We start from the raw sequence: 72089 nt of genomic DNA, 5'->3' as shown, positions 1-72089 counted from the left end.
AAACAGTTTTTTGCAAAGTTCCTACCTGTCTACTTTGGCCTCTAGCTCAGCCGGCACCTAGGGAAACCCACCAAACCTGTGCATTTTTGAAAACTAGAGACCTAGGGGAATTCAAGATGGGGTGACTTGTGGGGCTCTGACAAGGTTCTGTTACCCAGAATCCTTTGCAAATCTCAAAATTTGGCCAACAAAACATATTTTCCTCACATTTCGGTGACAGAAAGTTCTGGAATCTGAGAGGAGCCACAAATTTCCTACCACCCAGCGTTCCCCCAAGTCTCCCGATAAAAATTATACCTCACTTGTGTGGGTAGGCCTAGCGCCCGCGACAGGATATGCCCCAAAACACAACGTGGACACATTACAGAAAACAGAGCTGTTTTTTGCAAAGTGCCCACCTGTAGACTTTGGCCTCTAGCTCAGCGGGAACCTAGGGAAACCTACCAAAACTGTGCATTTTCGAAAACTAGAGACCTAGGGGAATCCAAGATGGGGTGACTTGTGGGGCTCTGACCAGGTTCTGTTCCCAGAATCCTTTGCAAACCTCAAAATTTGGCCAACAAAACATATTTTCCACACATTTCGGTGACAGAAAGTTCTGGAATCTGAGAGGAGCCACAAATTTCCTTCCACCCAGCGTTCCCCCAAGTCTCCCGATAAAAATGATACCTTACTTGTGTGGGTAGGCCTAGCGCCCGCGACAGGAAACGCCCCAAAACACAACGTGGACACATCCCATTTTTTGAAAGAAAACAGATCTGTTTTTTGCAAAGTGCCTACCTGTAGTGTTTGGCCTCTAGCTCAGCCGGCACCTAGGGAAACCTACCAAACCTGTGCATTTTTGAAAACTATAGACCTAGGGGAATCCAAGATGTGGTGACTTGTGGGGCTCTGATCAGGTTCTGTTACCCAGAATCCTTTGCAAACCTCAAAATTTGGCTAAAAAAACATATTTTCCTCACATTTCGGTGACAGAAAGTTCTGCAATCTGAGAGGAGCCACAATATTCCTTCTACTCAGCGTTCCCCGAAGTCTCCCGATAAAAATGGTACCTCACTTGTGTGGGTAGTCCTAGCGCCCGCGACAGGAAATGTCCCAAAACACAAAGTGGGCACATCCCATTTTTTGACCAAAAACAGAGCTGTTTTTTGCAAAGTGCCTACCTGTAGATTTTGGCCTCTAGCTCAGCCGGCACCTAGGGAAACCTACCAAACCTGTGCAATTTTGAAAACTAGAGACCTAGGGGAATCCAAGATGGGGTGACTTGTGGGGCTCTGACCAGGTTCTGTTACCCAGAATCCTTTGCATTCCTCAAAATGTGGCTAAAAAAACACATTTTCCTCACATTTCGGTGACAGAAAGTTCTGGAATATGAAAGGAGCCACAAATTTCCTTCTACTCAGCGTTCCCCCCAAGTCTCCCGATAAAAATGGTACCTCACTTGTGTGGGTAGTCCTAGCGCCTGCGACAGGAAATGTCCCAAAACACAAAGTGGGCACATCCCATTTTTTGACCAAAAACAGAGCTGTTTTTTGCAAAGTGCCTACCTGTAGATTTTGGCCTCTAGCTCAGCCGGCACCTAGGGAAACCTACCAAACCTGTGCATTTTTGAAAACTAGAGACCTAGGGGAATCCAAGATGTTGTGACTTGTGGGGCTCTGACCAGGTTCTGTTACCCAGAATCCTTTGCATTCCTCAAAATTTGGCTAAAAAAACATATTTTCCTCACATTTCGGTGACAGAAAGTTCTGGAATATGAAAGGAGCCACAAATTTCCTTTCACCCAGAGTTCCCCCCAAGTCTCCCGATAAAAATGATACCTCACTTGTGTGGGTAGGCCTAGCGACCGCCACAGGAAACGCCCCAAAACACAACGTGGACACATCCCACGTTTTGAAAGAAAACAGAGCTGTTTTTTGCAAAGTGCCTTCCTGTAGATTTTGGCCTCTAGCTCAGCCGACACATAGGGAAACCTACCAAACCTGTGCATTTTTTAAAACTAGAGACCTAGGGGAATCCAAGATGGGGTGACTTGTGGGGCTCTGACCAGGTTCTGTTTCCCAGAATCCTTTGCAAACCTCAAAATTTGGCTAAAAAAACATATTTTCCTCACATTTCGGTGACAGAAAGTTCTGGAATCTGAGAGGAGCCACAAATTTCCTTCCACCCAGCGTTCCCCGAAGTCTCCTGATAAAAATGGTACCTCACTTGTGTGGGTAGGCCTAGCGCCCGCGACAGGAAACGCCCCAAAACACAACGTGGACACATCCCATTTTCTTAAAGAAAACAGAGCTGTTATTTGCAAAGTGCCTACCTGTAGATTTTGGCCTCTAGCTCAGCTGGCACCTAGGGAAACCTACCAAACCTGTGCATTTCTGAAAACTAGAGACCTAGGGGAATCCAAGATGGGGTGACTTGTGGGGCTCTGACCAGGTTCTGTTACCCAGAATCCTTTGCAAACCTCAAAATTTGGCTAAAAAAACATATTTTCCTCACATTTCGGTGACAGAAAGTTCTGGAATCTGAGAGTTGCCACAAATTTCCTTCCACCCAGCGTTCCCCCAAGTCTCCCGATAAAAATGGTACCTCACTTGTGTGGGTAGGCCTAGCGCCCGCGACAGGATATGCCCCAAAACACAACGTGGACACATCACAGAAAACAGAACAGTTTTTTGCAAAGTTCCTATCTGTCTACTTTGGCCTCTAGCTCAGCCGGCACCTAGGGAAACCCACCAAACCTGTGCATTTTTGAAAACTAGAGACGTAGGGGAATTCAAGATGGGGTGACTTGTGGGGCTCTGACCAGGTTCTGTTACCCAGAATCCTTTGCAAATCTCAAAATTTGGCCAACAAAACATATTTTCCTCACATTTCGGTGACAGAAAGTTCTGGAATCTGAGAGGAGCCACAAATTTCCTTCCACCCAGCGTTCCCCCAAGTCTCCCGATAAAAATGATACCTCACTTGTGTGGGTAGGCCTAGCGCCCGCGACAGGATATGCCCCAAAACACAACGTGGACACATCACAGAAAACAGAGCTGTTTTTTGCAAAGTGCCCACCTGTAGACTTTGGCCTCTAGCTCAGCGGGCACCTAGGGAAACCTACCAAAACTGTGCATTTTTTTAAACTATAGACCTAGGGGAATCCAAGATGTGGTGACTTGTGGGGCTCTGATCAGGTTCTGTTACCCAGAATCCTTTGCAAACCTCAAAATTTGGCTAAAAAAACATATTCTCCTCACATTTCGGTGACAGAAAGTTCTGGAATCTGAGAGGAGCCACAAATTTCCTTCTACTCAGCGTTCCCCGAAGTCTCCCGATAAAAATGGTACCTCACTTGTGTGGGTAGTCCTAGCGCCCGCGACAGGAAATGTCCCAAAACACAAAGTGGGCTCATCCCATTTTTTGACCAAAAACAGAGCTGTTTTTTGCAAAGTGCCTACCTGTAGATTTTGGCCTCTAGCTCAGCCGGCACCTAGGGAAACCTACCAAACCTGTGCATTTCTGAAAACTAGAGACCTAGGGGAATCCAAGATGGGGTGACTTGTGGGGCTCTGACCAGGTTCTGTTACCCAGAATCCTTTGCAAACCTCATAATTTGGCTAAAAAAACATATTTTCCTCACATTTCGGTGACAGAAAGTTCTGGAATCTGAGAGTTGCCACACATTTCCTTCCACCGAGCGTTCCCCCAAGTCTCCCGATAAAAATGGTACCTCACTTGTGTGGGTAGGCCTAGCGCCCGCGACAGGATATGCCCCAAAACACAACGTGGACACATCACAGAAAACAGAACTGTTTTTTGCAAAGTTCCTACCTGTCTACTTTGGCCTCTAGCTCAGCCGGCACCTAGGGAAACCCACCAAACCTGTGCATTTTTTAAAACTAGAGACCTAGGGGAATTTAAGATGGGGTGACTTGTGGGGCTCTGACCAGGTTCTGTTACCCAGAATCCTTTGCAAATCTCAAAATTTGGCCAACAAAACATATTTTCCTCACATTTCGGTGACAGAAAGTTCTGGAATCTGAGAGGAGCCACAAATTTCCTTCCACCCAGCGTTCCCCCAAGTCTCCCGATAAAAATGATACCTCACTTGTGTGGGTAGGCCTAGCGCCCGCGACAGGATATGCCCCAAAACACAACGTGGACACATCACAGAAAACAGAGCTGTTTTTTGCAAAGTGCCCACCTGTAGACTTTGGCCTCTAGCTCAGCGGGCACCTAGGAAAACCTACCAAAACTGTGCCTTTTTGAAAACTAGAGACCTAGGGGAATCCAAGATGGGGTGACTTGTGGGGCTCTGACCAGGTTCTGTTACCCAGAATCCTTTGCAAACCTCAAAATTTGGCTAAATAAACATATTTTCCTCACATTTCGGTTACAGAAAGCTCTGGAATCTGAGAGGAGCCACAAATTTCCTTCCACCCAGCGTTCACCGAAGTCTCCCGATAAAAATGGTACCTCACTTGTGTGGGTAGGCCTAGCGCCCGCGACAGGAAACGCCCCAAAACACAACGTGGACACATCCCATTTTTTGAAAGAAAACAGAGCTGTTTTTTGCAAAGTGCCTACCTGTAGTGTTTGGCCTCTAGCTCAGCCGGCACCTAGGGAAACCTACCAAACCTGTGCATTTCTGAAAACTATAGACCTAGGGGAATCCAAGATGTGGTGACTTGTGGGGCTCTGATCAGGTTCTGTTACCCAGAATCCTTTGCAAACCTCAAAATTTGGCTAAAAAAACATATTTTCCTCACATTTCGGTGACAGAAAGTTCTGGAATCTGAGAGGAGCCAAAAAATTCCTTCTAGTCAGCGTTCCCCGAAGTCTCCCGATAAAAATGGTACCTCACTTGTGTGGGTAGTCTTAGCGCCCGCGACAGGAAATGTCCCAAAACACAAAGTGGGCACATCCCATTTTTTGACCAAAAACAGAGCTGTTTTTTGCAAAGTGCCTACCTGTAGATTTTGGCCTCTAGCTCAGCCGGCACCTAGGGAAACCTACCAAACCTGTGCATTTTTGAAAACTAGAGACCTAGGGGAATCCAAGATGGGGTGACTTGTGGGGCTCTGACCAGGTTCTGTTACCCAGAATCCTTTGCATTCCTAAAAATTTGGCTAAAAAAACACATTTTCCTCACATTTCGGTGACAGAAAGTTCTGGAATATGAAAGGAGCCACAAATTTCCTTCCACCCAGCGTTCCCCCCAAGTCTCCCGATAAAAATGATACCTCACTTGTGTGGGTAGGCCTAGCTCCCGCCACAGGAAACGCCCCAAAACACAACGTGGACACATCCCATGTTTTGAAAGAAAACAGAGCTGTTTTTTGCAAAGTTCCTACCTGTAGATTTTGGCCTCTAGCTCAGCCGACACCAAGGGAAACCTACCAAACCTGTGCATTTTTGAAAACTAGAGACCTAGGGGAATCCAAGATGGGGTGACTTGTGGGGCTCTGACCAGGTTCTGTTACCCAGAATCCTTTGCAATCCTCAAAATTTGGCTAAAAAAACATATTTTCCTCACATTTCGGTGACAGAAAGTTCTGGAATCTGAGAGGAGCCACAAATTTCCTTCCACCCAGTGTTCCCCGAAGTCTCCCGATAAAAATGGTACCTCACTTGTGTGGGTAGGCCTAGCGCCCGTGACAGGAAACGCCCCAAAACACAAAGTAGACACATCCCATTTTTTTTAAAGAAAACAGAGCTGTTTTTTGCAAAGTGCCTACCTGTAGATTTTGGCCTCTAGCTCAGCTGGCACCTAGGGAAACCTACCAAACCTGTGCATTTCTGAAAACTAGAGACCTAGGGGAATCCAAGATGGGGTGACTTGTGGGGCTCTGACCAGGTTCTGTTACCCAGAATCCTTTGCAAACCTCAAAATTTGGCTAAAAATACATATTTTCCTCACATTTCGGTGACAGAAAGTTCTGGAATCTGAGAGTTGCCACAAATTTCCTCCCACCCAGCGTTCCCCCAAGTCTCCCGATAAAAATGGTACCTCACTTGTGTGGGTAGGCCTAGCGCCCGCGACAGGATATGCCCCAAAACACAACGTGGACACATCACAGAAAACAGAACTGTTTTTTGCAAAGTTCCTACCTGTCTACTTTGGCCTCTAGCTCAGCCGGCACCTAGGGAAACCCACCAAACCTGTTCATTTTTTAAAACTAGAGACCGAGGGGAATTCAAGATGGGGTGACTTGTCTGGCTCTGACCAGGTTCTGTTACCCAGAATCCTTTGCAAATCTCAAAATTTTGCCAACAAAACATATTTTCCTCACATTTCGGTGACAGAAAGTTCTGGAATCTGAGAGGAGCCACAAATTTCCTTCCACCCAGCGTTCCCCCAAGTCTCCCGATAAAAATGATACCTCACTTGTGTGGGTAGGCCTAGCGCCCGCGACAGGATATGCCCCAAAACACAACGTGGACACATCACAGAAAACAGAGCTGTTTTTTGCAAAGTGCCCACCTGTAGACTTTGGCCTCTAGCTCAGCGGGCACCTAGGGAAACCTACCAAAACTGTGCATTTTTGAAAACTAGAGACCTAGGGGAATCCAAGATGGGGTGACTTGTGGGGCTCTGACCAGGTTCTGTTACCCAGAATCCTTTGCAAACCTCAAAATTTGGCCAACAAAACATATTTTCCACACATTTCGGTGACAGAAAGTTCTGGAATCTGAGAGGAGCCACAAATTTCCTTCTACTCAGCGTTCCCCGAAGTTTCCCGATAAAAATGGTACCTCACTTGTGTGGGTAGTCCTAGCGCCCGCGACAGGAAATGTCCCAAAACACAAAGTGGGCACATCCCATTTTTTGACCAAAAACAGAGCTGTTTTTTGCAAAGTGCCTACCTGTAGATTTTGGCCTCTAGCTCAGCCGGCACCTAGGGAAACCTACCAAATCTGTGCATTTCTGAAAACTAGAGACCTAGGGGAATCCAAGATGGGGTGACTTGTGGGGCTCTGACCAGGTTCTGTTACCCAGAATCCTTTGCAAACCTCAAAATTTGGCTAAAAAAACATATTTTCCTCACATTTCGGTGACAGAAAGTTCTGGAATCTGAGAGTTGCAACAAATTTCCTTCCACCCAGCGTTCCCCCAAGTCTCCCGATAAAAATGGTACCTCACTTGTATGGGTAGGCCTAGCGCCCGCGACAGGATATGCCCCAAAACACAACGTGGACACATCACAGAAAACAGAACAGTTTTTTGCAAAGTTCCTACCTGTCTACTTTGGCCTCTAGCTCAGCCGGCACCTAGGGAAACCCACCAAACCTGTGCATTTTTGAAAACTAGAGACCTAGGGGAATTCAAGATGGGGTGACTTGTGGGGCTCTGACCAGGTTCTGTTACCCAGAATCCTTTGCAATCCTCAAAATTTGGCTAAAAAAACATATTTTCCTCACATTTCGGTGACAGAAAGTTCTGGAATCTGAGAGGAGCCACAAATTTCCTTCCACCCAGCGTTCCCCCAAGTCTCCCGATAAAAATGATACCTTACTTGTGTGGGTAGGCCTAGCGCCCGCGACAGGAAACGCCCCAAAACACAACGTGGACACATCCCATTTTTTGAAAGAAAACAGAGCTGTTTTTTGCAAAGTGCCTACCTGTAGTGTTTGGCCTCTAGCTCAGCCGGCACCTAGGGAAACCTACCAAACCTGTGCATTTTTGAAAACTATAGACCTAGGGGAATCCAAGATGTGGTGACTTGTGGGGCTCTGATCAGGTTCTGTTACCCAGAATCCTTTGCAAACCTCAAAATTTGGCTAAAAAAACATATTTTCCTCACATTTCGGTGACAGAAAGTTCTGCAATCTGAGAGGAGCCACAATATTCCTTCTACTCAGCGTTCCCCGAAGTCTCCCGATAAAAATGGTACCTCACTTGTGTGGGTAGTCCTAGCGCCCGCGACAGGAAATGTCCCAAAACACAAAGTGGGCACATCCCATTTTTTGACCAAAAACAGAGCTGTTTTTTGCAAAGTGCCTACCTGTAGATTTTGGCCTCTAGCTCAGCCGGCACCTAGGGAAACCTACCAAACCTGTGCAATTTTGAAAACTAGAGACCTAGGGGAATCCAAGATGGGGTGACTTGTGGGGCTCTGACCAGGTTCTGTTACCCAGAATCCTTTGCAAACCTCAAAATTTGGCTAAAAAAACATATTTTCCTCACATTTCGGTGACAGAAAGTTCTGGAATCTGAGAGTTGCAACAAATTTCCTTCCACCCAGCGTTCCCCCAAGTCTCCCGATAAAAATGGTACCTCACTTGTGTGGGTAGGCCTAGCGCCCGCGACAGGATATGCCCCAAAACACAACGTGGACACATCACAGAAAACAGAACAGTTTTTTGCAAAGTTCCTACCTGTCTACTTTGGCCTCTAGCTCAGCCGGCACCTAGGGAAACCCACCAAACCTGTGCATTTTTGAAAACTAGAGACCTAGGGGAATTCAAGATGGGGTGACTTGTGGGGCTCTGACAAGGTTCTGTTACCCAGAATCCTTTGCAAATCTCAAAATTTGGCCAACAAAACATATTTTCCTCACATTTCGGTGACAGAAAGTTCTGGAATCTGAGAGGAGCCACAAATTTCCTTCCACCCAGCGTTCCCCCAAGTCTCCCGATAAAAATTATACCTCACTTGTGTGGGTAGGCCTAGCGCCCGCGACAGGATATGCCCCAAAACACAACGTGGACACATTACAGAAAACAGAGCTGTTTTTTGCAAAGTGCCCACCTGTAGACTTTGGCCTCTAGCTCAGCGGGAACCTAGGGAAACCTACCAAACCTGTGCAATTTTGAAAACTAGAGACCTAGGGGAATCCAAGATGGGGTGACTTGTGGGGCTCTGACCAGGTTCTGTTACCCAGAATCCTTTGCAAACCTCAAAATTTGGCTAAAAAAACATATTTTCCTCACATTTCGGTGACAGAAAGTTCTGGAATCTGAGAGGAGCCACAAATTTCCTTCCACCCAGCGTTCCCCGAAGTCTCCTGATAAAAATGGTACCTCACTTGTGTGGGTAGGCCTAGCGCCCGTGACAGGAAACGCCCCAAAACACAACGTGGACACATCCCATTTTTTTAAAGAAAACAGAGCTGTTATTTGCAAAGTGCCTACCTGTAGATTTTGGCCTCTAGCTCAGCTGGCACCTAGGGAAACCTACCAAACCTGTGCATTTCTGAAAACTAGAGACCTAGGGGAATCCAAGATGGGGTGACTTGTGGGGCTCTGACCAGGTTCTGTTACCCAGAATCCTTTGCAAACCTCAAAATTTGGCTAAAAAAACATATTTTCCTCACATTTCGGTGACAGAAAGTTCTGGAATCTGAGAGTTGCCACAAATTTCCTCCCACCCAGCGTTCCCCCAAGTCTCCCGATAAAAATGGTACCTCACTTGTGTGGGTAGGCCTAGCGCCCGCGACAGGATATGCCCCAAAACACAACGTGGACACATCACAGAAAACAGAACTGTTTTTTGCAAAGTTCCTACCTGTCTACTTTGGCCTCTAGCTCAGCCGGCACCTAGGGAAACCCACCAAACCTGTTCATTTTTTAAAACTAGAGACCGAGGGGAATTCAAGATGGGGTGACTTGTCTGGCTCTGACCAGGTTCTGTTACCCAGAATCCTTTGCAAATCTCAAAATTTTGCCAACAAAACATATTTTCCTCACATTTCGGTGACAGAAAGTTCTGGAATCTGAGAGGAGCCACAAATTTCCTTCCACCCAGCGTTCCCCCAAGTCTCCCGATAAAAATGATACCTCACTTGTGTGGGTAGGCCTAGCGCCCGCGACAGGATATGCCCCAAAACACAACGTGGACACATCACAGAAAACAGAGCTGTTTTTTGCAAAGTGCCCACCTGTAGACTTTGGCCTCTAGCTCAGCGGGCACCTAGGGAAACCTACCAAAACTGTGCATTTTTGAAAACTAGAGACCTAGGGGAATCCAAGATGGGGTGACTTGTGGGGCTCTGACCAGGTTCTGTTACCCAGAATCCTTTGCAAACCTCAAAATTTGGCCAACAAAACATATTTTCCACACATTTCGGTGACAGAAAGTTCTGGAATCTGAGAGGAGCCACAAATTTCCTTCTACTCAGCGTTCCCCGAAGTTTCCCGATAAAAATGGTACCTCACTTGTGTGGGTAGTCCTAGCGCCCGCGACAGGAAATGTCCCAAAACACAAAGTGGGCACATCCCATTTTTTGACCAAAAACAGAGCTGTTTTTTGCAAAGTGCCTACCTGTAGATTTTGGCCTCTAGCTCAGCCGGCACCTAGGGAAACCTACCAAATCTGTGCATTTCTGAAAACTAGAGACCTAGGGGAATCCAAGATGGGGTGACTTGTGGGGCTCTGACCAGGTTCTGTTACCCAGAATCCTTTGCAAACCTCAAAATTTGGCTAAAAAAACATATTTTCCTCACATTTCGGTGACAGAAAGTTCTGGAATCTGAGAGTTGCAACAAATTTCCTTCCACCCAGCGTTCCCCCAAGTCTCCCGATAAAAATGGTACCTCACTTGTATGGGTAGGCCTAGCGCCCGCGACAGGATATGCCCCAAAACACAACGTGGACACATCACAGAAAACAGAACAGTTTTTTGCAAAGTTCCTACCTGTCTACTTTGGCCTCTAGCTCAGCCGGCACCTAGGGAAACCCACCAAACCTGTGCATTTTTTAAAACTAGAGACCTAGGGGAATTCAAGATGGGGTGACTTGTGGGGCTCTGACCAGGTTCTGTTACCCAGAATCCTTTGCAATCCTCAAAATTTGGCTAAAAAAACATATTTTCCTCACATTTCGGTGACAGAAAGTTCTGGAATCTGAGAGGAGCCACAAATTTCCTTCCACCCAGCGTTCCCCCAAGTCTCCCGATAAAAATGATACCTTACTTGTGTGGGTAGGCCTAGCGCCCGCGACAGGAAACGCCCCAAAACACAACGTGGACACATCCCATTTTTTGAAAGAAAACAGAGCTGTTTTTTGCAAAGTGCCTACCTGTAGTGTTTGGCCTCTAGCTCAGCCGGCACCTAGGGAAACCTACCAAACCTGTGCATTTTTGAAAAGTATAGACCTAGGGGAATCCAAGATGTGGTGACTTGTGGGGCTCTGATCAGGTTCTGTTACCCAGAATCCTTTGCAAACCTCAAAATTTGGCTAAAAAAACATATTTTCCTCACATTTCGGTGACAGAAAGTTCTGCAATCTGAGAGGAGCCACAATATTCCTTCTACTCAGCGTTCCCCGAAGTCTCCCGATAAAAATGGTACCTCACTTGTGTGGGTAGTCCTAGCGCCCGCGACAGGAAATGTCCCAAAACACAAAGTGGGCACATCCCATTTTTTGACCAAAAACAGAGCTGTTTTTTGCAAAGTGCCTACCTGTAGATTTTGGCCTCTAGCTCAGCCGGCACCTAGGGAAACCTACCAAACCTGTGCAATTTTGAAAACTAGAGACCTAGGGGAATCCAAGATGGGGTGACTTGTGGGGCTCTGACCAGGTTCTGTTACCCAGAATCCTTTGCAAACCTCAAAATTTGGCTAAAAAAACATATTTTCCTCACATTTCGGTGACAGAAAGTTCTGGAATCTGAGAGTTGCAACAAATTTCCTTCCACCCAGCGTTCCCCCAAGTCTCCCGATAAAAATGGTACCTCACTTGTGTGGGTAGGCCTAGCGCCCGCGACAGGATATGCCCCAAAACACAACGTGGACACATCACAGAAAACAGAACAGTTTTTTGCAAAGTTCCTACCTGTCTACTTTGGCCTCTAGCTCAGCCGGCACCTAGGGAAACCCACCAAACCTGTGCATTTTTGAAAACTAGAGACCTAGGGGAATTCAAGATGGGGTGACTTGTGGGGCTCTGACAAGGTTCTGTTACCCAGAATCCTTTGCAAATCTCAAAATTTGGCCAACAAAACATATTTTCCTCACATTTCGGTGACAGAAAGTTCTGGAATCTGAGAGGAGCCACAAATTTCCTTCCACCCAGCGTTCCCCCAAGTCTCCCGATAAAAATTATACCTCACTTGTGTGGGTAGGCCTAGCGCCCGCGACAGGATATGCCCCAAAACACAACGTGGACACATTACAGAAAACAGAGCTGTTTTTTGCAAAGTGCCCACCTGTAGACTTTGGCCTCTAGCTCAGCGGGAACCTAGGGAAACCTACCAAAACTGTGCATTTTTGAAAACTAGAGACCTAGGGGAATCCAAGATGGGGTGACTTGTGGGGCTCTGACCAGGTTCTGTTCCCAGAATCCTTTGCAAACCTCAAAATTTGGCCAACAAAACATATTTTCCACACATTTCGGTGACAGAAAGTTCTGGAATCTGAGAGGAGCCACAAATTTCCTTCCACCCAGCGTTCCCCCAAGTCTCCCGATAAAAATGATACCTTACTTGTGTGGGTAGGCCTAGCGCCCGCGACAGGAAACGCCCCAAAACACAACGTGGACACATCCCATTTTTTGAAAGAAAACAGAGCTGTTTTTTGCAAAGTGCCTACCTGTAGTGTTTGGCCTCTAGCTCAGCCGGCACCTAGGGAAACCTACCAAACCTGTGCATTTTTGAAAACTATAGACCTAGGGGAATCCAAGATGTGGTGACTTGTGGGGCTCTGATCAGGTTCTGTTACCCAGAATCCTTTGCAAACCTCAAAATTTGGCTAAAAAAACATATTTTCCTCACATTTCGGTGACAGAAAGTTCTGCAATCTGAGAGGAGCCACAATATTCCTTCTACTCAGCGTTCCCCGAAGTCTCCCGATAAAAATGGTACCTCACTTGTGTGGGTAGTCCTAGCGCCCGCGACAGGAAATGTCCCAAAACACAAAGTGGGCACATCCCATTTTTTGACCAAAAACAGAGCTGTTTTTTGCAAAGTGCCTACCTGTAGATTTTGGCCTCTAGCTCAGCCGGCACCTAGGGAAACCTACCAAACCTGTGCAATTTTGAAAACTAGAGACCTAGGGGAATCCAAGATGGGGTGACTTGTGGGGCTCTGACCAGGTTCTGTTACCCAGAATCCTTTGCATTCCTCAAAATGTGGCTAAAAAAACACATTTTCCTCACATTTCGGTGACAGAAAGTTCTGGAATATGAAAGGAGCCACAAATTTCCTTCTACTCAGCGTTCCCCCCAAGTCTCCCGATAAAAATGGTACCTCACTTGTGTGGGTAGTCCTAGCGCCTGCGACAGGAAATGTCCCAAAACACAAAGTGGGCACATCCCATTTTTTGACCAAAAACAGAGCTGTTTTTTGCAAAGTGCCTACCTGTAGATTTTGGCCTCTAGCTCAGCCGGCACCTAGGGAAACCTACCAAACCTGTGCATTTTTGAAAACTAGAGACCTAGGGGAATCCAAGATGTTGTGACTTGTGGGGCTCTGACCAGGTTCTGTTACCCAGAATCCTTTGCATTCCTCAAAATTTGGCTAAAAAAACATATTTTCCTCACATTTCGGTGACAGAAAGTTCTGGAATATGAAAGGAGCCACAAATTTCCTTTCACCCAGAGTTCCCCCCAAGTCTCCCGATAAAAATGATACCTCACTTGTGTGGGTAGGCCTAGCGCCCGCCACAGGAAATGCCCCAAAACACAACGTGGACACATCCCACGTTTTGAAAGAAAACAGAGCTGTTTTTTGCAAAGTGCCTTCCTGTAGATTTTGGCCTCTAGCTCAGCCGACACATAGGGAAACCTACCAAACCTGTGCATTTTTTAAAACTAGAGACCTAGGGGAATCCAAGATGGGGTGACTTGTGGGGCTCTGACCAGGTTCTGTTACCCAGAATCCTTTGCAAACCTCAAAATTTGGCTAAAAAAACATATTTTCCTCACATTTCGGTGACAGAAAGTTCTGGAATCTGAGAGGAGCCACAAATTTCCTTCCACCCAGCGTTCCCCGAAGTCTCCTGATAAAAATGGTACCTCACTTGTGTGGGTAGGCCTAGCGCCCGCGACAGGAAACGCCCCAAAACACAACGTGGACACATCCCATTTTCTTAAAGAAAACAGAGCTGTTATTTGCAAAGTGCCTACCTGTAGATTTTGGCCTCTAGCTCAGCTGGCACCTAGGGAAACCTACCAAACCTGTGCATTTCTGAAAACTAGAGACCTAGGGGAATCCAAGATGGGGTGACTTGTGGGGCTCTGACCAGGTTCTGTTACCCAGAATCCTTTGCAAACCTCAAAATTTGGCTAAAAAAACATATTTTCCTCACATTTCGGTGACAGAAAGTTCTGGAATCTGAGAGTTGCCACAAATTTCCTTCCACCCAGCGTTCCCCCAAGTCTCCCGATAAAAATGGTACCTCACTTGTGTGGGTAGGCCTAGCGCCCGCGACAGGATATGCCCCAAAACACAACGTGGACACATCACAGAAAACAGAACAGTTTTTTGCAAAGTTCCTATCTGTCTACTTTGGCCTCTAGCTCAGCCGGCACCTAGGGAAACCCACCAAACCTGTGCATTTTTTAAAACTAGAGACGTAGGGGAATTCAAGATGGGGTGACTTGTGGGGCTCTGACCAGGTTCTGTTACCCAGAATCCTTTGCAAATCTCAAAATTTGGCCAACAAAACATATTTTCCTCACATTACGGTGACAGAAAGTTCTGGAATCTGAGAGGAGCCACAAATTTCCTTCCACCCAGCGTTCCCCCAAGTCTCCCGATAAAAATGATACCTCACTTGTGTGGGTAGGCCTAGCGCCCGCGACAGGATATGCCCCAAAACACAACGTGGACACATCACAGAAAACAGAGCTGTTTTTTGCAAAGTGCCCACCTGTAGACTTTGGCCTCTAGCTCAGCGGGCACCTAGGGAAACCTACCAAAACTGTGCATTTTTTTAAACTATAGACCTAGGGGAATCCAAGATGTGGTGACTTGTGGGGCTCTGATCAGGTTCTGTTACCCAGAATCCTTTGCAAACCTCAAAATTTGGCTAAAAAAACATATTCTCCTCACATTTCGGTGACAGAAAGTTCTGGAATCTGAGAGGAGCCACAAATTTCCTTCTACTCAGCGTTCCCCGAAGTCTCCCGATAAAAATGGTACCTCACTTGTGTGGGTAGTCCTAGCGCCCGCGACAGGAAATGTCCCAAAACACAAAGTGGGCTCATCCCATTTTTTGACCAAAAACAGAGCTGTTTTTTGCAAAGTGCCTACCTGTAGATTTTGGCCTCTAGCTCAGCCGGCACCTAGGGAAACCTACCAAACCTGTGCATTTCTGAAAACTAGAGACCTAGGGGAATCCAAGATGGGGTGACTTGTGGGGCTCTGACCAGGTTCTGTTACCCAGAATCCTTTGCAAACCTCATAATTTGGCTAAAAAAACATATTTTCCTCACATTTCGGTGACAGAAAGTTCTGGAATCTGAGAGTTGCCACACATTTCCTTCCACCCAGCGTTCCCCCAAGTCTCCCGATAAAAATGGTACCTCACTTGTGTGGGTAGGCCTAGCGCCCGCGACAGGATATGCCCCAAAACACAACGTGGACACATCACAGAAAACAGAACTGTTTTTTGCAAAGTTCCTACCTGTCTACTTTGGCCTCTAGCTCAGCCGGCACCTAGGGAAACCCACCAAACCTGTGCATTTTTTAAAACTAGAGACCTAGGGGAATTTAAGATGGGGTGACTTGTGGGGCTCTGACCAGGTTCTGTTACCCAGAATCCTTTGCAAATCTCAAAATTTGGCCAACAAAACATATTTTCCTCACATTTCGGTGACAGAAAGTTCTGGAATCTGAGAGGAGCCACAAATTTCCTTCCACCCAGCGTTCCCCCAAGTCTCCCGATAAAAATGATACCTCACTTGTGTGGGTAGGCCTAGCGCCCGCGACAGGATATGCCCCAAAACACAACGTGGACACATCACAGAAAACAGAGCTGTTTTTTGCAAAGTGCCCACCTGTAGACTTTGGCCTCTAGCTCAGCGGGCACCTAGGAAAACCTACCAAAACTGTGCCTTTTTGAAAACTAGAGACCTAGGGGAATCCAAGATGGGGTGACTTGTGGGGCTCTGACCAGGTTCTGTTACCCAGAATCCTTTGCAAACCTCAAAATTTGGCTAAATAAACATATTTTCCTCACATTTCGGTTACAGAAAGCTCTGGAATCTGAGAGGAGCCACAAATTTCCTTCCACCCAGCGTTCACCGAAGTCTCCCGATAAAAATGGTACCTCACTTGTGTGGGTAGGCCTAGCGCCCGCGACAGGAAACGCCCCAAAACACAACGTGGACACATCCCATTTTTTGAAAGAAAACAGAGCTGTTTTTTGCAAAGTGCCTACCTGTAGTGTTTGGCCTCTAGCTCAGCCGGCACCTAGGGAAACCTACCAAACCTGTGCATTTCTGAAAACTATAGACCTAGGGGAATCCAAGATGTGGTGACTTGTGGGGCTCTGATCAGGTTCTGTTACCCAGAATCCTTTGCAAACCTCAAAATTTGGCTAAAAAAACATATTTTCCTCACATTTCGGTGACAGAAAGTTCTGGAATCTGAGAGGAGCCAAAAATTTCCTTCTAGTCAGCGTTCCCCGAAGTCTCCCGATAAAAATGGTACCTCACTTGTGTGGGTAGTCTTAGCGCCCGCGACAGGAAATGTCCCAAAACACAAAGTGGGCACATCCCATTTTTTGACCAAAAACAGAGCTGTTTTTTGCAAAGTGCCTACCTGTAGATTTTGGCCTCTAGCTCAGCCGGCACCTAGGGAAACCTACCAAACCTGTGCATTTTTGAAAACTAGAGACCTAGGGGAATCCAAGATGTTGTGACTTGTGGGGCTCTGACCAGGTTCTGTTACCCAGAATCCTTTGCATTCCTCAAAATTTGGCTAAAAAAACATATTTTCCTCACATTTCGGTGACAGAAAGTTCTGGAATATGAAAGGAGCCACAAATTTCCTTTCACCCAGAGTTCCCCCCAAGTCTCCCGATAAAAATGATACCTCACTTGTGTGGGTAGGCCTAGCGCCCGCCACAGGAAATGCCCCAAAACACAACGTGGACACATCCCACGTTTTGAAAGAAAACAGAGCTGTTTTTTGCAAAGTGCCTTCCTGTAGATTTTGGCCTCTAGCTCAGCCGACACATAGGGAAACCTACCAAACCTGTGCATTTTTTAAAACTAGAGACCTAGGGGAATCCAAGATGGGGTGACTTGTGGGGCTCTGACCAGGTTCTGTTACCCAGAATCCTTTGCAAACCTCAAAATTTGGCTAAAAAAACATATTTTCCTCACATTTCGGTGACAGAAAGTTCTGGAATCTGAGAGGAGCCACAAATTTCCTTCCACCCAGCGTTCCCCGAAGTCTCCTGATAAAAATGGTACCTCACTTGTGTGGGTAGGCCTAGCGCCCGCGACAGGAAACGCCCCAAAACACAACGTGGACACATCCCATTTTCTTAAAGAAAACAGAGCTGTTATTTGCAAAGTGCCTACCTGTAGATTTTGGCCTCTAGCTCAGCTGGCACCTAGGGAAACCTACCAAACCTGTGCATTTCTGAAAACTAGAGACCTAGGGGAATCCAAGATGGGGTGACTTGTGGGGCTCTGACCAGGTTCTGTTACCCAGAATCCTTTGCAAACCTCAAAATTTGGCTAAAAAAACATATTTTCCTCACATTTCGGTGACAGAAAGTTCTGGAATCTGAGAGTTGCCACAAATTTCCTTCCACCCAGCGTTCCCCCAAGTCTCCCGATAAAAATGGTACCTCACTTGTGTGGGTAGGCCTAGCGCCCGCGACAGGATATGCCCCAAAACACAACGTGGACACATCACAGAAAACAGAACAGTTTTTTGCAAAGTTCCTATCTGTCTACTTTGGCCTCTAGCTCAGCCGGCACCTAGGGAAACCCACCAAACCTGTGCATTTTTTAAAACTAGAGACGTAGGGGAATTCAAGATGGGGTGACTTGTGGGGCTCTGACCAGGTTCTGTTACCCAGAATCCTTTGCAAATCTCAAAATTTGGCCAACAAAACATATTTTCCTCACATTACGGTGACAGAAAGTTCTGGAATCTGAGAGGAGCCACAAATTTCCTTCCACCCAGCGTTCCCCCAAGTCTCCCGATAAAAATGATACCTCACTTGTGTGGGTAGGCCTAGCGCCCGCGACAGGATATGCCCCAAAACACAACGTGGACACATCACAGAAAACAGAGCTGTTTTTTGCAAAGTGCCCACCTGTAGACTTTGGCCTCTAGCTCAGCGGGCACCTAGGGAAACCTACCAAAACTGTGCATTTTTTTAAACTATAGACCTAGGGGAATCCAAGATGTGGTGACTTGTGGGGCTCTGATCAGGTTCTGTTACCCAGAATCCTTTGCAAACCTCAAAATTTGGCTAAAAAAACATATTCTCCTCACATTTCGGTGACAGAAAGTTCTGGAATCTGAGAGGAGCCACAAATTTCCTTCTACTCAGCGTTCCCCGAAGTCTCCCGATAAAAATGGTACCTCACTTGTGTGGGTAGTCCTAGCGCCCGCGACAGGAAATGTCCCAAAACACAAAGTGGGCTCATCCCATTTTTTGACCAAAAACAGAGCTGTTTTTTGCAAAGTGCCTACCTGTAGATTTTGGCCTCTAGCTCAGCCGGCACCTAGGGAAACCTACCAAACCTGTGCATTTCTGAAAACTAGAGACCTAGGGGAATCCAAGATGGGGTGACTTGTGGGGCTCTGACCAGGTTCTGTTACCCAGAATCCTTTGCAAACCTCATAATTTGGCTAAAAAAACATATTTTCCTCACATTTCGGTGACAGAAAGTTCTGGAATCTGAGAGTTGCCACACATTTCCTTCCACCCAGCGTTCCCCCAAGTCTCCCGATAAAAATGGTACCTCACTTGTGTGGGTAGGCCTAGCGCCGGCGACAGGATATGCCCCAAAACACAACGTGGACACATCACAGAAAACAGAACTGTTTTTTGCAAAGTTCCTACCTGTCTACTTTGGCCTCTAGCTCAGCCGGCACCTAGGGAAACCCACCAAACCTGTGCATTTTTTAAAACTAGAGACCTAGGGGAATTTAAGATGGGGTGACTTGTGGGGCTCTGACCAGGTTCTGTTACCCAGAATCCTTTGCAAATCTCAAAATTTGGCCAACAAAACATATTTTCCTCACATTTCGGTGACAGAAAGTTCTGGAATCTGAGAGGAGCCACAAATTTCCTTCCACCCAGCGTTCCCCCAAGTCTCCCGATAAAAATGATACCTCACTTGTGTGGGTAGGCCTAGCGCCCGCGACAGGATATGCCCCAAAACACAACGTGGACACATCACAGAAAACAGAGCTGTTTTTTGCAAAGTGCCCACCTGTAGACTTTGGCCTCTAGCTCAGCGGGCACCTAGGAAAACCTACCAAAACTGTGCCTTTTTGAAAACTAGAGACCTAGGGGAATCCAAGATGGGGTGACTTGTGGGGCTCTGACCAGGTTCTGTTACCCAGAATCCTTTGCAAACCTCAAAATTTGGCTAAATAAACATATTTTCCTCACATTTCGGTTACAGAAAGCTCTGGAATCTGAGAGGAGCCACAAATTTCCTTCCACCCAGCGTTCACCGAAGTCTCCCGATAAAAATGGTACCTCACTTGTGTGGGTAGGCCTAGCGCCCGCGACAGGAAACGCCCCAAAACACAACGTGGACACATCCCATTTTTTGAAAGAAAACAGAGCTGTTTTTTGCAAAGTGCCTACCTGTAGTGTTTGGCCTCTAGCTCAGCCGGCACCTAGGGAAACCTACCAAACCTGTGCATTTCTGAAAACTATAGACCTAGGGGAATCCAAGATGTGGTGACTTGTGGGGCTCTGATCAGGTTCTGTTACCCAGAATCCTTTGCAAACCTCAAAATTTGGCTAAAAAAACATATTTTCCTCACATTTCGGTGACAGAAAGTTCTGGAATCTGAGAGGAGCCAAAAATTTCCTTCTAGTCAGCGTTCCCCGAAGTCTCCCGATAAAAATGGTACCTCACTTGTGTGGGTAGTCTTAGCGCCCGCGACAGGAAATGTCCCAAAACACAAAGTGGGCACATCCCATTTTTTGACCAAAAACAGAGCTGTTTTTTGCAAAGTGCCTACCTGTAGATTTTGGCCTCTAGCTCAGCTGGCACCTAGGGAAACCTACCAAACCTGTGCATTTTTGAAAACTAGAGACCTAGGGGAATCCAAGATGGGGTGACTTGTGGGGCTCTGACCAGGTTCTGTTACCCAGAATCCTTTGCATTCCTAAAAATTTGGCTAAAAAAACACATTTTCCTCACATTTCGGTGACAGAAAGTTCTGGAATATGAAAGGAGCCACAAATTTCCTTCCACCCAGCGTTCCCCCCAAGTCTCCCGATAAAAATGATACCTCACTTGTGTGGGTAGGCCTAGCTCCCGCCACAGGAAACGCCCCAAAACACAACGTGGACACATCCCATGTTTTGAAAGAAAACAGAGCTGTTTTTTGCAAAGTGCCTACCTGTAGATTTTGGCCTCTAGCTCAGCCGACACCAAGGGAAACCTACCAAACCTGTGCATTTTTGAAAACTAGAGACCTAGGGGAATCCAAGATGGGGTGACTTGTGGGGCTCTGACCAGGTTCTGTTACCCAGAATCCTTTGCAATCCTCAAAATTCGGCTAAAAAAACATATTTTCCTCACATTTCGGTGACAGAAAGTTCTGGAATCTGAGAGGAGCCACAAATTTCCTTCCACCCAGCGTTCCCCGAAGTCTCCCGATAAAAATGGTACCTCACTTGTGTGGGTAGGCGTAGCGCCCGTGACAGGAAACGCCCCAAAACACAAAGTAGACACATCCCATTTTTTTTAAAGAAAACAGAGCTGTTTTTTGCAAAGTGCCTACCTGTAGATTTTGGCCTCTAGCTCAGCTGGCACCTAGGGAAACCTACCAAACCTGTGCATTTCTGAAAACTAGAGACCTAGGGGAATCCAAGATGGGGTGACTTGTGGGGCTCTGACCAGGTTCTGTTACCCAGAATCCTTTGCAAACCTCAAAATTTGGCTAAAAAAACATATTTTCCTCACATTTCGGTGACAGAAAGTTCTGGAATCTGAGAGTTGCCACAAATTTCCTCCCACCCAGCGTTCCCCCAAGTCTCCCGATAAAAATGGTACCTCACTTGTGTGGGTAGGCCTAGCGCCCGCGACAGGATATGCCCCAAAACACAACGTGGACACATCACAGAAAACAGAACTGTTTTTTGCAAAGTTCCTACCTGTCTACTTTGGCCTCTAGCTCAGCCGGCACCTAGGGAAACCCACCAAACCTGTTCATTTTTTAAAACTAGGGACCGAGGGGAACTCAAGATGGGGTGACTTGTCTGGCTCTGACCAGGTTCTGTTACCCAGAATCCTTTGCAAATCTCAAAATTTTGCCAACAAAACATATTTTCCTCACATTTCGGTGACAGAAAGTTCTGGAATCTGAGAGGAGCCACAAATTTCCTTCCACCCAGCGTTCCCCCAAGTCTCCCGATAAAAATGATACCTCACTTGTGTGGGTAGGCCTAGCGCCCGCGACAGGATATGCCCCAAAACACAACGTGGACACATCACAGAAAACAGAGCTGTTTTTTGCAAAGTGCCCACCTGTAGACTTTGGCCTCTAGCTCAGCGGGCACCTAGGGAAACCTACCAAAACTGTGCATTTTTGAAAACTAGAGACCTAGGGGAATCCAAGATGGGGTGACTTGTGGGGCTCTGACCAGGTTCTGTTACCCAGAATCCTTTGCAAACCTCAAAATTTGGCCAACAAAACATATTTTCCACACATTTCGGTGACAGAAAGTTCTGGAATCTGAGAGGAGCCACAAATTTCCTTCTACTCAGCGTTCCCCGAAGTTTCCCGATAAAAATGGTACCTCACTTGTGTGGGTAGTCCTAGCGCCCGCGACAGGAAATGTCCCAAAACACAAAGTGGGCACATCCCATTTTTTGACCAAAAACAGAGCTGTTTTTTGCAAAGTGCCTACCTGTAGATTTTGGCTTCTAGCTCAGCCGGCACCTAGGGAAACCTACCAAATCTGTGCATTTCTGAAAACTAGAGACCTAGGGGAATCCAAGATGGGGTGACTTGTGGGGCTCTGACCAGGTTCTGTTACCCAGAATCCTTTGCAAACCTCAAAATTTGGCTAAAAAAACATATTTTCCTCACATTTCGGTGACAGAAAGTTCTGGAATCTGAGAGGAGCCAAAAATTTCCTTCTAGTCAGCGTTCCCCGAAGTCTCCCGATAAAAATGGTACCTCACTTGTGTGGGTAGTCTTAGCGCCCGCGACAGGAAATGTCCCAAAACACAAAGTGGGCACATCCCATTTTTTGACCAAAAACAGAGCTGTTTTTTGCAAAGTGCCTACCTGTAGATTTTGGCCTCTAGCTCAGCCGGCACCTAGGGAAACCTACCAAACCTGTGCATTTTTGAAAACTAGAGACCTAGGGGAATCCAAGATGGGGTGACTTGTGGGGCTCTGACCAGGTTCTGTTACCCAGAATCCTTTGCATTCCTAAAAATTTGGCTAAAAAAACAAATTTTCCTCACATTTCTAGACAGAAAGTTCTGGAATATGAAAGGAGCCACAAATTTCCTTCCACCCAGCGTTCCCCCCAAGTCTCCCGATAAAAATGATACCTCACTTGTGTGGGTAGGCCTAGCTCCCGCCACAGGAAACGCCCCAAAACACAACGTGGACACATCCCATGTTTTGAAAGAAAACAGAGCTGTTTTTTGCAAAGTGCCTACCTGTAGATTTTGGCCTCTAGCTCAGCCGACACCAAGGGAAACCTACCAAACCTGTGCATTTTTGAAAACTAGAGACCTAGGGGAATCCAAGATGGGGTGACTTGTGGGGCTCTGACCAGGTTCTGTTACCCAGAATCCTTTGCAATCCTCAAAATTTGGCTAAAAAAACATATTTTCCTCACATTTCGGTGACAGAAAGTTCTGGAATCTGAGAGGAGCCACAAATTTCCTTCCACCCAGCGTTCCCCGAAGTCTCCCGATAAAAATGGTACCTCACTTGTGTGGGTAGGCGTAGCGCCCGTGACAGGAAACGCCCCAAAACACAAAGTAGACACATCCCATTTTTTTTAAAGAAAACAGAGCTGTTTTTTGCAAAGTGCCTACCTGTAGATTTTGGCCTCTAGCTCAGCTGGCACCTAGGGAAACCTACCAAACCTGTGCATTTCTGAAAACTAGAGACCTAGGGGAATCCAAGATGGGGTGACTTGTGGGGCTCTGACCAGGTTCTGTTACCCAGAATCCTTAGCAAACCTCAAAATTTGGCTAAAAAAACATATTTTCCTCACATTTCGGTGACAGAAAGTTCTGGAATCTGAGAGTTGCCACAAATTTCCTCCCACCCAGCGTTCCCCCAAGTCTCCCGATAAAAATGGTACCTCACTTGTGTGGGTAGGCCTAGCGCCCGCGACAGGATATGCCCCAAAACACAACGTGGACACATCACAGAAAACAGAACTGTTTTTTGCAAAGTTCCTACCTGTCTACTTTGGCCTCTAGCTCAGCCGGCACCTAGGGAAACCCACCAAACCTGTTCATTTTTTAAAACTAGAGACCGAGGGGAATTCAAGATGGGGTGACTTGTCTGGCTCTGACCAGGTTCTGTTACCCAGAATCCTTTGCAAATCTCAAAATTTTGCCAACAAAACATATTTTCCTCACATTTCGGTGACAGAAAGTTCTGGAATCTGAGAGGAGCCACAAATTTCCTTCCACCCAGCGTTCCCCCAAGTCTCCCGATAAAAATGATACCTCACTTGTGTGGGTAGGCCTAGCGCCCGCGACAGGATATGCCCCAAAACACAACGTGGACACATCACAGAAAACAGAGCTGTTTTTTGCAAAGTGCCCACCTGTAGACTTTGGCCTCTAGCTCAGCGGGCACCTAGGGAAACCTACCAAAACTGTGCATTTTTGAAAACTAGAGACCTAGGGGAATCCAAGATGGGGTGACTTGTGGGGCTCTGACCAGGTTCTGTTACCCAGAATCCTTTGCAAACCTCAAAATTTGGCCAACAAAACATATTTTCCACACATTTCGGTGACAGAAAGTTCTGGAATCTGAGAGGAGCCACAAATTTCCTTCTACTCAGCGTTCCCCGAAGTTTCCCGATAAAAATGGTACCTCACTTGTGTGGGTAGTCCTAGCGCCCGCGACAGGAAATGTCCCAAAACACAAAGTGGGCACATCCCATTTTTTGACCAAAAACAGAGCTGTTTTTTGCAAAGTGCCTACCTGTAGATTTTGGCCTCTAGCTCAGCCGGCACCTAGGGAAACCTACCAAATCTGTGCATTTCTGAAAACTAGAGACCTAGGGGAATCCAAGATGGGGTGACTTGTGGGGCTCTGACCAGGTTCTGTTACCCAGAATCCTTTGCAAACTTCAAAATTTGGCTAAAAAAACATATTTTCCTCACATTTCGGTGACAGAAAGTTCTGGAATCTGAGAGTTGCAACAAATTTCCTTCCACCCAGCGTTCCCCCAAGTCTCCCGATAAAAATGGTACCTCACTTGTGTGGGTAGGCCTAGCGCCCGCGACAGGATATGCCCCAAAACACAACGTGGACACATCACAGAAAACAGAACAGTTTTTTGCAAAGTTCCTACATGTCTACTTTGGCCTCTAGCTCAGCCGGCACCTAGGAAAACCCACCAAACCTGTGCATTTTTGAAAACTAGAGACCTAGGGGAATCCAAGATGGGGTGACTTGTGGGGCTCTGACCAGGTTCTGTTACCCAGAATCCTTTGCATTCCTAAAAATTTGGCTAAAAAAACAAATTTTCCTCACATTTCTAGACAGAAAGTTCTGGAATATGAAAGGAGCCACAAATTTCCTTCCACCCAGCGTTCCCCCCAAGTCTCCCGATAAAAATGATACCTCACTTGTGTGGGTAGGCCTAGCTCCCGCCACAGGAAACGCCCCAAAACACAACGTGGACACATCCCATGTTTTGAAAGAAAACAGAGCTGTTTTTTGCAAAGTGCCTACCTGTAGATTTTGGCCTCTAGCTCAGCCGACACCAAGGGAAACCTACCAAACCTGTGCATTTTTGAAAACTAGAGACCTAGGGGAATCCAAGATGGGGTGACTTGTGGGGCTCTGACCAGGTTCTGTTACCCAGAATCCTTTGCAATCCTCAAAATTTGGCTAAAAAAACATATTTTCCTCACATTTCGGTGACAGAAAGTTCTGGAATCTGAGAGGAGCCACAAATTTCCTTCCACCCAGCGTTCCCCGAAGTCTCCCGATAAAAATGGTACCTCACTTGTGTGGGTAGGCGTAGCGCCCGTGACAGGAAACGCCCCAAAACACAAAGTAGACACATCCCATTTTTTTTAAAGAAAACAGAGCTGTTTTTTGCAAAGTGCCTACCTGTAGATTTTGGCCTCTAGCTCAGCTGGCACCTAGGGAAACCTACCAAACCTGTGCATTTCTGAAAACTAGAGACCTAGGGGAATCCAAGATGGGGTGACTTGTGGGGCTCTGACCAGGTTCTGTTACCCAGAATCCTTAGCAAACCTCAAAATTTGGCTAAAAAAACATATTTTCCTCACATTTCGGTGACAGAAAGTTCTGGAATCTGAGAGTTGCCACAAATTTCCTCCCACCCAGCGTTCCCCCAAGTCTCCCGATAAAAATGGTACCTCACTTGTGTGGGTAGGCCTAGCGCCCGCGACAGGATATGCCCCAAAACACAACGTGGACACATCACAGAAAACAGAACTGTTTTTTGCAAAGTTCCTACCTGTCTACTTTGGCCTCTAGCTCAGCCGGCACCTAGGGAAACCCACCAAACCTGTTCATTTTTTAAAACTAGAGACCGAGGGGAATTCAAGATGGGGTGACTTGTCTGGCTCTGACCAGGTTCTGTTACCCAGAATCCTTTGCAAATCTCAAAATTTTGCCAACAAAACATATTTTCCTCACATTTCGGTGACAGAAAGTTCTGGAATCTGAGAGGAGCCACAAATTTCCTTCCACCCAGCGTTCCCCCAAGTCTCCCGATAAAAATGATACCTCACTTGTGTGGGTAGGCCTAGCGCCCGCGACAGGATATGCCCCAAAACACAACGTGGACACATCACAGAAAACAGAGCTGTTTTTTGCAAAGTGCCCACCTGTAGACTTTGGCCTCTAGCTCAGCGGGCACCTAGGGAAACCTACCAAAACTGTGCATTTTTGAAAACTAGAGACCTAGGGGAATCCAAGATGGGGTGACTTGTGGGGCTCTGACCAGGTTCTGTTACCCAGAATCCTTTGCAAACCTCAAAATTTGGCCAACAAAACATATTTTCCACACATTTCGGTGACAGAAAGTTCTGGAATCTGAGAGGAGCCACAAATTTCCTTCTACTCAGCGTTCCCCGAAGTTTCCCGATAAAAATGGTACCTCACTTGTGTGGGTAGTCCTAGCGCCCGCGACAGGAAATGTCCCAAAACACAAAGTGGGCACATCCCATTTTTTGACCAAAAACAGAGCTGTTTTTTGCAAAGTGCCTACCTGTAGATTTTGGCCTCTAGCTCAGCCGGCACCTAGGGAAACCTACCAAATCTGTGCATTTCTGAAAACTAGAGACCTAGGGGAATCCAAGATGGGGTGACTTGTGGGGCTCTGACCAGGTTCTGTTACCCAGAATCCTTTGCAAACTTCAAAATTTGGCTAAAAAAACATATTTTCCTCACATTTCGGTGACAGAAAGTTCTGGAATCTGAGAGTTGCAACAAATTTCCTTCCACCCAGCGTTCCCCCAAGTCTCCCGATAAAAATGGTACCTCACTTGTGTGGGTAGGCCTAGCGCCCGCGACAGGATATGCCCCAAAACACAACGTGGACACATCACAGAAAACAGAACAGTTTTTTGCAAAGTTCCTACATGTCTACTTTGGCCTCTAGCTCAGCCGGCACCTAGGAAAACCCACCAAACCTGTGCATTTTTGAAAACTAGAGACCTAGGGGAATTCAAGATGGGGTGACTTGTGGGGCTCTGACCAGGTTCTGTTACCCAGAATCCTTTGCAATCCTCAAAATTTGGCTAAAAAAACATATTTTCCTCACATTTCGGTGACAGAAAGTTCTGGAATCTGAGAGGAGCCACAAATTTCCTTCCACCCAGCGTTCCCCCAAGTCTCCCGATAAAAATGATACCTTACTTGTGTGGGTAGGCCTAGCGCCCGCGACAGGAAACGCCCCAAAACACAACGTGGACACATCCCATTTTTTGAAAGAAAACAGAGCTGTTTTTTGCAAAGTGCCTACCTGTAGTGTTTGGCCTCTAGCTCAGCCGGCACCTAGGGAAACCTACCAAACCTGTGCATTTTTGAAAACTATAGACCTAGGGGAATCCAAGATGTGGTGACTTGTGGGGCTCTGATCAGGTTCTGTTACCCAGAATCCTTTGCAAACCTCAAAATTTGGCTAAAAAAACATATTTTCCTCACATTTCGGTGACAGAAAGTTCTGCAATCTGAGAGGAGCCACAATATTCCTTCTACTCAGCGTTCCCCGAAGTCTCCCGATAAAAATGGTACCTCACTTGTGTGGGTAGTCCTAGCGCCCGCGACAGGAAATGTCCCAAAACACAAAGTGGGCACATCCCATTTTTTGATCAAAAACAGAGCTGTTTTTTGCAAAGTGCCTACCTGTAGATTTTGGCCTCTAGCTCAGCCGGCACCTAGGGAAACCTACCAAACCTGTGCAATTTTGAAAACTAGAGACCTAGGGGAATCCAAGATGGGGTGACTTGTGGGGCTCTGACCAGGTTCTGTTACCCAGAATCCTTTGCATTCCTCAAAATGTGGCTAAAAAAACACATTTTCCTCACATTTCGGTGACAGAAAGTTCTGGAATATGAAAGGAGCCACAAATTTCCTTCTACTCAGCGTTCCCCCCAAGTCTCCCGATAAAAATGGTACCTCACTTGTGTGGGTAGTCCTAGCGCCTGCGACAGGAAATGTCCCAAAACACAAAGTGGGCACATCCCATTTTTTGACCAAAAACAGAGCTGTTTTTTGCAAAGTGCCTACCTGTAGATTTTGGCCTCTAGCTCAGCCGGCACCTAGGGAAACCTACCAAACCTGTGCATTTTTGAAAACTAGAGACCTAGGGGAATCCAAGATGTTGTGACTTGTGGGGCTCTGACCAGGTTCTGTTACCCAGAATCCTTTGCATTCCTCAAAATTTGGCTAAAAAAAACATATTTTCCTCACATTTCGGTGACAGAAAGTTCTGGAATATGAAAGGAGCCACAAATTTCCTTTCACCCAGCGTTCCCCCCAAGTCTCCCGATAAAAATGATACCTCACTTGTGTGGGTAGGCCTACCGCCCGCCACAGGAAACGCCCCAAAACACAACGTGGACACATCCCATGTTTTGAAAGAAAACAGAGCTGTTTTTTGCAAAGTGCTTTCCTGTAGATTTTGGCCTCTAGCTCAGCCGACACATAGGGAAACCTACCAAACCTGTGCATTTTTGAAAACTAGAGACCTAGGGGAATCCAAGATGGGGTGACTTGTGGGGCTCTGACCAGGTTCTGTTACCCAGAATCCTTTGCAAACCTCAAAATTTGGCTAAAAAAACATATTTTCCTCACATTTCGGTGACAGAAAGTTCTAGAATCTGAGAGGAGCCACAAATTTCCTTCCACCCAGCGTTCCCCCAAGTCTCCCGATAAAAATGATACCTCACTTGTGTGGGTAGGCCTAGCGCCCGCGACAGGATATGCCCCAAAACACAACGTGGACACATCACAGAAAACAGAGCTGTTTTTTGCAAAGTGCCCACCTGTAGACTTTGGCCTCTAGCTCAGCGGGCACCTAGGGAAACCTACCAAAACTGTGCATTTTTGAAAACTAGAGACCTAGGGGAATCCAAGATGGGGTGACTTGTGGGGCTCTGACCAGGTTCTGTTACCCAGAATCCTTTGCAAACCTCAAAATTTGGCCAACAAAACATATTTTCCACACATTTCGGTGACAGAAAGTTCTGGAATCTGAGAGGAGCCACAAATTTCCTTCTACTCAGCGTTCCCCGAAGTTTCCCGATAAAAATGGTACCTCACTTGTGTGGGTAGTCCTAGCGCCCGCGACAGGAAATGTCCCAAAACACAAAGTGGGCACATCCCATTTTTTGACCAAAAACAGAGCTGTTTTTTGCAAAGTGCCTACCTGTAGATTTTGGCCTCTAGCTCAGCCGGCACCTAGGGAAACCTACCAAATCTGTGCATTTCTGAAAACTAGAGACCTAGGGGAATCCAAGATGGGGTGACTTGTGGGGCTCTGACCAGGTTCTGTTACCCAGAATCCTTTGCAAACCTCAAAATTTGGCTAAAAAAACATATTTTCCTCACATTTCGGTGACAGAAAGTTCTGGAATCTGAGAGTTGCAACAAATTTCCTTCCACCCAGCGTTCCCCCAAGTCTCCCGATAAAAATGGTACCTCACTTGTGTGGGTAGGCCTAGCGCCCGCGACAGGATATGCCCCAAAACACAACGTGGACACATCACAGAAAACAGAACAGTTTTTTGCAAAGTTCCTACCTGTCTACTTTGGCCTCTAGCTCAGCCGGCACCTAGGGAAACCCACCAAACCTGTGCATTTTTGAAAACTAGAGACCTAGGGGAATTCAAGATGGGGTGACTTGTGGGGCTCTGACCAGGTTCTGTTACCCAGAATCCTTTGCAATCCTCAAAATTTGGCTAAAAAAACATATTTTCCTCACATTTCGGTGACAGAAAGTTCTGGAATCTGAGAGGAGCCACAAATTTCCTTCCACCCAGCGTTCCCCCAAGTCTCCCGATAAAAATGATACCTTACTTGTGTGGGTAGGCCTAGCGCCCGCGACAGGAAACGCCCCAAAACACAACGTGGACACATCCCATTTTTTGAAAGAAAACAGAGCTGTTTTTTGCAAAGTGCCTACCTGTAGTGTTTGGCCTCTAGCTCAGCCGGCACCTAGGGAAACCTACCAAACCTGTGCATTTTTGAAAACTATAGACCTAGGGGAATCCAAGATGTGGTGACTTGTGGGGCTCTGATCAGGTTCTGTTACCCAGAATCCTTTGCAAACCTCAAAATTTGGCTAAAAAAACATATTTCCCTCACATTTCGGTGACAGAAAGTTCTGCAATCTGAGAGGAGCCACAATATTCCTTCTACTCAGCGTTCCCCGAAGTCTCCCGATAAAAATGGTACCTCACTTGTGTGGGTAGTCCTAGCGCCCGCGACAGCAAATGTCCCAAAACACAAAGTGGGCACATCCCATTTTTTGACCAAAAACAGAGCTGTTTTTTGCAAAGTGCCTACCTGTAGATTTTGGCCTCTAGCTCAGCCGGCACCTAGGGAAACCTACCAAACCTGTGCAATTTTGAAAACTAGAGACCTAGGGGAATCCAAGATGGGGTGACTTGTGGGGCTCTGACCAGGTTCTGTTACCCAGAATCCTTTGCAAACCTCAAAATTTGGCTAAAAAAACATATTTTCCTCACATTTCGGTGACAGAAAGTTCTGGAATCTGAGAGGAGCCACAAATTTCCTTCCACCCAGCGTTCCCCGAAGTCTCCTGATAAAAATGGTACCTCACTTGTGTGGGTAGGCCTAGCGCCCGTGACAGGAAACGCCCCAAAACACAACGTGGACACATCCCATTTTTTTAAAGAAAACAGAGCTGTTATTTGCAAAGTGCCTACCTGTAGATTTTGGCCTCTAGCTCAGCTGGCACCTAGGGAAACCTACCAAACCTGTGCATTTCTGAAAACTAGAGACCTAGGGGAATCCAAGATGGGGTGACTTGTGGGGCTCTGACCAGGTTCTGTTACCCAGAATCCTTTGCAAACCTCAAAATTTGGCTAAAAAAACATATTTTCCTCACATTTCGGTGACAGAAAGTTCTGGAATCTTAGAGTTGCCACAAATTTCCTTCCACCCAGCGTTCCCCCAAGTCTCCCGATAAAAATGGTACCTCACTTGTGTGGGTAGGCCTAGCGCCTGCGACAGGATATGCCCCAAAACACAACGTGGACACATCACAGAAAACAGAACAGTTTTTTGCAAAGTTCCTACCTGTCTACTTTGGCCTCTAGCTCAGCCGGCACCTAGGGAAACCCACCAAACCTGTGCATTTTTGAAAACTAGAGACGTAGGGGAATTCAAGATGGGGTGACTTGTGGGGCTCTGACCAGGTTCTGTTACCCAGAATCCTTTGCAAATCTCAAAATTTGGCCAACAAAACATATTTTCCTCACATTTCGGTGACAGAAAGTTCTGGAATCTGAGAGGAGCCACAAATTTCCTTCCACCCAGCGTTCCCCCAAGTCTCCCGATAAAAATGATACCTCACTTGTGTGGGTAGGCCTAGCGCCCGCGACAGGATATGCCCCAAAACACAACGTGGACACATCACAGAAAACAGAGCTGTTTTTTGCAAAGTGCCCACCTGTAGACTTTGGCCTCTAGCTCAGCGGGCACCTAGGGAAACCTACCAAAACTGTGCATTTTTTTAAACTATAGACCTAGGGGAATCCAAGATGTGGTGACTTGTGGGGCTCTGATCAGGTTCTGTTACCCAGAATCCTTTGCAAACCTCAAAATTTGGCTAAAAAAACATATTCTCCTCACATTTCGGTGACAGAAAGTTCTGGAATCTGAGAGGAGCCACAAATTTCCTTCTCCTCAGCGTTCCCCGAAGTCTCCCGATAAAAATGGTACCTCACTTGTGTGGGTAGTCCTAGCGCCCGCGACAGGAAATGTCCCAAAACACAAAGTGGGCTCATCCCATTTTTTGACCAAAAACAGAGCTGTTTTTTGCAAAGTGCCTACCTGTAGATTTTGGCCTCTAGCTCAGCCGGCACCTAGGGAAACCTACCAAACCTGTGCATTTCTGAAAACTAGAGACCTAGGGGAATCCAAGATGGGGTGACTTGTGGGGCTCTGACCAGGTTCTGTTACCCAGAATCCTTTGCAAACCTCATAATTTGTCTAAAAAAACATATTTTCCTCACATTTCGGTGACAGAAAGTTCTGGAATCTGAGAGTTGCCACACATTTCCTTCCACCCAGCGTTCCCCCAAGTCTCCCGATAAAAATGGTACCTCACTTGTGTGGGTAGGCCTACCGCCCGCGACAGGATATGCCCCAAAACACAACGTGGACACATCACAGAAAACAGAACTGTTTTTTGCAAAGTTCCTACCTGTCTACTTTGGCCTCTAGCTCAGCCGGCACCTAGGGAAACCCACCAAACCTGTGCATTTTTGAAAACTAGAGACCTAGGGGAATTTAAGATGGGGTGACTTGTGGGGCTCTGACCAGGTTCTGTTACCCAGAATCCTTTGCAAACTTCAAAATTTGGCCAACAAAACATATTTTCCACACATTTCGGTGACAGAAAGTTCTGGAATCTGAGAGGAGCCACAAATTTCCTTCCACCCAGCGTTCCCCCAAGTCTCCCGATAAAAATGATACCTTACTTGTGTGGGTAGGCCTAGCGCCCGCGACAGGAGACGCCCCAAAACACAACGTGGACACATCCCATTTTTTGAAAGAAAACAGAGCTGTTTTTTGCAAAGTGCCTACCTGTAGTGTTTGGCCTCTAGCTCAGCCGGCACCTAGGGAAACCTACCAAACCTGTGCATTTCTGAAAACTATAGACCTAGGTGAATCCAAGATGTGGTGACTTGTGGGGCTCTGATCAGGTTCTGTTACACAGAATCCTTTGCAAACCTCAAAATTTGGCTAAAAAAACATATTTTCCTCACATTTCGGTGACAGAAAGTTCTGGAATCTGAGAGGAGCCAAAAATTTCCTTCTAGTCAGCGTTCCCCGAAGTCTCCCGATAAAAATGGTACCTCACTTGTGTGGGTAGTCTTAGCGCCCGCGACAGGAAATGTCCCAAAACACAAAGTGGGCACATCCCATTTTTTGACCAAAAACAGAGCTGTTTTTTGCAAAGTGCCTACCTGTAGATTTTGGCCTCTAGCTCAGCCGGCACCTAGGGAAACCTACCAAACCTGTGCATTTTTGAAAACTAGAGACCTAGGGGAATCCAAGATGGGGTGACTTGTGGGGCTCTGACCAGGTTCTGTTACCCAGAATCCTTTGCATTCCTCAAAATTTGGCTAAAAAAACACATTTTCCTCACATTTCGGTGACAGAAAGTTCTTGAATATGAAAGGAGCCACAAATTTCCTTCCACCCAGCGTTCCCCCCAAGTCTCCCGATAAAAATGATACCTCACTTGTGTGGGTAGGCCTAGCTCCCGCCACAGGAAACACCCCAAAACACAACGTGGACACATCCCATGTTTTGAAAGAAAACAGAGCTGTTTTTTGCAAAGTGCCTACCTGTAGATTTTGGCCTCTAGCTCAGCCGACACCAAAGGAAACCTACCAAACCTGTGCATTTTTGAAAACTAGAGACCTAGGGGAATCCAAGATTGGGTGACTTGTGGGGCTCTGACCAGGTTCTGTTACCCAGAATCCTTTGCAATCCTCAAAATTTAGCTAAAAAAACATATTTTCCTCACATTTCGGTGACAGAAAGTTCTGGAATCTGAGAGGAGCCACAAATTTCCTTCCACCCAGCGTTCCCCGAAGTCTCCCGATAAAAATGGTACCTCACTTGTGTGGGTAGGCCTAGCGCCCGTGACAGGAAACGCCCCAAAACACAACGTAGACACATCCCATTTTTTTTAAAGAAAACAGAGCTGTTTTTTGCAAAGTGCCTACCTGTAGATTTTGGCCTCTAGCTCAGCTGGCACCTAGGGAAACCTACCAAACCTGTGCATTTCTGAAAACTAGAGACCTAGGGGAATCCAAGATGGGGTGACTTGTGGGGCTCTGACCAGGTTCTGTTACCCAGAATCCTTTGCAAACCTCAAAATTTGGCTAAAAAAACATATTTTCCTCACATTTCGGTGACAGAAAGTTCTGGAATCTGAGAGTTGCCACAAATTTCCTTCCACCCAGCGTTCCCCCAAGTCTCCCGATAAAAATGGTACCTCACTTGTGTGGGTAGGCCTAGCGCCCGCGACTGGATATGCCCCAAAACACAACGTGGACACATCACAGAAAACAGAACTGTTTTTTGCAAAGTTCCTACCTGTCTACTTTGGCCTCTAGCTCAGCCGGCACCTAGGGAAACCCACCAAACCTGTTCATTTTTTAAAACTAGAGACCGAGGGGAATTCAAGATGGGGTGACTTGTCTGGCTCTGACCAGGTTCTGTTACCCAGAATCCTTTGCAAATCTCAAAATTTTGCCAACAAAACATATTTTCCTCACATTTCGGTGACAGAAAGTTCTGGAATCTGAGAGGAGCCACAAATTTCCTTCCACCCAGCGTTCCCCCAAGTCTCCCGATAAAAATGATACCTCACTTGTGTGGGTAGGCCTAGCGCCCGCGACAGGAAACGCCCCAAAACACAACGTGGACACATCCCATTTTTTGAAAGAAAACAGAGCTGTTTTTTGCAAAGTGCCTACCTGTAGATTTTGGCCTCTAACTCAGCCGGCACCTAGGGAAACCTACCAAACCTGTGCATTTTTGAAAACTATAGACCTAGGGGAATCCAAGATGTGGTGACTTGTGGGGCTCTGATCAGGTTCTGTTACCCAGAATCCTTTGCAAACCTCAAAATTTGGCTAAAAAATCATATTTTCCTCACATTTCGGTGACAGAAAGTTCTGGAATCTGAGAGGGGGCAAAAATTTCCTTCTACTCAGCGTTCCCCGAAGTCTCCCGATAAAAATGGTACCTCACTTGTGTGGGTAGGCCTAGCGCCCGCGACAGGATATGCCCCAAAACACAACGTGGACACATCACAGAAAACAGAGCTGTTTTTTGCAAAGTGCCCACCTGTAGACTTTGGCCTCTAGCTCAGCGGGCACCTAGGGAAACCTACCAAAACTGTGCATTTTTGAAAACTAGAGACCTAGGGGAATCCAAGATGGGGTGACTTGTGGGGCTCTGACCAGGTTCTGTTACCCAGAATCCTTTGCAAACCTCAATATTTGGCCAACAAAACATATTTTCCACACATTTCGGTGACAGAAAGTTCTGGAATCTGAGAGGAGCCACAAATTTCCTTCCACCCAACGTTCCCCCAAGTCTCCCAATAAAAATGATACCTCACTTGTGTGGGTAGGCCTAGCGCCCGCGACAGGAAACGCCCCAAAGCACAACGTGGACACACAGAGCTGAAAGAAAACAGAGCTGTTTTTTGCAAAGTGCCTACCTGTAGATTATGGACTCTAGCTCAGCCGGCACTTAGGGAAACCTACCAAACCTGTGCATTTTTGAAAACTAGAGACCTAGGGGAATCCAAGATGTGGTGACTTGTGGGGCTCTGACAAGGTTCTGTTACCCAGAATCCTTTGCAAACCTCAAAACTTGGCTAAAATAACATATTTTCCTCAAATTTCGGTGACAGAAAGTTCTGGAATCTGAGAGGAGCCACAAATTTCCTTCCACCCAGCGTTCCCCCAAGTCTCCCGATAAAAATCATACCTCACTTGTGTGGGTAGGCCCCGCGCCCGCGACAGGATATTCCCCAAAACACAACGTGGACACATCACAGAAAACAGAGCTGTTTTTTGCAAAGTGCCTACCTGTAGATTTTGGCTTCTAGCTCAGCGGGCACCTAGAGAAACCTACCAAACCTGTGCATTTTCGAAAACTAGAGACCTAGGGGAATCCAAGATGAGGTGACTTGTGGGGCTCTGACCAGGTTCTGTTACCCAGAATCCTTTGCAAACCTCAAAATTTGGCTAAAAAAACACATTTTCCTCACATTTCAGTGACAGAAAGTTCTGGAATCTGAGAGGAACCACAAATTTCCTTCCACCCGGCATTCCCCCAAGTCTCCCGATAAAAATGATACCTCACTTGTGTGGGTAGGCCTAGCACCCGCGACAGGAAACGCCCCAAAACAAAACGTGGACACATCCCATTTTTTGAAAGAAAACAGAGCTGTTTTTTGCAAAGTGCCTACCTGTAGATTTTGGCCTCTAGCTCAGCCGGCACCTAGGGAAACCTACCAAACCTGTGCATTTTTTTAAACTATAGACCTAGGGGAATCCAAGATGGGGTGACTTGTGGGACTCTGACCAGGTTCTGTTACCGAGAATCCTTTGCAAACCTTAAAATTTGGCTAAAAAAACATATTTTCCTCACATTTCGGTGACAGAAAGTTCTGGAATCTGAGAGGAGCCACAAAATTCCTTCCACCCAGCGTTCCCCCAAGTCTCCCGATAAAAATGGTACCTCACTTGTGTGGGTAGTCCTAGCGCCTGCGACAGGAAATGTCCCAAAACACAAAGTGGGCACATCCCATTTTTTGACCAAAAACAGAGTTGTTTTTTGCAAAGTGCCTACCTGTAGATTTTGGCCTCTAGCTCAGCCGGCACCTAGGGAAACCTACCAAACCTGTGCATTTTTTTAAACTATAGACCTATGGGAATCCAAGATGTGGTGACTTGTGGGGCTCTGATCAGGTTCTGTTACCCAGAATCCTTTGCAAACCTCAAAATTTGGCTACAAAAACATATTTTCCTCACATTTCGGTGACAGAAAGTTCTGGAATCTGAGAGGAGCCACAAATTTCCGTCTACTCAGCGTTCCCCGAAGTCTCCCGATAAAAATGGTACCTCACTTGTGTCGGTAGTCCTAGCGCCCGCGACAGGAAATGTCCCAAAACACAAAGTGGGCTCATCCCATTTTTTGACCAAAAACAAAGCTGTTTTTTGCAAAGTGCCTACCTGTAGATTTTGGCCTCTAGCTCAGCCGGCACCTAGGGAAACCTACCAAACCTGTGCATTTTTGAAAACTAGAGACCTAGGGGAATCCAAGATGGGGTGACTTGTGGGGCTCTGACCAGGTTCTGTTACCCAGAATCCTTTGCATTCCTCAAAATTTGGCTAAAAAAACACATTTTCCTCACATTTCGGTGACAGAAAGTTCTGGAATATGAAAGGAGCCACAAATTTCCTTCCACCCAGCGTTCCCCCCAAGTCTCCCGATAAAAATGATACCTCACTTGTGTGGGTAGGCCTAGCGCCCGCCACAGGAAACGCCCCAAAACACAACGTGGACACATCCCATGTTTTGAAAGAAAACAGAGCTGTTTTTTGCAAAGTGCCTACCTGTAGATTTTGGCCTCTAGCTCAGGGAAACCTACCAAACCTGTGCATTTTTGAAAACTAGAGACCTAGGGGAATCCAAGATGGGGTGACTTGTGGGGCTCTGACCAGGTTCTGTTACCGAGAATCCTTTGCAAACCTCAAAATTTGGCTAAAAAAACATATTTTCCTAAACCACAACGTGGACACATCCCATTTTTTTTAAAGAAAACAGAGCTGTTTTTTGCAAAGTGCCTACCTGTAGATTTTGGCCTCTAGCTCAGCCGGCACCTAGGGAAACCTACCAAACCTGTGCATTTTTTTAAACTATAGACCTAGGGGAATCCAAGATGTGGTGACTTGTGGGGCTCTGATCAGGTTCTGTTACCCAGAATCCTTGGCAAACCTCAAAATTTGGCTAAAAAAACATATTTTCCTCACATTTCGGTGACAGAAAGTTCTGGAATCTGAGAGGAGCCACAAATTTCCTTCTACTCAGCGTTCCCCGAAGTCTCCCGATAAAAATGGTACCTCACTTGTGTGGGTAGTCCTTGCGCCCGCGACAGGAAATGTCCCAAAACACAAACTGGGCTCATCCCATTTTTTGACCAAAAACAGAGCTGTTTTTTGCAAAGTGCCTACCTGTAGATTTTGGCCTCTAGCTCAGCCGGCACCTAGGGAAACCTACCAAACCTGTGCATTTCTGAAAACTAGAGACCTAGGGGAATCCAAGATGGGGTGACTTGTGGGGCTCTGACCAGGTTTTGTTACCCAGAATCCTTTGCAAACCTCAAAATTTGGCTAAAAAATATATTTTCCTCACATTTCGGTGACAGAAAGTTCTGGAATCTGAGAGTTGCCACACATTTCCTTCCACCCAGCGTTCCCCCAAGTCTCCCGATAAAAATGGTACCTCACTTGTGTGGGTAGGCCTAGCGCCCGCGACAGGATATGCCCCAAAACACAACGTGGACACATCACAGAAAACAGAACTGTTTTTTGCAAAGTTCCTACCTGTCTACTTTGGCCTCTAGCTCAGCCGGCAACTAGGGAAACCCACCAAACCTGTGCATTTTTTAAAACTAGAGACCTAGGGGAATTCAAGATGGGGGTGACTTGTTGGGCTCTGACCAGGTTCTGTTACCCAGAATCCTTTGCAAATCTCAAAATTTGGCCAACAAAACATATTTTCCTCACATTTCGGTGACAGAAAGTTCTGGAATCTGAGAGGAGCCACAAATTTCCTTCCACCCAGCGTTCCCCCAAGTCTCCCGATAAAAATGGTACCTCACTTGTGTGGGTAGGCCTAGCGCCCGCGACAGGATATGCCCCAAAACACAACGTGGACACATCACAGAAAACAGAACTGTTTTTTGCAAAGTTCCTACCTGTCTACTTTGGCCTCTAGCTCAGCCGGCACCTAGGGAAACCCACCAAACCTGTGCATTTTTTAAAACTAGAGACCTAGGGGAATTCAAGATGGGGGTGACTTGTTGGGCTCTGACCAGGTAATGTTACCCAGAATCCTTTGCAAATCTCAAAATTTGGCCAACAAAACATATTTTCCTCACATTTCGGTGACAGAAAGTTCTGGAATCTGAGAGGAGCCACAAATTTCCTTCCACCCAGCGTTCCCCGAAGTCTCCTGATAAAAATGGTACCTCACTTGTGTGGGTAGGCCTAGCGCCCGCCACAGGAAACGCCCCAAAACACAACGTGGACACATCCCATGTTTTGAAAGAAAACAGAGCTGTTTTTTGCAAAGTGCCTACCTGTAGATTTTGGCCTCTAGCTCAGGGAAACCTACCAAACCTGTGCATTTTTGAAAACTAGAGACCTAGGGGAATCCAAGATGGGGTGACTTGTGGGGCTCTGACCAGGTTCTGTTACCGAGAATCCTTTGCAAACCTCAAAATTTGGCTAAAAAAACATATTTTCCTAAACCACAACGTGGACACATCCCATTTTTTTAAAGAAAACAGAGCTGTTTTTTGCAAAGTGCCTACCTGTAGATTTTGGCCTCTAGCTCAGCCGGCACCTAGGGAAACCTACCAAACCTGTGCATTTTTTTAAACTATAGACCTAGGGGAATCCAAGATGTGGTGACTTGTGGGGCTCTGATCAGGTTCTGTTACCCAGAATCCTTGGCAAACCTCAAAATTTGGCTAAAAAAACATATTTTCCTCACATTTCGGTGACAGAAAGTTCTGGAATCTGAGAGGAGCCACAAATTTCCTTCTACTCAGCGTTCCCCGAAGTCTCCCGATAAAAATGGTACCTCACTTGTGTGGGTAGTCCTAGCGCCCGCGACAGGAAATGTCCCAAAACACAAACTGGGCTCATCCCATTTTTTGACCAAAAACAGAGCTGTTTTTTGCAAAGTGCCTACCTGTAGATTTTGGCCTCTAGCTCAGCCGGCACCTAGGGAAACCTACCAAACCTGTGCATTTCTGAAAACTAGAGACCTAGGGGAATCCAAGATGGGGTGACTTGTGGGGCTCTGACCAGGTTTTGTTACCCAGAATCCTTTGCAAACCTCAAAATTTGGCTAAAAAATATATTTTCCTCACATTTCGGTGACAGAAAGTTCTGGAATCTGAGAGTTGCCACACATTTCCTTCCACCCAGCGTTCCCCCAAGTCTCCCGATAAAAATGGTACCTCACTTGTGTGGGTAGGCCTAGCGCCCGCGACAGGATATGCCCCAAAACACAACGTGGACACATCACAGAAAACAGAACTGTTTTTTGCAAAGTTCCTACCTGTCTACTTTGGCCTCTAGCTCAGCCGGCACCTAGGGAAACCCACCAAACCTGTGCATTTTTTAAAACTAGAGACCTAGGGGAATTCAAGATGGGGGGTGACTTGTTGGGCTCTGACCAGGTTCTGTTACCCAGAATCCTTTGCAAATCTCAAAATTTGGCCAACAAAACATATTTTCCTCACATTTCGGTGACAGAAAGTTCTGGAATCTGAGAGGAGCCACAAATTTCCTTCCACCCAGCGTTCCCCCAAGTCTCCCGATAAAAATGATACCTCACTTGTGTGGGTAGGCCTAGCGCCCGCGACAGGATATGCCCCAAAACACAACGTGGACACATCACAGAAAACAGAGCTGTTTTTTGCAAAGTGCCCACCTGTAGACTTTGGCCTCTAGCTCAGCGGGCACCTAGGGAAACCTACCAAAACTGTGCATTTTTGAAAACTAGAGACCTAGGGGAATCCAAGATGGGGTGACTTGTGGGGCTCTGACCAGGTTCTGTTACCCAGAATCCTTTGCAAACCTCAAAATTTGGCTAAAAAAACATATTTTCCTCACATTTCGGTGACAGAAAGTTCTGGAATCTGAGAGGAGCCACAAATTTCCTTCTACTCAGCGTTCCCCGAAGTCTCCCGATAAAAATGGTACCTAACTTGTGTGGGTAGTCCTAGCGCCCGCGACAGGCAATGTCCCAAAACACAAAGTGGGCTCATCCCATTTTTTGACCAAAAACAGAGCTGTTTTTTGCAAAGTGCCTACCTGTAGATTTTGGCCTCTAGCTCAGCCGGCACCTAGGGAAACCTACCAAACCTGTGCATTTTTTAAACTATAGACCTAGGGGAATCCAAGATGTGGTGACTTGTGGGGCTCTGATCAGGTTCTGTTACCCAGAATCCTTTGCAAACCTCAAAATTTGGCTACAAAAACATATTTTCCTCACATTTCGGTGACAGAAAGTTCTGGAATCTGAGAGGAGCCACAAATTTCCGTCTACTCAGCGTTCCCCGAAGTCTCCCGAAAAAAATGGTACCTCACTTGTGTGGGTAGTCCTAGCGCCCGCGACAGGAAATGTCCCAAAACACAAAGTGGGCTCATCCCATTTTTTGACCAAAAACAGAGCTGTTTTTTGCAAAGTGCCTACCTGTAGATTTTGGCCTGTAGCTCAGCCGGCACCTAGGGAAACCTACCAAACCTGTGCATTTTTTTAAACTATAGACCTAGGGGAATCCAAGATGTGGTGACTTGTGGGGCTCTGACCAGGTTCTGTTACCCAGAATCCTTTGCAAACCTCAAAATTTGGCTAAAAAAACACATTTTCCTCACATTTCGGTGACAGCAAGTTCTGTAATATGAAAGGAGCCACAAATTTCCTTTCACCAAGCGTTCCCCCCAAGTCTCCCGATAAAAATGATACCTCACTTGTGTGGGTAGGCCTAGCGCCCGCCACAGGAAACGCCCCAAAACACAACGTGGACACATCACATGTTTTGAAAGAAAACAGAGTTGTTTTTTGCAAAGTGCCTACCTGTAGATTTTGGCCTCTAGCTCAGCCGGCACCTAGGGAAACCTACCAAACCTGTGCATTTTTTTAAACTATAGACCTAGGGGAATCCAAGATGTGGTGACTTGTGGGGCTCTGATCAGGTTCTGTTACCCAGAATCCTTTGCAAACCTCAAAATTTGGCTACAAAAACATATTTTCCTCACATTTCGGTGACAGAAAGTTCTGGAATCTGAGAGGAGCCACAAATTTCCGTCTACTCAGCGTTCCCCGAAGTCTCCCGATAAAAATGGTACCTCACTTGTGTGGGTAGTCCTAGCGCCCGCGACAGGAAATGTCCCAAAACACAAAGTGGGCTCATCCCATTTTTTGACCAAAAACAAAGCTGTTTTTTGCAAAGTGCCTACCTGTAGATTTTGGGCTCTAGCTCAGCCGGCACCTAGGGAAACCTACCAAACCTGTGCATTTTTGAAAACTAGAGACCTAGGGGAATCCAAGATGGGGTGACTTGTGGGGCTCTGACCAGGTTCTGTTACCCAGAATCCTTTGCATTCCTCAAAATTTGGCTAAAAAAACAAATTTTCCTCACATTTCGGTGACAGAAAGTTCTGGAATATGAAAGGAGCCACAAATTTCCTTCCACCCAGCGTTCCCCCCAAGTCTCCCGATAAAAATGATACCTCAATTGTGTGGGTAGGCCTAGCGCCCGCCACAGGAAACGCCCCAAAACACAACGTGGACACATCCCATGTTTTGAAAGAAAACAGAGCTGTTTTTTGCAAAGTGCCTACCTGTAGATTTTGGCCTCTAGCTCAGGGAAACCTACCAAACCTGTGCATTTTTGAAAACTAGAGACCTAGGGGAATCCAAGATGGGGTGACTTGTGGGGCTCTGTTACCGAGAATCCTTTGCAAACCTCAAAATTTGGCTAAAAAAACATATTTTCCTAAACCACAACGTGGACACATCCCATTTTTTTAAAGAAAACAGAGCTGTTTTTTGCAAAGTGCCTACCTGTAGATTTTGGCCTCTAGCTCAGCCGGCACCTAGGGAAACCTACCAAACCTGTGCATTTTTTTAAACTATAGACCTAGGGGAATCCAAGATGTGGTGACTTGTGGGGCTCTGATCAGGTTCTGTTACCCAGAATCCTTGGCAAACCTCAAAATTTGGCTAAAAAAACATATTTTCCTCACATTTCGGTGACAGAAAGTTCTGGAATCTGAGAGGAGCCACAAATTTCCTTCTACTCAGCGTTCCCCGAAGTCTCCCGATAAAAATGGTACCTCACTTGTGTGGGTAGTCCTAGCGCCCGCGACAGGAAATGTCCCAAAACACAAACTGGGCTCATCCCATTTTTTGACCAAAAACAGAGCTGTTTTTTGCAAAGTGCCTACCTGTAGATGTTGGCCTCTAGCTCAGCCGGCACCTAGGGAAACCTACCAAACCTGTGCATTTCTGAAAACTAGAGACCTAGGGGAATCCAAGATGTGGTGACTTGTGGGGCTCTGACCAGGTTCTGTTACCCAGAATCCTTTGCAAACCTCAAAATTTGGCTAAAAAAACATATTTTCCTCACATTTCGGTGACAGAAAGTTCTGGAATCTGAGAGTTGCCACACATTTCCTTCCACCCAGCGTTCCCCCAAGTCTCCCGATAAAAATGGTACCTCACTTGTGTGGGTAGGCCTAGCGCCCGCGACAGGATATGCCCCAAAACACAACGTGGACACATCACAGAAAACAGAACTGTTTTTTGCAAAGTTCCTACCTGTCTACTTTGGCCTCTAGCTCAGCCGGCACCTAGGGAAACCCACCAAACCTGTGCATTTTTTAAAACTAGAGACCTAGGGGAATTCAAGATGGGGTGACTTGTTGGGCTCTGACCAGGTTCTGTTACCCAGAATCCTTTGCAAATCTCAAAATTTGGCCAACAAAACATATTTTCCTCACATTTCGGTGACAGAAAGTTCTGGAATCTGAGAGGAGCCACAAATTTCCTTCCACCCAGCGTTCCCCCAAGTCTCCCGATAAAAATGATACCTCACTTGTGTGGGTAGGCCTAGCGCCCGCGACAGGATATGCCCCAAAACACAACGTGGACACATCACAGAAAACAGAGCTGTTTTTTGCAAAGTGCCCACCTGTAGACTTTGGCCTCTAGCTCAGCGGGCACCTAGGGAAACCTACCAAAACTGTGCATTTTTGAAAACTAGAGACCTAGGGGAATCCAAGATGGGGTGACTTGTGGGGCTCTGACCAGGTTCTGTTACCCAGAATCCTTTGCAAACCTCAAAATTTGGCTAAAAAAACATATTTTCCTCACATTTCGGTGACAGAAAGTTCTGGAATCTGAGAGGAGCCACAAATTTCCTTCTACTCAGCGTTCCCCGAAGTCTCCCGATAAAAATGGTACCTCACTTGTGTGGGTAGTCCTAGCGCCCGCGACAGGAAATGTCCCAAAACACAAAGTGGGCTCATCCCATTTTTTGACCAAAAACAGAGCTGTTTTTTGCAAAGTGCCTACCTGTAGATTTTGGCCTCTAGCTCAGCCGGCACCTAGGGAAACCTACCAAACCTGTGCATTTTTTTAAACTATAGACCTAGGGGAATCCAAGATGTGGTGACTTGTGGGGCTCTGATCAGGTTCTGTTACCCAGAATCCTTTGCAAACCTCAAAATTTGGCTAAAAAAACATATTTTCCTCACATTTCGGTGACAGAAAGTTCTGGAATCTGAGAGGAGCCACAAATTTCCGTCTACTCAGCGTTCCCCGAAGTCTCCCGAAAAAAATGGTACCTCACTTGTGTGGGTAGTCCTAGCGCCCGCAACAGGAAATGTCCCAAAACACAAAGTGGGCTCATCCCATTTTTTGACCAAAAACAGAGCTGTTTTTTGCAAAGTGCCTACCTGTAGATTTTGGCCTCTAGCTCAGCCGGCACCTAGGGAAACCAACCAAACCTGTGCATTTTTGAAAACTAGAGACCTAGGGGAATCCAAGATGGGGTGACTTGTGGGGCTCTGACCAGGTTCTGTTACCCAGAATCCTTTGCATTCCTCAAAATTTGGCTAAAAAAACACATTTTCCTCACATTTCGGTGACAGAAAGTTCTGGAATATGAAAGGAGCCACAAATTTCCTTCCACCCAGCGTTCCCCCCCAAGTCTCCCGATAAAAATGATACCTCACTTGTGTGGGTAGGCCTAGCGCCCGCCACAGGAAACGCCCCAAAACACAACATGGACACATCCCATGTTTTGAAAGAAAACAGAGCTGTTTTTTGCAAAGTGCCTACCTGTAGATTTTGGCCTCTAGCTCAGCCGACACCTAGGGAAACCTTCCAAACCTGTGCATTTTTGAAAACTAGAGACCTAGGGGAATCCAAGATGGGGTGACTTGTGGGGCTCTGACCAGGTTCTGTTACTGAGAATCCTTTGCAAACCTCAAAATTTGGCTAAAAAAACATATTTTCCTCACATTTCGGTGACAGAAAGTTCTGGAATCTGAGAGGAGCCACAAATTTCCTTCCACCCAGCGTTCCCCCAAGTCTCCCTATAAAAATGGTACCTCACTTGTGTGGGTAGGCCTAGCGCCCGCGACAGGAAACGCCCCAAAACACAACGTGGACACATCCCATTTTTTGACCAAAAACAGAGCTGTTTTTTGCAAAGTGCCCACCTGTAGACTTTGGCCTCTAGCTCAGCGGGCACCTAGGGAAACCTACCAAAACTGTGCATTTTTTAAAACTAGAGACCTAGGGGAATCCAAGATGGGGTGACTTGTGGGGCTCTGACCAGGTTCTGTTACCCAGAATCCTTTGCAAACCTCAAAATTTGGCTAAAAAAACATATTTTCCTCACATTTCGGTGACAGAAAGTTCTGGAATCTGAGAGGAGCCACAAATTTCCTTCTACTCAGCGTTCCCCGAAGTCTCCCGATAAAAATGGTACCTCACTTGTGTGGGTAGTCCTAGCGCCCCGCGACAGGAAATGTCCCAAAACACAAAGTGGGCTCATCCCATTTTTTGACCAAAAACAGAGCTGTTTTTTGCAAAGTGCCTACCTGTAGATTTTGGCCTCTAGCTCAGCCGGCACCTAGGGAAACCTACCAAACCTGTGCATTTTTTTAAACTATAGACCTAGGGGAATCCAAGATGTGGTGACTTGTGGGGCTCTGATCAGGTTCTGTTACCCAGAATCCTTTGCAAACCTCAAAATTTGGCTACAAAAACATATTTTCCCTCACATTTCGGTGACAGAAAGTTCTGGAATCTGAGAGGAGCCACAAATTTCCGTCTACTCAGCGTTCCCCGAAGTCTCCCGAAAAAAATGGTACCTCACTTGTGTGGGTAGTCCTAGCGCCCGCGACAGGAAATGTCCCAAAACACAAAGTGGGCTCATCCCATTTTTTGACCAAAAACAGAGCTGTTTTTTGCAAAGTGCCTACCTGTAGATTTTGGCCTCTAGCTCAGCCGGCACCTAGGGAAACCTACCAAACCTGTGCATTTTTGAAAACTAGAGACCTAGGGGAATCCAAGATGGGGTGACTTGTGGGGCTCTGACCAGGTTCTGTTACCCAGAATCCTTTGCATTCCTCAAAATTTGGCTAAAAAAACACATTTTCCTCACATTTCGGTGACAGAAAGTTCTGGAATATGAAAGGAGCTACAAATTTCCTTCCACCCAGCGATCCCCCCAAGTCTCCCGATAAAAATGATACCTCACTTGTGTGGGTAGGCCTAGCGCCTGCCACAGGAAACGCCCCAAAACACAACATGAACACATCCCATGTTTTGAAAGAAAACAGAGCTGTTTTTTGCAAAGTGCCTACCTGTAGATTTTGGCCTCTAGCTCAGCCGACACCTAGGGAAACCTACCAAACCTGTGCATTTTTGAAAACTAGAGACCTAGGGGAATCCAAGATGGGGTGACTTGTGGGGCTCTGACCAGGTTCTGTTACTGAGAATCCTTTGCAAACCTCAAAATTTGGCTAAAAAAAACATATTTTCCTCACATTTCGGTGACAGAAAGTTCTGGAATCTGAGAGGAGCCACAAATTTCCTTCCACCCAGCGTTCCCCCAAGTCTCCCGATAAAAATGGTACCTCACTTGTGTGGGTAGGCCTAGCGCCCGCGACAGGAAATGTCCCAAAACACAAAGTGGGCTCATCCCATTTTTTTACCAAAAACAGAGCTGTTTTTTGCAAAGTGCCTACCTGTAGATTTTGGCCTCTAGCTCAGCCGACACCTAGGGAAACCTACCAAACCTGTGCATTTTTTTAAACTATAGACCTAGGGGAATCCAAGATGTGGTGACTTGTGGGGCTCTGATCAGGTTCTGTTACCCAGAATCCTTTGCAAACCTCAAAATTTGGCTAAAAAAACATATTTTCCTCACATTTCGGTGACAGAAAGTTCTGGAATCTGAGAGGAGCCACAAATTTCCTTCTACTCAGCGTTCCCCGAAGTCTCCCGATAAAAATGGTACCTCACTTGTGTGGGTAGTCCTAGCGCCCGCGACAGGAAATGTCCCAAAACACAAAGTGGGCTCATCCCATTTTTTGACCAAAAACAGAGCTGTTTTTTGCAAAGTGCCTACCTGTAGATTTTGGCCTCTAGCTCAGCCGGCACCTAGGGAAACCTACCAAACCTGTGCATTTTTTTAAACTATAGACCTAGGGGAATCCAAGATGTGGTGACTTGTGGGGCTCTGATCAGGTTCTGTTACCCAGAATCCTTTGCAAACCTCAAAATTTGGCTACAAAAACATATTTTCCTCACATTTCGGTGACAGAAAGTTCTGGAATCTGAGAGGAGCCACAAATTTCCGTCTACTCAGCGTTCCCCGAAGTCTCCCGAAAAAAATGGTACCTCACTTGTGTGGGTAGTCCTAGCGCCCGCGACAGGAAATGTCCCAAAACACAAAGTGGGCTCATCCCATTTTTTGACCAAAAACAGAGCTGTTTTTTGCAAAGTGCCTACCTGTAGATTTTGGCCTCTAGCTCAGCCGGCACCTAGGGAAACCTACCAAACCTGTGCATTTTTGAAAACTAGAGACCTAGGGGAATCCAAGATGGGGTGACTTGTGGGGCTCTGACCAGGTTCTGTTACCCAGAATCCTTTGCATTCCTCAAAATTTGGCTAAAAAAACACATTTTCCTCACATTTCGGTGACAGAAAGTTCTGGAATATGAAAGGAGCCACAAATTTCCTTCCACCCAGCGTTCCCCCCAAGTCTCCTGATAAAAATGATACCTCACTTGTGTGGGTAGGCCTAGCGCCCGCCACAGGAAACGCCCCAAAACACAACATGGACACATCCCATGTTTTGAAAGTAAACAGAGCTGTTTTTTGCAAAGTGCCTACCTGTAGATTTTGGCCTCTAGCTCAGCCGACACCTAGGGAAACCTACCAAACCTGTGCATTTTTGAAAACTAGAGACCTAGGGGAATCCAAAATGGGGTGACTTGTGGGGCTCTGACCAGGTTCTGTTACTGAGAATCCTTTGCAAACCTCAAAATTTGGCTAAAAAAACATATTTTCCTCACATTTCGGTGACAGAAAGTTCTGGAATCTGAGAGGAGCCACAAATTTCCTTCTACTCAGCGTTCCCCGAAGTCTCCCGATAAAAATGGTACCTCACTTGTGTGGGTAGTCCTAGCGCCCGCGACAGGAAATGTCCCAAAACACAAAGTGGGCTCATCCCATTTTTTGACCAAAAACAGAGCTGTTTTTTGCAAAGTGCCTACCTGTAGATTTTGGCCTCTAGCTCAGCCGGCACCTAGGGAAACCTACCAAACCTGTGCATTTTTTTAAACTATAGACCTAGGGGAATCCAAGATGTGGTGACTTGTGGGGCTCTGATCAGGTTCTGTTACCCAGAATCCTTTGCAAACCTCAAAATTTGGCTACAAAAACATATTTTCCTCACATTTCGGTGACAGAAAGTTCTGGAATCTGAGAGGAGCCACAAATTTCCGTCTACTCAGCGTTCCCCGAAGTCTCCCGAAAAAAATGGTACCTCACTTGTGTGGGTAGTCCTAGCGCCCGCGACAGGAAATGTCCCAAAACACAAAGTGGGCTCATCCCATTTTTTGACCAAAAACAGAGCTGTTTTTTGCAAAGTGCCTACCTGTAGATTTTGGCCTCTAGCTCAGCCGGCACCTAGGGAAACCTACCAAACCTGTGCATTTTTGAAAACTAGAGACCTAGGGGAATCCAAGATGGGGTGACTTGTGGGGCTCTGACCAGGTTCTGTTACCCAGAATCCTTTGCATTCCTCAAAATTTGGCTAAAAAAAACACATTTTCCTCACATTTCGGTGACAGAAAGTTCTGGAATATGAAAGGAGCCACAAATTTCCTTCCACCCAGCGTTCCCCCCAAGTCTCCCGATAAAAATGATACCTCACTTGTGTGGGTAGGCCTAGCGCCCGCCACAGGAAACGCCCCAAAACACAACATGGACACATCCCATGTTTTGAAAGTAAACAGAGCTGTTTTTTGCAAAGTGCCTACCTGTAGATTTTGGCCTCTAGCTCAGCCGACACCTAGGGAAACCTACCAAACCTGTGCATTTTTGAAAACTAGAGACCTAGGGGAATCCAAAATGGGGTGACTTGTGGGGCTCTGACCAGGTTCTGTTACTGAGAATCCTTTGCAAACCTCAAAATTTGGCTAAAAAAACATATTTTCCTCACATTTCGGTGACAGAAAGTTCTGGAATCTGAGAGGAGCCACAAATTTCCTTCCACCCAGCGTTCCCCCAAGTCTCCCGATAAAAATGGTACCTCACTTGTGTGGGTAGGCCTAGCGCCCGCGACAGGAAACGCCCCAAAACACAACGTGGACACATCCCATTTTTTTAAAGAAAACAGAGCTGTTTTTTACAAAGTGCCTACCTGTAGATTTTGGCCTCTAGCTCAGCCGGCACCTAGGGAAACTTACCAAACCTGTGCATTTTTGAAAACTAGAAACCTAGGGGAATCCAAGATGGGGTGACTTGTGGGGCTCTGACCAGGTTCTGTTACCCAGAATCCTTTGCAAAACTCAAAACTTGGCTAAAAAAACACATTTTCCTCACAGTTCGGTGACAGCAAGTTCTGTAATATGAAAGGAGCCACAAATTTCCTTCCACCAAGCGTTCCCCCCAAGTCTCCCGATAAAAATGATACCTCACTTGTGTGGGTAGGCCTAGCGCCCGCCACAGGAAACGCCCCAAAACACAACGTGGACACATCACATGTTTTGAAAGAAAACAGAGCTGTTTTTTGCAAAGTGCCTACCTGTAGACTTTGGCCTCTAGCTCAGCCGGCACCTAGGGAAACCTACCAAACCTGTGCATTTTTTTAAACTATAGACCTAGGGGAATCCAAGATGTGGTGACTTGTGGGGCTCTGATCAGGTTCTGTTACCCAGAATCCTTTGCAAACCTCAAAATTTGGCTAAAAAAACATATTTTCCTCACATTTCGGTGACAGAAAGTTCTGGAATCTGAGAGGAGCCACAAATTTCCTTATACTCAGCGTTCCCCGAAGTCTCCCGATAAAAATGGTACCTCACTTGTGTGGGTAGTCCTAGCGCCCGCGACAGGAAATGTCCCAAAACACAAAGTGGGCTCATCCCATTTTTTGACCAAAAACAGAGCTGTTTTTTGCAAAGTGCCTACCTGTAGATTTTGGCCTCTAGCTCAGCCGGCACCTAGGGAAACCTACCAAACCTGTGCATTTCTGAAAACTAGAGACCTAGGGGAATCCAAGATGGGGTGACTTGTGGGGCTCTGACCAGGTTCTGTTACCCAGAATCCTTTGCAAACCTCAAAATTTGGCTAAAAAAACATATTTTCCTCACATTTCGGTGACAGAAAGTTCTGGAATCTGAGAGTTGCCACACATTTCCTTCCACCCAGCGTTCCCCCAAGTCTCCCGATAAAAATGGTACCTCACTTGTGTGGGTAGGCCTAGTGCCCGCGACAGGATATGCCCCAAAACACAACGTGGACACATCACAGAAAACAGAACTGTTTTTTGCAAAGTTCCTACCTGTCTACTTTGGCCTCTAGCTCAGCCGGCACCTAGGGAAACCCACCAAACCTGTGCATTTTTGAAAACTAGAGACCTAGGGGAATTCAAGATGGGGTGACTTGTGGGGCTCTGACCAGGTTCTGTTACCCAGAATGCTTTGCAAATCTCAAAATTTGGCCAACAAAACATATTTTCCTCACATTTCGGTGACAGAAAGTTCTGGAATCTGAGAGGAGCCACAAATTTCCTTCCACCCAGCGTTCCCCCAAGTCTCCCGATAAAAATGATACCTCACTTGTGTGGGTAGGCCTAGCGCCCGCGACAGGATATGCCCCAAAACACAACGTGGACACATCAGAGAAAACAGAGCTGTTTTTTGCAAAGTGCCCGCCTGTAGACTTTGGCCTCTAGCTCAGCGGGCACCTAGGGAAACCTACCAAAACTGTGCATTTTTGAAAACTAGAGACCTAGGGGAATCCAAGATGGGGTGACTTGTGGGGCTCTGACCAGGTTCTGTTACCCAGAATCCTTTGCAAACCTCAAAATTTGGCCAACAAAACATATTTTCCACACATTTCGGTGACAGAAAGTTCTGGAATCTGAGAGGAGCCACAAATTTCCTTCTACTCAGCGTTCCCCGAAGTTTCCCGATAAAAATGGTACCTCACTTGTGTGGGTAGTCCTAGCGCCCGCGACAGGAAATGTCCCAAAACACAAAGTGGCACATCCCATTTTTTGACCAAAAACAGAGCTGTTTTTTGCAAAGTGCCTACCTGTAGATTTTGGCCTCTAGCTCAGCCGGCACCTAGGGAAACCTACCAAATCTGTGCATTTCTGAAAACTAGAGACCTAGGGGAATCCAAGATGGGGTGACTTGTGGGGCTCTGACCAGGTTCTGTTACCCAGAATCCTTTGCAAACCTCAAAATTTGGCTAAAAAAACATATTTTCCTCACATTTCGGTGACAGAAAGTTCTGGAATCTGAGAGTTGCAACAAATTTCCTTCCACCCAGCGTTCCCCCAAGTCTCCCGATAAAAATGGTACCTCACTTGTGTGGGTAGGCCTAGCGCCCGCGACAGGATATGCCCCAAAACACAACGTGGACACATCACAGAAAACAGAACAGTTTTTTGCAAAGTTCCTACCTGTCTACTTTGGCCTCTAGCTCAGCCGGCACCTAGGGAAACCCACCAAACCTGTGCATTTTTGAAAACTAGAGACCTAGGGGAATTCTAGATGGGGTGACTTCTGGGGCTCTGACCAGGTTCTGTTACCCAGAATCCTTTGCAATCCTCAAAATTTGGCTAAAAAAACATATTTTCCTCACATTTCGATGACAGTAAGTTCTGGAATCTGAGAGGAGCCACAAATTTCCTTCCACCCAGCGTTCCCCCAAGTCTCCCGATAAAAATGATACCTTACTTGTGTGGGTAGGCCTAGCGCCCGCGACAGGAAACGCCCCAAAACACAACGTGGACACATCCCATTTTTTGAAAGAAAACAGAGCTGTTTTTTGCAAAGTGCCTACCTGTAGTGTTTGGCCTCTAGCTCAGCCGGCACCTAGGGAAACCTACCAAACCTGTGCATTTTTGAAAACTATAGACCTAGGGGAATCCAAGATGTGGTGACTTGTGGGGCTCTGATCAGGTTCTGTTACCCAGAATCCTTTGCAAACCTCAAAATTTGGCTAAAAAAACATATTTTCCTCACATTTCGGTGACAGAAAGTTCTGCAATCTGAGAGGAGCCACAATATTCCTTCTACTCAGCGTTCCCCGAAGTCTCCCGATAAAAATGGTACCTCACTTGTGTGGATAGTCCTAGCGCCCGCGACAGGAAATGTCCCAAAACACAAAGTGGGCACATCCCATTTTTTGACCAAAAACAGAGCTGTTTTTTGCAAAGTGCCTACCTGTAGATTTTGGCCTCTAGCTCAGCCGGCACCTAGGGAAACCTACCAAACCTGTGCAATTTTGAAAACTAGAGACCTAGGGGAATCCAAGATGGGGTGACTTGTGGGGCTCTGACCAGGTTCTGTTACCCAGAATCCTTTGCATTCCTCAAAATGTGGCTAAAAAAACACATTTTCCTCACATTTCGGTGACAGAAAGTTCTGGAATATGAAAGGAGCCACAAATTTCCTTCCACCCAGCGTTCCCCCCAAGTCTCCCGATAAAAATGATACCTCACTTGTGTGGGTAGGCCTAGCGCCCGCCACAGGAAACGCCCCAAAACACAACGTGGACACATCCCATGTTTTGAAAGAAAACAGAGCTGTTTTTTGCAAAGTGCCTACCTGTAGATTTTGGCCTCTAGCTCAGGGAAACCTACCAAACCTGTGCATTTTTGAAAACTAGAGACCTAGGGGAATCCAAGATGGGGTGACTTGTGGGGCTCTGACCAGGTTCTGTTACCGAGAATCCTTTGCAAACCTCAAAATTTGGCTAAAAAAACATATTTTCCTAAACCACAACGTGGACACATCCCATTTTTTTAAAGAAAACAGAGCTGTTTTTTGCAAAGTGCCTACCTGTAGATTTTGGCCTCTAGCTCAGCCGGCACCTAGGGAAACCTACCAAACCTGTGCATTTTTTTAAACTATAGACCTAGGGGAATCCAAGATGTGGTGACTTGTGGGGCTCTGATCAGGTTCTGTTACCCAGAATCCTTGGCAAACCTCAAAATTTGGCTAAAAAAACATATTTTCCTCACATTTCGGTGACAGAAAGTTCTGGAATCTGAGAGGAGCCACAAATTTCCTTCTACTCAGCGTTCCCCGAAGTCTCCCGATAAAAATGGTACCTCACTTGTGTGGGTAGTCCTAGCGCCCGCGACAGGAAATGTCCCAAAACACAAACTGGGCTCATCCCATTTTTTGACCAAAAACAGAGCTGTTTTTTGCAAAGTGCCTACCTGTAGATGTTGGCCTCTAGCTCAGCCGGCACCTAGGGAAACCTACCAAACCTGTGCATTTCTGAAAACTAGAGACCTAGGGGAATCCAAGATGTGGTGACTTGTGGGGCTCTGACCAGGTTCTGTTACCCAGAATCCTTTGCAAACCTCAAAATTTGGCTAAAAAAACATATTTTCCTCACATTTCGGTGACAGAAAGTTCTGGAATCTGAGAGTTGACACACATTTCCTTCCACCCAGCGTTCCCCCAAGTCTCCCGATAAAAATGGTACCTCACTTGTGTGGGTAGGCCTAGCGCCCGCGACAGGATATGCCCCAAAACACAACGTGGACACATCACAGAAAACAGAACTGTTTTTTGCAAAGTTCCTACCTGTCTACTTTGGCCTCTAGCTCAGCCGGCACCTAGGGAAACCCACCAAACCTGTGCATTTTTTAAAACTAGAGACCTAGGGGAATTCAAGATGGGGTGACTTGTTGGGCTCTGACCAGGTTCTGTTACCCAGAATCCTTTGCAAATCTCAAAATTTGGCCAACAAAACATATTTTCCTCACATTTCGGTGACAGAAAGTTCTGGAATCTGAGAGGAGCCACAAATTTCCTTCCACCCAGCGTTCCCCCAAGTCTCCCGATAAAAATGATACCTCACTTGTGTGGGTAGGCCTAGCGCCCGCGACAGGATATGCCCCAAAACACAACGTGGACACATCACAGAAAACAGAGCTGTTTTTTGCAAAGTGCCCACCTGTAGACTTTGGCCTCTAGCTCAGCGGGCACCTAGGGAAACCTACCAAAACTGTGCATTTTTGAAAACTAGAGACCTAGGGGAATCCAAGATGGGGTGACTTGTGGGGCTCTGACCAGGTTCTGTTACCCAGAATCCTTTGCAAACCTCAAAATTTGGCTAAAAAAACATATTTTCCTCACATTTCGGTGACAGAAAGTTCTGGAATCTGAGAGGAGCCACAAATTTCCTTCTACTCAGCGTTCCCCGAAGTCTCCCGATAAAAATGGTACCTCACTTGTGTGGGTAGTCCTAGCGCCCGCGACAGGAAATGTCCCAAAACACAAAGTGGGCTCATCCCATTTTTTGACCAAAAACAGAGCTGTTTTTTGCAAAGTGCCTACCTGTAGATTTTGGCCTCTAGCTCAGCCGGCACCTAGGGAAACCTACCAAACCTGTGCATTTTTTTAAACTATAGACCTAGGGGAATCCAAGATGTGGTGACTTGTGGGGCTCTGATCAGGTTCTGTTATCCAGAATCCTTTGCAAACCTCAAAATTTGGCTAAAAAAACATATTTTCCTCACATTTCGGTGACAGAAAGTTCTGGAATCTGAGAGGAGCCACAAATTTCCGTCTACTCAGCGTTCCCCGAAGTCTCCCGAAAAAAATGGTACCTCACTTGTGTGGGTAGTCCTAGCGCCCGCAACAGGAAATGTCCCAAAACACAAAGTGGGCTCATCCCATTTTTTGACCAAAAACAGAGCTGTTTTTTGCAAAGTGCCTACCTGTAGATTTTGGCCTCTAGCTCAGCCGGCACCTAGGGAAACCAACCAAACCTGTGCATTTTTGAAAACTAGAGACCTAGGGGAATCCAAGATGGGGTGACTTGTGGGGCTCTGACCAGGTTCTGTTACCCAGAATCCTTTGCATTCCTCAAAATTTGGCTAAAAAAACACATTTTCCTCACATTTCGGTGACAGAAAGTTCTGGAATATGAAAGGAGCCACAAATTTCCTTCCACCCAGCGTTCCCCCCAAGTCTCCCGATAAAAATGATACCTCACTTGTGTGGGTAGGCCTAGCGCCCGCCACAGGAAACGCCCCAAAACACAACATGGACACATCCCATGTTTTGAAAGAAAACAGAGCTGTTTTTTGCAAAGTGCCTACCTGTAGATTTTGGCCTCTAGCTCAGCCGACACCTAGGGAAACCTACCAAACCTGTGCATTTTTGAAAACTAGAGACCTAGGGGAATCCAAGATGGGGTGACTTGTGGGGCTCTGACCAGGTTCTGTTACTGAGAATCCTTTGCAAACCTCAAAATTTGGCTAAAAAAACATATTTTCCTCACATTTCGGTGACAGAAAGTTCTGGAATCTGAGAGGAGCCACAAATTTCCTTCCACCCAGCGTTCCCCCAAGTCTCCCTATAAAAATGGTACCTCACTTGTGTGGGTAGGCCTAGCGCCCGCGACAGGAAACGCCCCAAAACACAACGTGGACACATCCCATTTTTTGACCAAAAACAGAGCTGTTTTTTGCAAAGTGCCCACCTGTAGACTTTGGCCTCTAGCTCAGCGGGCACCTAGGGAAACCTACCAAAACTGTGCATTTTTGAAAACTAGAGACCTAGGGGAATCCAAGATGGGGTGACTTGTGGGGCTCTGACCAGGTTCTGTTACCCAGAATCCTTTGCAAACCTCAAAATTTGGCTAAAAAAACATATTTTCCTCACATTTCGGTGACAGAAAGTTCTGGAATCTGAGAGGAGCCACAAATTTCCTTCTACTCAGCGTTCCCCGAAGTCTCCCGATAAAAATGGTACCTCACTTGTGTGGGTAGTCCTAGCGCCCGCGACAGGAAATGTCCCAAAACACAAAGTGGGCTCATCCCATTTTTTGACCAAAAACAGAGCTGTTTTTTGCAAAGTGCCTACCTGTAGATTTTGGCCTCTAGCTCAGCCGGCACCTAGGGAAACCTACCAAACCTGTGCATTTTTTTAAACTATAGACCTAGGGGAATCCAAGATGTGGTGACTTGTGGGGCTCTGATCAGGTTCTGTTACCCAGAATCCTTTGCAAACCTCAAAATTTGGCTACAAAAACATATTTTCCTCACATTTCGGTGACAGAAAGTTCTGGAATCTGAGAGGAGCCACAAATTTCCGTCTACTCAGCGTTCCCCGAAGTCTCCCGAAAAAAATGGTACCTCACTTGTGTGGGTAGTCCTAGCGCCCGCGACAGGAAATGTCCCAAAACACAAAGTGGGCTCATCCCATTTTTTGACCAAAAACAGAGCTGTTTTTTGCAAAGTGCCTACCTGTAGATTTTGGCCTCTAGCTCAGCCGGCACCTAGGGAAACCTACCAAACCTGTGCATTTTTGAAAACTAGAGACCTAGGGGAATCCAAGATGGGGTGACTTGTGGGGCTCTGACCAGGTTCTGTTACCCAGAATCCTTTGCATTCCTCAAAATTTGGCTAAAAAAACACATTTTCCTCACATTTCGGTGACAGAAAGTTCTGGAATATGAAAGGAGCTACAAATTTCCTTCCACCCAGCGATCCCCCCAAGTCTCCCGATAAAAATGATACCTCACTTGTGTGGGTAGGCCTAGCGCCTGCCACAGGAAACGCCCCAAAACACAACATGAACACATCCCATGTTTTGAAAGAAAACAGAGCTGTTTTTTGCAAAGTGCCTACCTGTAGATTTTGGCCTCTAGCTCAGCCGACACCTAGGGAAACCTACCAAACCTGTGCATTTTTGAAAACTAGAGACCTAGGGGAATCCAAGATGGGGTGACTTGTGGGGCTCTGACCAGGTTCTGTTACTGAGAATCCTTTGCAAACCTCAAAATTTGGCTAAAAAAACATATTTTCCTCACATTTCGGTGACAGAAAGTTCTGGAATCTGAGAGGAGCCACAAATTTCCTTCCACCCAGCGTTCCCCCAAGTCTCCCGATAAAAATGGTACCTCACTTGTGTGGGTAGGCCTAGCGCCCGCGACAGGAAATGTCCCAAAACACAAAGTGGGCTCATCCCATTTTTTGACCAAAAACAGAGCTGTTTTTTGCAAAGTGCCTACCTGTAGATTTTGGCCTCTAGCTCAGCCGGCACCTAGGGAAACCTACCAAACCTGTGCATTTTTTTAAACTATAGACCTAGGGGAATCCAAGATGTGGTGACTTGTGGGGCTCTGATCAGGTTCTGTTACCCAGAATCCTTTGCAAACCTCAAAATTTGGCTAAAAAAACATATTTTCCTCACATTTCGGTGACAGAAAGTTCTGGAATCTGAGAGGAGCCACAAATTTCCTTCTACTCAGCGTTCCCCGAAGTCTCCCGATAAAAATGGTACCTCACTTGTGTGGGTAGTCCTAGCGCCCGCGACAGGAAATGTCCCAAAACACAAAGTGGGCTCATCCCATTTTTTGACCAAAAACAGAGCTGTTTTTTGCAAAGTGCCTACCTGTAGATTTTGGCCTCTAGCTCAGCCGGCACCTAGGGAAACCTACCAAACCTGTGCATTTTTTTAAACTATAGACCTAGGGGAATCCAAGATGTGGTGACTTGTGGGGCTCTGATCAGGTTCTGTTACCCAGAATCCTTTGCAAACCTCAAAATTTGGCTACAAAAACATATTTTCCTCACATTTCGGTGACAGAAAGTTCTGGAATCTGAGAGGAGCCACAAATTTCCGTCTACTCAGCGTTCCCCGAAGTCTCCCGAAAAAAATGGTACCTCACTTGTGTGGGTAGTCCTAGCGCCCGCGACAGGAAATGTCCCAAAACACAAAGTGGGCTCATCCCATTTTTTGACCAAAAACAGAGCTGTTTTTTGCAAAGTGCCTACCTGTAGATTTTGGCCTCTAGCTCAGCCGGCACCTAGGGAAACCTACCAAACCTGTGCATTTTTGAAAACTAGAGACCTAGGGGAATCCAAGATGGGGTGACTTGTGGGGCTCTGACCAGGTTCTGTTACCCAGAATCCTTTGCATTCCTCAAAATTTGGCTAAAAAAACACATTTTCCTCACATTTCGGTGACAGAAAGTTCTGGAATATGAAAGGAGCCACAAATTTCCTTCCACCCAGCGTTCCCCCCAAGTCTCCCGATAAAAATGATACCTCACTTGTGTGGGTAGGCCTAGCGCCCGCCACAGGAAACGCCCCAAAACACAACATGGACACATCCCATGTTTTGAAAGTAAACAGAGCTGTTTTTTGCAAAGTGCCTACCTGTAGATTTTGGCCTCTAGCTCAGCCGACACCTAGGGAAACCTACCAAACCTGTGCATTTTTGAAAACTAGAGACCTAGGGGAATCCAAAATGGGGTGACTTGTGGGGCTCTGACCAGGTTCTGTTACTGAGAATCCTTTGCAAACCTCAAAATTTGGCTAAAAAAACATATTTTCCTCACATTTCGGTGACAGAAAGTTCTGGAATCTGAGAGGAGCCACAAATTTCCTTCCACCCAGCGTTCCCCCAAGTCTCCCGATAAAAATGGTACCTCACTTGTGTGGGTAGGCCTAGCGCCCGCGACAGGAAACGCCCCAAAACACAACGTGGACACATCCCATTTTTTTAAAGAAAACAGAGCTGTTTTTTACAAAGTGCCTACCTGTAGATTTTGGCCTCTAGCTCAGCCGGCACCTAGGGAAACTTACCAAACCTGTGCATTTTTGAAAACTAGAAACCTAGGGGAATCCAAGATGGGGTGACTTGTGGGGCTCTGACCAGGTTCTGTTACCCAGAATCCTTTGCAAAACTCAAAACTTGGCTAAAAAAACACATTTTCCTCACAGTTCGGTGACAGCAAGTTCTGTAATATGAAAGGAGCCACAAATTTCCTTCCACCAAGCGTTCCCCCCAAGTCTCCCAATAAAAATGATACCTCACTTGTGTGGGTAGGCCTAGCGCCCGCCACAGGAAACGCCCCAAAACACAACGTGGACACATCACATGTTTTGAAAGAAAACAGAGCTGTTTTTTGCAAAGTGCCTACCTGTAGACTTTGGCCTCTAGCTCAGCCGGCACCTAGGGAAACCTACCAAACCTGTGCATTTTTTTAAACTATAGACCTAGGGGAATCCAAGATGTGGTGACTTGTGGGGCTCTGATCAGGTTCTGTTACCCAGAATCCTTTGCAAACCTCAAAATTTGGCTAAAAAAACATATTTTCCTCACATTTCGGTGACAGAAAGTTCTGGAATCTGAGAGGAGCCACAAATTTCCTTATACTCAGCGTTCCCCGAAGTCTCCCGATAAAAATGGTACCTCACTTGTGTGGGTAGTCCTAGCGCCCGCGACAGGAAATGTCCCAAAACACAAAGTGGGCTCATCCCATTTTTTGACCAAAAACAGAGCTGTTTTTTGCAAAGTGCCTACCTGTAGATTTTGGCCTCTAGCTCAGCCGGCACCTAGGGAAACCTACCAAACCTGTGCATTTCTGAAAACTAGAGACCTAGGGGAATCCAAGATGGGGTGACTTGTGGGGCTCTGACCAGGTTCTGTTACCCAGAATCCTTTGCAAACCTCAAAATTTGGCTAAAAAAACATATTTTCCTCACATTTCGGTGACAGAAAGTTCTGGAATCTGAGAGTTGCCACACATTTCCTTCCACCCAGCGTTCCCCCAAGTCTCCCGATAAAAATGGTACCTCACTTGTGTGGGTAGGCCTAGTGCCCGCGACAGGATATGCCCCAAAACACAACGTGGACACATCACAGAAAACAGAACTGTTTTTTGCAAAGTTCCTACCTGTCTACTTTGGCCTCTAGCTCAGCCGGCACCTAGGGAAACCCACCAAACCTGTGCATTTTTGAAAACTAGAGACCTAGGGGAATTCAAGATGGGGTGACTTGTGGGGCTCTGACCAGGTTCTGTTACCCAGAATGCTTTGCAAATCTCAAAATTTGGCCAACAAAACATATTTTCCTCACATTTCGGTGACAGAAAGTTCTGGAATCTGAGAGGAGCCACAAATTTCCTTCCACCCAGCGTTCCCCCAAGTCTCCCGATAAAAATGATACCTCACTTGTGTGGGTAGGCCTAGCGCCCGCGACAGGATATGCCCCAAAACACAACGTGGACACATCACAGAAAACAGAGCTGTTTTTTGCAAAGTGCCCGCCTGTAGACTTTGGCCTCTAGCTCAGCGGGCACCTAGGGAAACCTACCAAAACTGTGCATTTTTGAAAACTAGAGACCTAGGGGAATCCAAGATGGGGTGACTTGTGGGGCTCTGACCAGGTTCTGTTACCCAGAATCCTTTGCAAACCTCAAAATTTGGCCAACAAAACATATTTTCCACACATTTCGGTGACAGAAAGTTCTGGAATCTGAGAGGAGCCACAAATTTCCTTCTACTCAGCGTTCTCCGAAGTTTCCCGATAAAAATGGTACCTCACTTGTGTGGGTAGTCCTAGCGCCCGCGACAGGAAATGTCCCAAAACACAAAGTGGCACATCCCATTTTTTGACCAAAAACAGAGCTGTTTTTTGCAAAGTGCCTACCTGTAGATTTTGTCCTCTAGCTCAGCCGGCACCTAGGGAAATGTTAGAAATGGGGTTTCTGGTTGGCTAGGGTATGCACCTCAGCCAGGCAGAACTTACCCACTCTAGTCAGGGCAAGGGAGTTACACGTCCAAGATAACCCCTGCTCACCCCCTTGGTAGCTTGGCACGAGCAGTCAGGCTTAACCCGGAGGCAATGCGTAAAGCGTTTGCACAACACACACATACATGTGACGCAATATCCCCACCACAAAGGAAACACAACACCAGATTATATAAAAAAATACACTGTATTGTACACAACGTAATTATCAGACCAACATCACATAACAGTACTATCCTGCTACCTTAGCAGTTGTCAGAACGTTACACATTAGTTACTCTGCAAACTAGCAGTAGTCACACATAACACACAGGTTACTCAGTATTCTGCAACATAAGCAGTAGTCAGGAAACACGTTATCACATTAGAACACTTGTCATAAGAATAAAACGTCCATAGTAGGAACATTAGAAAATCTATGGCAAGTTAGGGAAACATATTAGCAAGTCATGCCCATAAAAGGACCATGTGCACCTATATGTAAAAGCATCATAGAACAGGTAGGCAATATAACACTATTAACAAAGTCTGTAGCAAGAACTTCAATTATGGTTATACTGGTCCTTTTACAAGTACCTGGCTTGATGAAGAGGCACTTCCAGTGCCTAAAATGAATAATGGGGCCCCCGGCGCTCCTCTGCGCAAAACGGGGGCCTCCCTGATCTCCTGGGGTCAGGGGAGGGCGGCACGCACCTCCTCTATGCCAAAAACGGGCCCCTGAGGGGACCGTAAACACTGGGGGCCCCCCTAGGCCTCCACCGGCCTTCTCGAGGGGGGGCCAGGTCAGGGAAACCTTTGAAGTGGGGAGGGGGGGCGCCACGCACCCCCTCCTGGTTGAAAAACGGGCCCCTCTGGGGACCCGCAAGCTCCGGGGGTCTCCCCGGGCCTCTACTGGCCCTTACACGGGGGAGACTCCCAGATAAAGATGCCACTGCCCCGCGAGGGGGCCAACAAGGGAGCCGGTGGCCAGGGCGAGCCTCCGGTGAGGCTGCCGCCCGGCCCGTAGTGGCAGAGGAGTCCTCCGGGACTCCCGCAAGCGAAGGAGAGGCGTCCTCCTCTCCCTCACAGTCCCGATGGCGTCGTGGCCCAAGGTGGGGCCTGCTGGTGCCCCGGGGGTGCTCCTCGGAGCGATCCCGACCCCGGGGGCACCGCTAGGAGCGCGCTGGCTCCTGATGTAAAAAAGAAGGTTGTCTTCGTGCCCTGGGGGCACCGGTAAGCGCGCAACACTCGCGCTTTACCGAATTAACTTCCCCGGGCTGCGGCGGTGATCTTTGGGGCACCTTCACGGCAGCGCGCTCAGGAAAGCGCAAGGGCTCATTTACAAGCCCAGGCTGCGGCGGTGATCTCAACGAAGCGCTTTTCACAGCGCTAGGACAAATGCAGCCTGGGCTGCGGCGGTGATTTCTTTCAGCAAATGAAAAGCGCTTTCAAAGCGCAATGGCACCTCAGCAGCCTCAGCAGTTACAAGAAAGCCTTGTTCTTGGTTAAAGCATTCTGCGCAAAGGTTTAAAGGATCGTTGCAGGGGTCAGGGGCCACAGCACCCTGCCCCTGGGAACAACTTAAGCAAAAAGGAGCACAGGGCTGGTGGGCCCAGCTACAGGCCAGCACAAGGGGTGCAGATGGTGGCAGTTCCTCCTAGTGACCAGGCAGGTCATAGGTCAGCACAGCAGCAGCAGTCCATGGCGGTTTCCTGGTGAGTCCATTCATCAGCGTTCTGTGTCCAGTTTCAAGTTCCAAGAATGTTCAAATTGTGGGGAAAATTCCCCTGTACTTATAGTCAGTTCTTACAGTGTTTTACAGTGGTAGGGAGAGGAGGTTCCAGCCAGTTACAACTGGTTCTGGGAGTGCCCCCTCTCTCCTTTCAGCACAGGCTCCAAACATCGGTGGGGGGTTAACGACCCTATTGTGTGAGGCCAGGGCACAGCCTTTACAAATGTAGGTGTGCCCCGCCTCTCCCTTCTCTCAGCCCAGGGAGACTATTCAGTATGTAGATGCACCTCAGTGACACCTCCACCCTCCCTGTGTACAGGCTGTCTGAAAAGTATGCACAAAGCCCCAACTGTCACTCTGCCCAGACGTGGATTGGAGTCAAGCTGCAAAACACCAGAATCATAAGCACAGATAAATGCGCACTTTCTAGAAGTGGCATTTCTGTGATAGTAATAAAAAATACACCCACACCAGTAAGCAGTATTTATTATCACCATCACAACCATACCAAACACGCCTACGCTAGCCCTCATAAATCAGACAATACCCCTACACCTAAGGCAGGGCATTTCTAATGCAATCCTATGAGAAGGCAGCACTCACAGCAGTGAGACACCAAGTTAGGCTGTTTGTCACTACCAGGACAGGCCATGCAATATGGCACATGTCCTGCCTTTCTACATACATGGCACCCTGCCCACAGGGCGTACTTTAGGGGTGACTTACATGTAGTAAAAGGGGAGTCCTGGGCCTGGCAAGTAAATTTAGATGCCAGGTCCCTGTGGCAGAAAACTGCGCACACAGGCCCTGCGCTAGCAGGCCTGAGACAGGTTTGAAAGTCTACTTCAGTGGGTGGCGCAAGCAGCGCTGCAGGCCCACTAGTAGTATTTAATTTACAGGCCCTGGGTATAGAGATACCACTGTACAAGGGACTTATAGGTAAATTAAATATGCCAATCAGGTATAAGCCAATCATACCAACTTTAGATGGGAGAGCACCTGCACTTTAATACTGGTCAGCAGTGATAAAGTGCTCAGAGTCCTAGAGCCAACAGCGAAAGGTCAGAAAAACCAGGAGGGAGGAGGCAAAAAGACTAGGGATGACCATGCGTATGGCCAAAAGTCCAACACAACCCCCTACCAGCCAAAATCCAGGGGAGAACAATCAATACCTTGATGTACTTTCCTGATTGGGGCGATAGAACGAGGACCCAGGCCCACAACAGCAGGGGCATGTTCCAGTTCTACGCCTTCCTGACTCCACTGGGATCTCTCTGTCAATGCGTCCCAGGCAGCCTAGACCAACCCACGGGGATTCTCTAGCTGCCAATGGCCAGAACCAGGCCCCAGGCCATCTAGGAGCCTCTGGTCTCTGAAACCATAATGAGTGGGGGGCGGTAGCCCCAGGTGCAAAGCAACCTGTCTCCACTCCATTTTTGATCAGTTCAGGGGCTCTACCCTGCCACTGATCCACCAACCTAGGGTCCGCACCCATAGGTTCTACAGGGGCTAGAGGCGAGGCTCTCCTCCCTCTACCCCTCCTTCTAGGATCCCGCCCTCCTCTCCGAGGAGGGGTATCACCAGAATCCACACTCGCCAGGGTGCTGGGTACAGCAGCCCTGCACAACTTTCTCGCCAGCCCAGGATCACTACCTGGCGACTGACCACCCAACCTAGGGACGACACCCTTGGGTTGCACCGGGGTCCGGGGCGGGCTTCCCCCTCCCTGAACCCCACTTCCAGAGTCCTGCGTCTCCCCACCTCGGGAGAAGCCACCAGAAGTTTCACACAGGGGGGTGAGCACACTAACCGCCCCCCCAACCAGGTCAGAGTTTACCCCCTGAACCTGTCTATCTAGTCCAGGGACGACACCCTTAGACTGGACCATTGCCCAGCGAACCAGGACTTCCTTGGGAGCACACCTACCCCCTACCAGATCAGAGCTTACCCCCTGAATCTGGCAATCCAACCCAGAGTCACTACCCTGCGGTTGAACCACTGCCTGGCGCACCAGGACTTCCTTGGGAGCACACGTACTCCCCATCAGGTCAGAGTTTACCCCCTGAACCTGATCATCCAACCCAGAGTCACCACCCTGCGGTTGAATCATTGCCTGGCGCACCAGGACTTCCTGGGGGGCACACCTACCCCCCACCAGGGAAACACTTTCCCCAAGGGCCACACAAGAGTCTGGCTGGCGCAAGTCTCCTGACCTCTGCCCATCGGACAGAGTCTGGATTCCCCCCAGCCCAGAAATGGTCTCACCAAGGTCATTCCTGGGGGGCTCTGCACTCAGAGCTGACCCCTGACCCTCCAGGTTCTCCACTGGGGCCCGCAGCCCCCTCTCAACCCTATGCCTGGATTTCTGCCTCCTCCGCTGTAGAGCGAGACTACCAGACACCAGGACCGGCGGAACGCTATCACCAGCCACCCGCCCAAGTCCAAATGACAAAATGGGATCCTTCTGAACAGCTGGCCCTACGGCACAGGCTAGGCTCACCTCCTGGCGTTCACTCATGGAACCCTCCAGGACCTGGGACTGGAGCTCGGGTACCCTGGGCCTCAGCCCAACCCCATTCCCTCTCCTCTGAGACTGGACATGGGGTGCCTTACCCGCCCCAATACACTGGGACCTACCTGGGACACAAGCCTTTCCCACCACACCTGGTTGGGAAACACCTAGACCACTCTCATTAGGAACACCCCCTAATGTCACACCAGACCCTCTGGTACGCAACCAGAAGTCTGCCTCCTTTGCAAGCTCCCTGGGGTCAGAGAGCTCACACACTGACAAGTGTTGGCGTAACTCTGAAAAACAACAACGAAACAGGTGCTCTCTGAGAATCAGATTAAACAGCCCTTCAAAATTGTTTACTGTGCTACCCTTCACCCATCCATCTAGTGCAATGCAGCAATCCTCCACAAACTCCTCCCAAGACTGGTGGGACAGTTTCTTACCACCCCTAAACCTTTTTCTGTATTCCTCAGGGGAAAAACCATACTTCACAATCAGTGCGTTCTTCACAGCGGAGTACCCCTCCCTGTCACTCTCTTCTAGAGTCAGTAGGGCATCCCTCCCCTCCTCAGGAATAAAACTCCCTAGGCCAGTTCCCCAATCCTTCTCAGGGATCCTGCGCTCTACCAGAGCCCTCTCATATTCCTTTAACCACTGACGTATGTCACCCCCCTCTTGGAACCTAGGTACCAGATCTATGGGTATGTGAGGAACATCTTTGCTACAGCACTGTACATTGCTGCCACCACTGGACTCCACCTGCAGCGCTGGTGAGTCCAGAACCTTCAGACTGCGCTCTAGAGCGAGTCTTTCTCTGGCAAAGGCCCTCTCTGCCTCTGCCATTCTCTCCTGTACTAAGGCCTTCTCTACCTCAGCCCTTCTCTCCTCAACAGCTAGGCGCGCTAACTGCAACTTCAGGTCCCTCTCTTCCCGCCTATCTCTTAGCTCATCAGGCGTCATGGAATGAGAGGTAGCTCTGCTTCTTACACTGGACCCAGCAAGGGACTCCCTATCACTGGGGCCTTCCCTGTCAACTGGCGTCCCCAACCGGTCATTCTCACCCTCCTGATCAGTCTCTCTACCACTCTCTAGGGATGAGGTCTGGGAGCCCTCCCATTGGGAACCCTCGCTACACTCAGGATCCTCTGGGTACCCCCTACGCACACTCCCTCCCTGGGTAAATGTCACAAACCTTTCAAAGAAATTCAGAGATCTCCTGAGGTCCCCTTCTACAGGCAGCCCTCTCTCTCTACAGAACCCCTCTAATTCCCCCTGCGTATAAAACGGCAGGTCCTCTAAATCAAAGGTAAGCCCCATCTTGAAAAGGTACAAATAACTCAACTGTGACAACCACAATACCCAAGCGTGAGAACTGAAAACAGGAAAAATGACCAAAGAGAGAAAGTTAAGAGAAGCCAAACATGTGATGGTCTAAACGCAATCCTTGTAGTGAAATAATGAGTCACAATGGTATTGTGCAAGCGCAAGTCCTATCCTCACCGCTGACTTCCAATGTTAGAAATGGGGTTTCTGGTTGGCTAGGGTATGCACCTCAGCCAGGCAGAACTTACCCACTCTAGTCAGGGCAAGGGAGTTACACGTCCAAGATAACCCCTGCTCACCCCCTTGGTAGCTTGGCACGAGCAGTCAGGCTTAACCCGGAGGCAATGCGTAAAGCGTTTGCACAACACACACATACATGTGACGCAATATCCCCACCACAAAGGAAACACAACACCAGATTATATAAAAAAATACACTGTATTGTACACAACGTAATTATCAGACCAACATCACATAACAGTACTATCCTGCTACCTTAGCAGTTGTCAGAACGTTACACATTAGTTACTCTGCAAACTAGCAGTAGTCACACATAACACACAGGTTACTCAGTATTCTGCAACATAAGCAGTAGTCAGGAAACACGTTATCACATTAGAACACTTGTCATAAGAATAAAACGTCCATAGTAGGAACATTAGAAAATCTATGGCAAGTTAGGGAAACATATTAGCAAGTCATGCCCATAAAAGGACCATGTGCACCTATATGTAAAAGCATCATAGAACAGGTAGGCAATATAACACTATTAACAAAGTCTGTAGCAAGAACTTCAATTATGGTTATACTGGTCCTTTTACAAGTACCTGGCTTGATGAAGAGGCACTTCCAGTGCCTAAAATGAATAATGGGGCCCCCGGCGCTCCTCTGCGCAAAACGGGGGCCTCCCTGATCTCCTGGGGTCAGGGGAGGGCGGCACGCACCTCCTCTATGCCAAAAACGGGCCCCTGAGGGGACCGTAAACACTGGGGGCCCCCCTAGGCCTCCACCGGCCTTCTCGAGGGGGGGCCAGGTCAGGGAAACCTTTGAAGTGGGGAGGGGGGGCGCCACGCACCCCCTCCTGGTTGAAAAACGGGCCCCTCTGGGGACCCGCAAGCTCCGGGGGTCTCCCCGGGCCTCTACTGGCCCTTACACGGGGGAGACTCCCAGATAAAGATGCCACTGCCCCGCGAGGGGGCCAACAAGGGAGCCGGTGGCCAGGGCGAGCCTCCGGTGAGGCTGCCGCCCGGCCCGTAGTGGCAGAGGAGTCCTCCGGGACTCCCGCAAGCGAAGGAGAGGCGTCCTCCTCTCCCTCACAGTCCCGATGGCGTCGTGGCCCAAGGTGGGGCCTGCTGGTGCCCCGGGGGTGCTCCTCGGAGCGATCCCGACCCCGGGGGCACCGCTAGGAGCGCGCTGGCTCCTGATGTAAAAAAGAAGGTTGTCTTCGTGCCCTGGGGGCACCGGTAAGCGCGCAACACTCGCGCTTTACCGAATTAACTTCCCCGGGCTGCGGCGGTGATCTTTGGGGCACCTTCACGGCAGCGCGCTCAGGAAAGCGCAAGGGCTCATTTACAAGCCCAGGCTGCGGCGGTGATCTCAACGAAGCGCTTTTCACAGCGCTAGGACAAATGCAGCCTGGGCTGCGGCGGTGATTTCTTTCAGCAAATGAAAAGCGCTTTCAAAGCGCAATGGCACCTCAGCAGCCTCAGCAGTTACAAGAAAGCCTTGTTCTTGGTTAAAGCATTCTGCGCAAAGGTTTAAAGGATCGTTGCAGGGGTCAGGGGCCACAGCACCCTGCCCCTGGGAACAACTTAAGCAAAAAGGAGCACAGGGCTGGTGGGCCCAGCTACAGGCCAGCACAAGGGGTGCAGATGGTGGCAGTTCCTCCTAGTGACCAGGCAGGTCATAGGTCAGCACAGCAGCAGCAGTCCATGGCGGTTTCCTGGTGAGTCCATTCATCAGCGTTCTGTGTCCAGTTTCAAGTTCCAAGAATGTTCAAATTGTGGGGAAAATTCCCCTGTACTTATAGTCAGTTCTTACAGTGTTTTACAGTGGTAGGGAGAGGAGGTTCCAGCCAGTTACAACTGGTTCTGGGAGTGCCCCCTCTCTCCTTTCAGCACAGGCTCCAAACATCGGTGGGGGGTTAACGACCCTATTGTGTGAGGCCAGGGCACAGCCTTTACAAATGTAGGTGTGCCCCGCCTCTCCCTTCTCTCAGCCCAGGGAGACTATTCAGTATGTAGATGCACCTCAGTGACACCTCCACCCTCCCTGTGTACAGGCTGTCTGAAAAGTATGCACAAAGCCCCAACTGTCACTCTGCCCAGACGTGGATTGGAGTCAAGCTGCAAAACACCAGAATCATAAGCACAGATAAATGCGCACTTTCTAGAAGTGGCATTTCTGTGATAGTAATAAAAAATACACCCACACCAGTAAGCAGTATTTATTATCACCATCACAACCATACCAAACACGCCTACGCTAGCCCTCATAAATCAGACAATACCCCTACACCTAAGGCAGGGCATTTCTAATGCAATCCTATGAGAAGGCAGCACTGACAGCAGTGAGACACCAAGTTAGGCTGTTTGTCACTACCAGGACAGGCCATGCAATATGGCACATGTCCTGCCTTTCTACATACATGGCACCCTGCCCACAGGGCGTACTTTAGGGGTGACTTACATGTAGTAAAAGGGGAGTCCTGGGCCTGGCAAGTAAATTTAGATGCCAGGTCCCTGTGGCAGAAAACTGCGCACACAGGCCCTGCGCTAGCAGGCCTGAGACAGGTTTGAAAGTCTACTTCAGTGGGTGGCGCAAGCAGCGCTGCAGGCCCACTAGTAGTATTTAATTTACAGGCCCTGGGTATAGAGATACCACTGTACAAGGGACTTATAGGTAAATTAAATATGCCAATCAGGTATAAGCCAATCATACCAACTTTAGATGGGAGAGCACCTGCACTTTAATACTGGTCAGCAGTGATAAAGTGCTCAGAGTCCTAGAGCCAACAGCGAAAGGTCAGAAAAACCAGGAGGGAGGAGGCAAAAAGACTAGGGATGACCATGCGTATGGCCAAAAGTCCAACAGGAAACCTACCAAATCTGTGCATTTCTGAAAACTAGAGACCTAGGGGAATCCAAGATGGGGTGACTTGTGGGGCTCTGACCAGGTTCTGTTACCCAGAATCCTTTGCAAACCTCAAAATTTGGCTAAAAAAACATATTTTCCTCACATTTCGGTGACAGAAAGTTCTGGAATCTGAGAGTTGCAACAAATTTCCTTCCACCCAGCGTTCCCCCAAGTCTCCCGATAAAAATGGTACCTCACTTGTGTGGGTAGGCCTAGCGCCTGCGACAGGATATGCCCCAAAACACAACGTGGACACATCACAGAAAACAGAACAGTTTTTTGCAAAGTTCCTACCTGTCTACTTTGGCCTCTAGCTCAGCCGGCACCTAGGGAAACCCACCAAACCTGTGCATTTTTGAAAACTAGAGACCTAGGGGAATTCAAGATGGGGTGACTTCTGGGGCTCTGACCAGGTTCTGTTACCCAGAATCCTTTGCAATCCTCAAAATTTGGCTAAAAAAACATATTTTCCTCACATTTCGATGACAGTAAGTTCTGGAATCTGAGAGGAGCCACAAATTTCCTTCCACCCAGCGTTCCCCCAAGTCTCCCGATAAAAATGATACCTTACTTGTGTGGGTAGGCCTAGCGCCCGCGACAGGAAACGCCCCAAAACACAACGTGGACACATCCCATTTTTTGAAAGAAAACAGAGCTGTTTTTTGCAAAGTGCCTACCTGTAGTGTTTGGCCTCTAGCTCAGCCGGCACCTAGGGAAACCTACCAAACCTGTGCATTTTTGAAAACTATAGACCTAGGGGAATCCAAGATGTGGTGACTTGTGGGGCTCTGATCAGGTTCTGTTACCCAGAATCCTTTGCAAACCTCAAAATTTGGCTAAAAAAACATATTTTCCTCACATTTCGGTGACAGAAAGTTCTGCAATCTGAGAGGAGCCACAATATTCCTTCTACTCAGCGTTCCCCGAAGTCTCCCGATAAAAATGGTACCTCACTTGTGTGGATAGTCCTAGCGCCCGCGACAGGAAATGTCCCAAAACACAAAGTGGGCACATCCCATTTTTTGACCAAAAACAGAGCTGTTTTTTGCAAAGTGCCTACCTGTAGATTTTGGCCTCTAGCTCAGCCGGCACCTAGGGAAACCTACCAAACCTGTGCAATTTTGAAAACTAGAGACCTAGGGGAATCCAAGATGGGGTGACTTGTGGGGCTCTGACCAGGTTCTGTTACCCAGAATCCTTTGCATTCCTCAAAATGTGGCTAAAAAAACACATTTTCCTCACATTTCGGTGACAGAAAGTTCTGGAATATGAAAGGAGCCACAAATTTCCTTCTACTCAGCGTTCCCCCCAAGTCTCCCGATAAAAATGGTACCTCACTTGTGTGGGTTGTCCTAGCGCCTGCGACAGGAAATGTCCCAAAACACAAAGTGGGCACATCCCATTTTTTGACCAAAAACAGAGCTGTTTTTTGCAAAGTGCCTACCTGTAGATTTTGGCCTCTAGCTCAGCCGGCACCTAGGGAAACCTACCAAACCTGTGCATTTTTGAAAACTAGAGACCTAGGGGAATCCAAGATGTTGTGACTTGTGGGGCTCTGACCAGGTTCTGTTACCCAGAATCCTTTGCATTCCTCAAAATTTGGCTAAAAAAAACATATTTTCCTCACATTTCGGTGACAGAAAGTTCTGGAATATGAAAGGAGCCACAAATTTCCTTTCACCCAGCGTTCCCCCCAAGTCTCCCGATAAAAATGATACCTCACTTGTGTGGGTAGGCCTAGCGCCCGTCACAGGAAACGCCCCAAAACACAACGTGGACACATCCCATGTTTTGAAAGAAAACAGAGCTGTTTTTTGCAAAGTGCCTTCCTGTAGATTTTGGCCTCTAGCTCAGCCGACACATAGGGAAACCTACCAAACCTGTGCATTTTTGAAAACTAGAGACCTAGGGGAATCCAAGATGGGGTGACTTGTGGGGCTCTGACCAGGTTCTGTTACCCAGAATCCTTTGCAAACCTCGAAATTTGGCTAAAAAAACATATTTTCCTCACATTTCGGTGACAGAAAGTTCTGGAATCTGAGAGGAGCCACAAATTTCCTTCCACCCAGCGTTCCCCGAAGTCTCCTGATAAAAATGGTACCTCACTTGTGTGGGTAGGCCTAGCGCCCGCGACAGGAAACGCCCCAAAACACAACGTGGACACATCCCATTTTTTTAAAGAAAACAGAGCTGTTATTTGCAAAGTGCCTACCTGTAGATTTTGGCCTCTAGCTCAGCTGGCACCTAGGGAAACCTACCAAACCTGTGCATTTCTGAAAACTAGAGACCTAGGGGAATCCAAGATGGGGTGACTTGTGGGGCTCTGACCAGGTTCTGTTACCCAGAATCCTTTGCAAACCTCAAAATTTGGCTAAAAAAACATATTTTCCTCACATTTCGGTGACAGAAAGTTCTGGAATCTGAGAGTTGCCACAAATTTCCTTCCACCCAGCGTTCCCCCAAGTCTCCCGATAAAAATGGTACCTCACTTGTGTGGGTAGGCCTAGCGCCCGCGACAGGATATGCCCCAAAACACAACGTGGACACATCACAGAAAACAGAACAGTTTTTTGCAAAGTTCCTACCTGTCTACTTTGGCCTCTAGCTCAGCCGGCACCTAGGGAAACCTACCAAACCTGTGCATTTTTGAAAACTAGAGACGTAGGGGAATTCAAGATGGGGTGACTTGTGGGGCTCTGACCAGGTTCTGTTAC

This window comes from Pleurodeles waltl, chromosome 10 (genome assembly GCF_031143425.1).
Source record: "Pleurodeles waltl isolate 20211129_DDA chromosome 10, aPleWal1.hap1.20221129, whole genome shotgun sequence".
In the NCBI taxonomy this organism is placed as follows: domain Eukaryota; kingdom Metazoa; phylum Chordata; class Amphibia; order Caudata; family Salamandridae; genus Pleurodeles; species Pleurodeles waltl.
Note: the sequence above shows the minus strand (reverse complement) of the source record.